At 52.6% G+C, this 58,700-nt stretch overlaps 17 protein-coding genes across 17 annotated transcripts; 8 read left to right on the top strand and 9 right to left on the bottom strand.

Moving 5' to 3' along the window:
* Positions 1-8,450: 8,450 nt before the first annotated feature.
* TRIREDRAFT_61946 (uncharacterized protein) lies at positions 8,451-11,014 on the bottom strand (the record flags this gene model as incomplete). Its single annotated transcript, XM_006965358.1, has 10 exons — positions 8,451-8,670; positions 8,821-9,023; positions 9,136-9,299; positions 9,382-9,442; positions 9,477-9,574; positions 9,641-9,678; positions 9,771-9,952; positions 10,084-10,263; positions 10,367-10,636; positions 10,826-11,014. 10 exons carry the CDS (start codon positions 11,012-11,014, stop codon positions 8,451-8,453), a joined length of 1,605 nt encoding a protein of 534 aa, XP_006965420.1.
* Positions 11,015-15,678: 4,664 nt separating this feature from the next.
* TRIREDRAFT_22365 (uncharacterized protein) lies at positions 15,679-17,040 on the bottom strand (the record flags this gene model as incomplete). The annotated part of the gene is made up of 1 exon (XM_006965174.1): positions 15,679-17,040. The coding sequence occupies exon 1, from the start codon at positions 16,816-16,818 to the stop codon at positions 15,679-15,681; it is 1,140 nt and encodes a 379-aa protein (XP_006965236.1). The 5' UTR covers positions 16,819-17,040.
* A 986-nt stretch (positions 17,041-18,026) lies between these two features.
* On the top strand, positions 18,027-18,930 carry TRIREDRAFT_121950 (uncharacterized protein). Its single transcript, XM_006965487.1, has 5 exons — positions 18,027-18,196; positions 18,261-18,470; positions 18,539-18,617; positions 18,673-18,743; positions 18,817-18,930. The coding sequence occupies exons 2-5, from the start codon at positions 18,372-18,374 to the stop codon at positions 18,913-18,915; spliced, it is 348 nt and encodes a 115-aa protein (XP_006965549.1). The 5' UTR covers positions 18,027-18,196; positions 18,261-18,371; the 3' UTR covers positions 18,916-18,930.
* An 81-nt stretch (positions 18,931-19,011) lies between these two features.
* TRIREDRAFT_121948 (signal peptidase complex, spc12 subunit) lies at positions 19,012-19,639 on the bottom strand. The gene is made up of 3 exons (XM_006965357.1): positions 19,446-19,639; positions 19,321-19,380; positions 19,012-19,252 (listed from the first exon to the last, which is right to left on the bottom strand). Exons 1-3 carry the CDS (start codon positions 19,494-19,496, stop codon positions 19,079-19,081), a joined length of 285 nt encoding a protein of 94 aa, XP_006965419.1. The 5' UTR covers positions 19,497-19,639; the 3' UTR covers positions 19,012-19,078.
* Positions 19,640-22,646: 3,007 nt separating this feature from the next.
* Positions 22,647-24,530, top strand: TRIREDRAFT_61874 (uncharacterized protein; the record flags this gene model as incomplete). Its single annotated transcript, XM_006965486.1, has 2 exons — positions 22,647-23,878; positions 23,951-24,530. The coding sequence occupies 2 exons, from the start codon at positions 22,647-22,649 to the stop codon at positions 24,528-24,530; spliced, it is 1,812 nt and encodes a 603-aa protein (XP_006965548.1).
* A 719-nt stretch (positions 24,531-25,249) lies between these two features.
* Positions 25,250-25,650, top strand: TRIREDRAFT_107601 (Zn-finger protein; the record flags this gene model as incomplete). Its single annotated transcript, XM_006965485.1, has 2 exons — positions 25,250-25,367; positions 25,487-25,650. The coding sequence occupies 2 exons, from the start codon at positions 25,250-25,252 to the stop codon at positions 25,648-25,650; spliced, it is 282 nt and encodes a 93-aa protein (XP_006965547.1).
* A 532-nt stretch (positions 25,651-26,182) lies between these two features.
* On the bottom strand, positions 26,183-26,772 carry TRIREDRAFT_61595 (uncharacterized protein; the record flags this gene model as incomplete). The annotated part of the gene is made up of 3 exons (XM_006965356.1): positions 26,183-26,270; positions 26,357-26,649; positions 26,728-26,772. Coding segments are annotated over 3 exons (426 nt in total), but the record flags the coding sequence as incomplete, so codon positions are not given.
* A 939-nt stretch (positions 26,773-27,711) lies between these two features.
* Positions 27,712-28,575, top strand: TRIREDRAFT_61503 (uncharacterized protein; the record flags this gene model as incomplete). Its single annotated transcript, XM_006965484.1, has 1 exon — positions 27,712-28,575. The coding sequence occupies one exon, from the start codon at positions 27,712-27,714 to the stop codon at positions 28,573-28,575; it is 864 nt and encodes a 287-aa protein (XP_006965546.1).
* Positions 28,576-29,236: 661 nt separating this feature from the next.
* Positions 29,237-30,348, bottom strand: TRIREDRAFT_61893 (enolase-phosphatase; the record flags this gene model as incomplete). Its single annotated transcript, XM_006965355.1, has 2 exons — positions 29,237-29,899; positions 30,286-30,348. Coding segments are annotated over 2 exons (726 nt in total), but the record flags the coding sequence as incomplete, so codon positions are not given.
* Positions 30,349-33,409: 3,061 nt separating this feature from the next.
* TRIREDRAFT_107596 (uncharacterized protein) lies at positions 33,410-34,751 on the bottom strand (the record flags this gene model as incomplete). The annotated part of the gene is made up of 6 exons (XM_006965354.1): positions 33,410-33,463; positions 33,573-33,680; positions 33,740-33,781; positions 33,843-33,850; positions 34,409-34,554; positions 34,621-34,751. The coding sequence occupies 6 exons, from the start codon at positions 34,749-34,751 to the stop codon at positions 33,410-33,412; spliced, it is 489 nt and encodes a 162-aa protein (XP_006965416.1).
* Positions 34,752-35,506: 755 nt separating this feature from the next.
* TRIREDRAFT_107595 (uncharacterized protein) lies at positions 35,507-37,049 on the top strand (the record flags this gene model as incomplete). The annotated part of the gene is made up of 4 exons (XM_006965483.1): positions 35,507-35,626; positions 35,903-36,166; positions 36,675-36,791; positions 36,849-37,049. 4 exons carry the CDS (start codon positions 35,507-35,509, stop codon positions 37,047-37,049), a joined length of 702 nt encoding a protein of 233 aa, XP_006965545.1.
* A 1,787-nt stretch (positions 37,050-38,836) lies between these two features.
* TRIREDRAFT_121944 (uncharacterized protein) lies at positions 38,837-40,928 on the top strand (the record flags this gene model as incomplete). The annotated part of the gene is made up of 2 exons (XM_006965482.1): positions 38,837-40,617; positions 40,708-40,928. The coding sequence occupies exons 1-2, from the start codon at positions 38,952-38,954 to the stop codon at positions 40,926-40,928; spliced, it is 1,887 nt and encodes a 628-aa protein (XP_006965544.1). The 5' UTR covers positions 38,837-38,951.
* An 814-nt stretch (positions 40,929-41,742) lies between these two features.
* Positions 41,743-44,835, bottom strand: TRIREDRAFT_121942 (transmembrane amino acid transporter-like protein). The gene is made up of 6 exons (XM_006965353.1): positions 44,316-44,835; positions 43,966-44,199; positions 43,127-43,902; positions 42,882-43,042; positions 42,728-42,793; positions 41,743-42,611 (listed from the first exon to the last, which is right to left on the bottom strand). The coding sequence occupies exons 1-6, from the start codon at positions 44,492-44,494 to the stop codon at positions 42,039-42,041; spliced, it is 1,989 nt and encodes a 662-aa protein (XP_006965415.1). The 5' UTR covers positions 44,495-44,835; the 3' UTR covers positions 41,743-42,038.
* A 1,083-nt stretch (positions 44,836-45,918) lies between these two features.
* On the top strand, positions 45,919-46,816 carry TRIREDRAFT_107591 (uncharacterized protein; the record flags this gene model as incomplete). Its single annotated transcript, XM_006965481.1, has 2 exons — positions 45,919-46,256; positions 46,327-46,816. 2 exons carry the CDS (start codon positions 45,919-45,921, stop codon positions 46,814-46,816), a joined length of 828 nt encoding a protein of 275 aa, XP_006965543.1.
* A 357-nt stretch (positions 46,817-47,173) lies between these two features.
* On the bottom strand, positions 47,174-50,147 carry TRIREDRAFT_121940 (uncharacterized protein). The gene is made up of 4 exons (XM_006965352.1): positions 49,595-50,147; positions 49,253-49,334; positions 48,248-49,172; positions 47,174-48,123 (listed from the first exon to the last, which is right to left on the bottom strand). Exons 1-4 carry the CDS (start codon positions 49,722-49,724, stop codon positions 47,431-47,433), a joined length of 1,830 nt encoding a protein of 609 aa, XP_006965414.1. The 5' UTR covers positions 49,725-50,147; the 3' UTR covers positions 47,174-47,430.
* A 5,735-nt stretch (positions 50,148-55,882) lies between these two features.
* TRIREDRAFT_78130 (uncharacterized protein) lies at positions 55,883-57,037 on the top strand (the record flags this gene model as incomplete). The annotated part of the gene is made up of 2 exons (XM_006965480.1): positions 55,883-56,136; positions 56,254-57,037. 2 exons carry the CDS (start codon positions 55,883-55,885, stop codon positions 57,035-57,037), a joined length of 1,038 nt encoding a protein of 345 aa, XP_006965542.1.
* Positions 57,038-58,044: 1,007 nt separating this feature from the next.
* On the bottom strand, positions 58,045-58,431 carry TRIREDRAFT_62017 (uncharacterized protein; the record flags this gene model as incomplete). The annotated part of the gene is made up of 1 exon (XM_006965351.1): positions 58,045-58,431. One exon carries the CDS (start codon positions 58,429-58,431, stop codon positions 58,045-58,047), a length of 387 nt encoding a protein of 128 aa, XP_006965413.1.
* Between the last annotated feature and the right edge of the window lie 269 nt (positions 58,432-58,700).

Genomic DNA, 58,700 nt, shown 5'->3' with positions numbered 1-58,700 from the left:
ATTACTAAATTACTAAAAGCACTGCCTTAAGTATAGTATTTAGCGTATCTTTTTTAGCTAAAGGATTTTACTTCTATATTTACTATATATAAGGTTATTAGTATTAACTTTAGCTAGGCTAGTTATTAAATTATAAAAGCACTATCTTAAGTATATATATAGCCTAATATACTATTATTTATCCTACCTTAATAATTTTATACTTATACTTACTTTATATAAGGTTATTAATATTAATATTAGCTAGGCTGGTTATTAACTTTTATTAAAAGTACTGCCTTAAGTATAGCATCTAGCTTAATAATTACCTTATTAAAAAGTATAAGGCTTAAGACCTTAATTAAGGTTTTAGCACTTTCTTTTTTAAGACTAGTATATTATATTTTATTATATTTTTTATTAACTACTATATAAAAAAGGCATTACCTTTAACTATTTATATAATAAATAAGCTAAGGTAAGTATATCTTTTATACTATTTACTATAACTTAAAGCTTAATATTATTAATAAGGTCTAGACTAGTCCTTACTATAATCTATTTTACTTAAAAATAATAATTACTAGTAAAAAGAATGCCTTTAATAACTATGCCTATAGCTATTATACTATTAGTAAAAAGAATGCCTTTAATAACTATCTATGCCTATAGCTATTATACTATTAGTAAAAAGCTAATTAAAGGCATGCTTAATAAGATCTGCTATATTATTAATAACTATATTAATCTTTAAGGGCTTTTTTATTTTTTACTTTTTTAATAATAATACCCTTTTTAATAAAGCGTATATTTATTAACTATAGTAAGAAGAATAAGCTTAAGTTTAAAGTATATTTTATACTATTACTTTTAAAAGTAAAGAATATATTATACTTTATTACTAGTATATAGTAAATATTATTCTCTTTTCTAGTACTTATTAATATATTTAATCTATTTTTATTAAATTATATACTATTATTATATATATAGCTATTTATAAAAGTTAGATATATATATAAGTTACTTTTTTACTATTTATATAATATAATTAATAATTTAATATATATTTTAAATATATTAAAATAATTTTTTTATATATTAATTTTTCTTAATATTAAAGAATTTAATATTATATTTTATATCTAGCCTTAAGTAAGTAAAATCTTTTAATCCTTTTCTTTATATTATTTATAAGTATATTATTTAAAAAATATATAAGTAAAATATTATTTATTATAGTAGTTCTTTTTATATTAATTTTATTTATAAATTTTAGAATTTTTATTAGTTTATTTTTTAATATTAAGAATTACTAATAATAACTTAATTTTAAGCTTTATAAAATATATTAAAATACTTATAGTATATCTCCTTTTTTTAATATATTTACCTCTGCTTACTAAAAAAACTTTAATATCTAGCTAATTTAATAATATTATTATATAAAAGATAATTAAATTTTATTAATATAATATTAATGCCTTTATAATATAACTATTAGTAAATGCTATAAGTAAGATTAAATTAAGTATATTATAAAAGGTTATTATAATACTGCTTAAAGATAGTTTATATATAGTATAAAAGTAGTAGTTATTAATAATAGTAATATAAAGTAAAAATTATATATTTTATTACTAATATAATAATTTTAAATAAGTATATTAATATATAGTAAAAGTGTTATAAATAGTATTATAATAGTAAAGTATTTATTATAGCTAGTAGTAATAAATATATAATTATTATTATTATAAAAAGTTATATAATATTTAAGTAAACTTTATTTTTATATAAAAAAAATTTCCTATAATAATAAAATTACTTAAATAATATTATATTAATACTTAATATAATTTTTATATATAGTATAATTATTTTTTATATAGTATAATAATTTCTAGCTTTAATAATTATTACTAATATAAAAGTACTTTCTATCTTAATATTATTTTTATATTAAATACTATATCTGCTTATTAATATAATAATATATAAGCAAGATAGCTATATTTAAAATACTTATATATTAATAATAATTTTACTTAAAATATATTATTTTTATAAAATAGAATTTTACTTATAATAGTATATTATAATACTTTTATACTATAACTAGCAGTATATAATATAACTAGTAATATACTTTTACTATATAAAATAGTTATATAATAGCTAGAAATTTAATGCTATAAATTTTAAAAATTTATATATAATTTTAGCTTAGAATTCTGCTTTTAAATTACCCTTATACTGCTACTATTTTTACACCTAAAATCCTTAGAACAGGCCTGTTATAAAACGCCCCTGGCGCCTGTAGGTAGGTAGGTAGGTAGGTAGGTAGGTAGGTAGGTAGGTAGGTAGGTAGGTAGGTAAGGGAGGGAGGCAGACGTCTTGACAAGACGGCTGGCGCGGTGGGATGGAGATTGAGTTTTAGGGGTCTCTGGGAGTATCCGACAGTCGTGGCAACAAGGCTTTTGGGCAATGACATTGACAGCCGTTGTCAGGCCAGGGCAATTTTGTCTTGAGGCTCTATCTGAAACGTGAAGCGTCTACATGCTATACGACTCACAAGTGCAAGTGCAGGGCAGCTTCAAGATGTTACCTACCTAGTACCTGCAATGATTCAATTCGTCTCTCGGCCAGCCAGACGCGGTAGGTAGTACTTAGGTAGTATGTAGTAATACCATATAGGTACCGTATCACCTTTAGTGAGAGTCGGCAGGATCAGTCCGTCTCACGTGACGTCGAGCTCCTGCACGGATCGGCAGAGGAACAGGCGGGACAGGCATACCTCCCACGAATTCGGCAGGCAAGAGCCACCCCTCAGTTGCTCTCTGACGTCTTGTCTTGTCTGTCTGCTCTTGCCGTCGTCTGCCTCTGTTCAGCTGGCTATTGCCTACAACTAACTGCATTCCCGCTGTTCGCGCCTGCAGTCTGTCTGCATTGCATGCCTACCTGAGGCGTATTCGTATCACCCACCGCTTACCCATTCAGGCAGCAAATCATCATCTTCGGCAATTAGTCAAGTTCCATGTTGAAGCTGCTCACTTCCAGTCAACTCCCCATCTTCCAGTCTCCCATCTTCCATCTTCCATCTCCCTCCAACACGCAACTCGCTCGATATCCACCGCAGCGATGGCCGGCGTCGCCCACCAAATTCGCCTCGCTTCCACCATCCACCATCCACCACATCATCCATCGTCCATCCACCCACCCACCCATCCATCCATCCATTCCACACACACCACCGCACGACTACCATGTACTTCTACTACTGCTAGAGCTCACCTCACGTCCTTTGCGCCATCCTGCTGCCTGCTCTGCCATTCGACCAGGACATCGCCAAGAGTTCCCTAGTACCTACACTAGCTCCAAGCCCCCAGACGCCCCAAGGCCCACACGTTTGCCGCGCCTCCTCTCCCAGCAGTGAGCATAGGGCTGGGATCGCTAACCGCGTACGAACAGGAGTGCGAAGCCGCAACTGATGGATCAGCCACTAGCTTTCTCTGCTCGCTTTGCTGAGAGAGCTCGGGCTCGGGCGCTCTCACAGACTGCGATGGCCAGAGCCTGTGCATCTGCTTAGCTGCGCACGGAATACGAGTAGTCTTCAATTTCCGGGTTCCATGTACTGCTTCAGGTTTTCATTTCCTTTGTATCTCCTTCTCTGACAACCGTATGCTAACATAGACAAGCATTTCCAATCGTCTTGACTTGTTCCCGACTTGAATTCAGAGTTGCGGCAGCATCCGGAATGTGCGTCCTTCTGGCTGACATGGCGTCGCGGTTTCTCCCTTTGGGAAAAGAGGTTTCCCTGATAGCCATGCGGGTGCACAAAGCTGGTGCGGTTCCATGGGGAAAATCAGCAAAGAAGCTTTGCCTTCCGTATGCCAAAGTCCGGGGCCGCCAAAATGCTGCTGCAGAAGTTCAGTGCCACGCACCGCAGCCTGAGCAGCCTCGACTGCTTGCTTCGACTGGTACCTGCATTTGCTGTCGCATATCATCTCACATATCATCTCGCAGGCGACTCTGGAAATCTCACATATCATCTCAAGCTATCAATCTCACATGTCATGTCATGTCACATCGTCGTCACATGCTGGCCTCTGCGCAGGCGGGCTCGCTTTTGATATGCTCACCCCCCCCCCAGGCCCGCCAAGGGTGGAGGCAGGTACCGAAGATACCCGGTACGTACTCGGTCCCTTGGACGCATTTGACTTTGGTGCCTTGAGATTGAGCTTGCCATCAGGTGCGACCCTCGGATTGCCCAGAGATGCCGCGATATCGCCCAACTTCAGACGCGACGCAGTCATCAGTCCTTTGTTTATCCAGTCCCTGTCCTTCCTACCACTTGACAACATCGGACCCTTGGACAGCTCCCGCATGACGATTACCCGTTGGTTCCACCCTTCGTGACCAACTGTTCGGACCTAGCCTCACAGTTGGGCCCAAAAACCCTGTTCCACCCTAAAAACCGTTCCAAATTTTACTAAGAAAAGGAACAGATTCTCTATATAAAGTTAAAATAAAAACATAGGCCTAAAGAAAAAATAAAATAACTATAGTAACTAGAAAGCTCTCTAGAATAATCTTTATTAAGGCACTTTTTCCTTATTAAGGCTGTGGCTGCTGTAAAGGCTGCTGGAATTTGGCTGTGTTTGGTTGCGGTTGCTGATTTTTCGCGATCGTAAGGAGCCGTGTTTTTTGCTGCAGCGGGTGTAGAAAATCGAGAAAAAAATGCATATAGGGCATGCAATCAATCGTTCGACATCGATTCGGCTACTTCAGGTCGATTTCTAAGCGTTGCGGGCGGTATTTGCGGCTCTAGAGTCGTGGATCGGTTGTTGTTGATGTGTTGTTGTTTTTTCTAGGTTTGGATTGTATGGGAAACGCACCAAAAAGCTGCCTGGAACGGGTTTTGGGGTGGAACAGGGTTTTTGGGCCCAACTGTGAGGCTAGGTCCGAACAGTTGGTCACGAAGGGTGGAACCAACGGGTAAGGTTTCAGCACAGACTGCCATGTTACACGGATTTCGTCGGGAGGAGCTCAGATCGATAGCGCTAACGCGAGATGGAAAGATATCTCGGCCGTCATTGGATGAGACGTCAGGGGCGCCACAAAAAAATGAAGCCGTCTAGGGCCAATCGGAAACCAGCTCCGGGGCAGGCCGCGCTCAACCACCAAGACCGCCAAAGAGACAGCGATCGTCGTGGCGTTACGGCGCCTCAGTGCTTTCTATTTCTGCGCCGCAGCAAGAGACCATCTCTCATCCATGAAGAGTCACAAGCTTGGTGCTGCGCTTCCGATGCTTCTTATGACTCACGGCTAGCTGATTGCGACGCTCTTCTCCAGCTCATTCGGTCAAACTCTCGTCATTCTGAGCTAGAACTGGGGCTCATGCTTGCTCTCAATTCTCAAGTCCATGTCCTTTGCAATTCTTAGCATTGCCAAGCCCAAATCTGCGTCTTGCGTGATGTTGAGCCATCCCAGCCGATGATTGCGAGTCCTGCAAGGCAGTTGATATGTAGAGGCGGAGGCTTTTCGGCATGAATATCGAGACGGAGACTGAGAGGAGTCCTGCGGCGATATTACTCGGAGGAGATCCCTCTCAAAGCCGCATTCGTTGATGTTGCCTGATCGAACATTTACCAGCACCTCTATACACACTGATTTCACGTCTCACCGGGTCTAGGGTCGAGACCGGAGCAACGAGAGGAAAATCACCGCAGCATGGCTTCCGGACGAGAAACTGAAGTGGTTCCGAACAATGCGCACGACAACTTGTCCCCGCCCAACGACAAAGACACAAGAAAGCAGCAAGGATTAGCATCCGCTGACAAGCGGCAAACGGAGGGCACGAAAATGCTCTGAGGAAAAGTTGTGCCGCCCATAGCTCCCTGTTACATGTATCTCTCAGTCTACCTGGGCACACGCACCCACGACAACCCCCTCCCAGGAACCCACTCTCTTCTGCTCCTGGCTGACGTTATAGAATGTACCCTTGACAAGATGGCGGCATGGCATCGATCTGGCCAGTGCTCGCCAGTACATATCGTGGTTTCCATCAGGGCGCCATTTGCCCTCCCGTTCCCCCCCTCTTTCCGTCCCCCTCACACGAAAGAAGAGACGAGCGTTGTTGACTTGATGCGAGCTGATGCTTGCTACCAGTCATTTTCCCAACTATCAAAGCCGTCTGTTTCAGGTCCAGTTGACATGTTGATTGCAATAGCACACGAAGCACGAATATATTGCCATGCATACCTACTGAACACGTTAGTATGCCTTAGCATACCTAGTACATGAGGCCCTTGATAGGCTCGCACGATAGCTGTCTGTAGACGATGAAGCTAAGCTACTACCTACCTGGTCACTACCTCATATACACTAGCCGCGAATCATGGTGCATTATATATTTACTACCCGATTTCATCAACCTCTACAAGCGAGCCCAGGCGATGTTAGCATATGTGATGTGTCCGATGTGCCGCTACCTACCGGGGCTGTGCTGGATCTAAGAATCTACAGGAGCTAGTGGTTGTTGGCCGTGGCTTCGAGGTGAGGTTGACGAAAGTACCTAGCACTTGAAGTGGGCAGATGAGGTGGTGATTGCCATGGTACCTATGATACAGGCACCCCAGGAACAAGGAAGAAGAGCATGTAGGGCTGGATGGCCCATGAAGATGAGCACCAATCCACAATGAAGATCAGATGATCACAGGGCGGGGGTTGGAGGTCTACCGTACCGTTATCGAGTGCTTCAAGGCGAGAAGGGGATGTTGCATATCGGCAACTTTCGCTGCTAAGCAAAACAACCAAACTCATGACTCAAGTTTCCGTTCATGTGGGCTCAAACGGCCAATTTAAGTGGGAATCGACGGGAATCGTCAGCTTGCAAGGTCCTTGGTCAGTCTGGAGGCATGTAAAATCCCTCGGAAGCAACTCCGATCGAACTGACTTCGAACGGAGAAAGTCGACAATGTATGTACTGTAGCTACTCGTACGGTGTGTCCGGGCTTCCGGACCTGAATCGGCAATTCTTCGTGTATGTTGTTTCGATGCCCCTTTGCTTTCCTTTCCCCCTCCGTTTATGGGGGGAACAATAGTGGCCTGATGGGGGAGGAGGATTTTCTTTCGACACAGTGCACGGAGGCGGTACATGAGGGGGGGAAGGGGGGATCTCGTGTGCGTGTTTGGGGTTTTTTTTTTTTTTTTTTTTTTTTTTTTTTTTTTTCGAGTAGAAGTACTCCGTGCCTACCTGGTAGATAGATAACCTTGATCGAGGGAAAAAGGCAAACAACGCAGAATCCGTGAGAATCAAAGTTCCTATGGCAGGCAGGACAGACACTGTGTCGGGTACTCTGGTCCGGAGCGTTCTGTATGAGTCAAGAAATGGAGTCAACAAGTGGAATCCAAAATGTGGCATAATTAGGTACCCTTGCTGCTGTAGTATCGTAGGACTTTGAAAGTTGATTGACCCTCGCTTTTTTCGACTCCTTGAGGGTTGCACCCGCGGCTCGCCAGGCGAAGGAGCAGCGGAGAGGAAAAGATAAGAACGAAGAAGCTTGTGCTATGCTGTGGGGGAGGGCGCAAAGGGGAAAGAAAATCCTGGAGAGGAAACGAAACAAATGTGCGAGTTAATACTCGACCAACAGCCTGTGAACACACACCACACACAGGGGAAGGACACACTCACCGGTCATCATCACCACCACTCATGATCCCGTTGCGCGCTCTCGCTCACAGACAGTAATACTCCATCACTCACTCACCCACTCACTCGCTCGCGCTCACTCGCAATCTCTCGGACCACTGCGCAGGGAGGGGACCACAGGCCGTTCCATTGCTCCGTTCAAAGACATCGTCGCCCGCCTGGGCCCGGAATATCCCCTCAGTTGAATCCAAATCCCCTCATCTCCATTCCGCGTCCGAAACCTCCAGACGAAGCCGTTGAGCCTTGCGCCTTACGCCTTGCCCTGCCGCGGTGGAGCGCCTCCATATTTCCAGACTATCCTTGCCCCTCTTTCTCTTCCCCCAGCCCGAGGTCTTGACCCATCATCCCTGCCCGCCCGATCCCTGTCCATCGTATCATTCTCCAGATCAACTGCGCCCTGGTCACATCGGATTCCAGCCTATCAGCGCATCGCCTCCACCAGCGTTCCTCTGCCCTGCCCCACCCCCTGCAGGCCGCACGTTATCTGCAAGCAAGCATGTCCCGCGCTTATGACCACGGGGTGCCAGGGATCTGACATTCTGTCAAAAGTCATCTTTTTGTTTCCTCGCTCGCTGGTGGTTCGTCCGCCATGTGCGCAGGTTCGTAAGCCATCACCTCGGGTAGCACTGCGTGTTACCCCTGGTTTAGTCCAGCAGAATAAAGACGAGGGGGGGGAGGGGAAAGGACAGGGATGGCGACACGAACGCATGACCACTCAAAATTCGACATGTCCTCGTAGCTTCAACCATCGCGCAATTCAAGCTCCGGTATAGAACCAGGGTCGGTCACTTGATGCGTACGCAGGCCCGGGAACTTGCATTGGAACAGGAACCGTCCCCGCAAACATGGCCATGTCGCCGCCAGCACGGGCCATGTCGACTGCCTTTGACTCAGGCACAGGCAGGATCACTCCGCACTCCCAGTTCCGACAGTTCATCTTGATGGCCTTGGTAGACCTGTCTCTCGATAGCCGGCCCCTAACAAACGCCCAGCGGCCGTCACGGCCGGCGGCGGGCACAGTCAGCCTCTAATCACACTTGGTCCGGCGCATCAGCAGGCAACGAAAATGAGGGAAAACACGGATGTGGTGGTAGAAAGAAAGAGAGAATCCCCGTAAGACTACTCACCAGGCGCTCTCGGAAAGATTGGCGCTTCCTACATAGGCCCAGCCTGGCCGTTGCTGCGTCGTCTGGTCGTGTCCGACCCGTCGCACGAATATCATCTTGCTGTGGACAAGGAGCCGGTCGCGAGCGATGACATCCCGCACCAGCTCTGTTGGAAAGGTAGGTGATCGCCACCACTTGGCTTGCACGCAAATCGTGCCCCCGGCCTGTCACTAAAGGTCAATCACCGTGTTACAAGTATGGGATGTGAACAGAAAAAAAAAATTAACACAAGACACTGTTGATGCAGCACAAGGCCCTCGGTCCATGATAACTTACATTGCGTCCGCCTCTGCTCCCGGCCACCGTCCGTTCCGTGGGGAAGTAGATGCGGAATCGTTCTTGGAGCTCTTTGGACGCCGCCTCGTCCGGCTTCTTAGCGGCCTTCGACCTTGAGCTAGCGGCCCCGGACTTGTTCTTGAAGTCCTCGATACCGTCCCGTCCTAAAGAGAAACATTGGATGTGTCAAAACGAGCGCTACTCGTCAGCAGCTTAGGGAGGGGGATCCGTCATCTTTGCCCATACCTCGACAAGCATTGTAAATTGCCTCAATGAACTCGTGATTGAGCGCTCCAAGAGAGGCACACTACCCTTGACAGTTAGCACAACCGTCCCGAGACACAGTGGAGATCACCGCAACGTGCCAAGAGGTCGACCTCGACGGGCTCTGCGCTGGCTAGGCCGAGGGCTGCTACGCTGGCTCCAAGGCCGCAATACCCTTCGAAGGCGACTGTCAGCGATGATTGTCCCAAGTCCCACTCGTGGTCTCGGGCCTGTCACCAACCTGTGCGTTCTGCTGCCTTTCCCGTGTGGCTTCCGGGTCTAAAAGATGAGGTTGGAAATCAGGTCAGTATAGTTCGTTCGGCAGAAAGGAGGGGCAATTCTCCTCTTTGTCCCCTGCTCTGGATACGCACATGGTATGGACGAAAGCGATATCTGACGTCTTTGAGAAGTCGTAATTCGAAAGGCTCGCAACCATTTTGTCGCCTACGCCCGTTGCTTGGAGGAAGTATACTAACTCCGTGTAGAACGCAGTCGGGCTCTGCGGAGTGGTGGCGGGATTTTCCAATCTCGGGAGATCTATCAGAAAGACCATCTGCATGTAGGCAAATGACGGAGATGCCCCTGGTTAGCCCGGAGGAAAAGAGGCAGAGAGAGAAGAGGTTAAAAGCCAAATTGAACCAGGGTGCAAGGCAAGGTGATATCAGAGCAAGGGGGTTTACCGACGTTTTCCATGACCCCGGTCTCACCCCAGTCGTACGGCACGAGGTTGCCCGTTGGGATGACGACACGGAGACGGTTCGGATACTTGAGCAGCTGCAACTTGGAGTGCATGGCTCCCACGCCGTGCATTGGGGGGAAGCAGAATTTGATGTTGGCCGGGACGATTCCACGCATTTGATTCTTCTGATACGAGTTTTGCCGGTCAGCGCTGCGCTCAGAATTGGCGGCTGACGAGACAGGGGAAGATGGGGAGAGAGGGGGAAGGCAGAGAGATGGGAGAACATACCTGGGCTTCGTCTTTTGCGAATGCGAGAAGCAGCAGCTTGGTCCTGCTGATGTCGAGCTTGGAAAGCATCCACTCCTCGTCCCACTGAAAGGACGACAGGAGGGCGAGCTCCAGATGGTCCTTCTGAAAGACCTCCTCAATGGTGATGTCGTCGCCCGTTCGTGCGCAGCCGCGGGCCCAAGTACGCTTGACGGTGCCGTTAGGGTACGGTAGGGAGCTCTGTGGAGCTGCTGGTGAAGCTGATGCTGGCGCTGGGACGGATGCTGTCGGCTTGGATTCTGTGCCCTTGGCGGCTGATGTTGATGCGGCGGCCTGTCTCTTGGGCGGCGGAATCTCGACCACGTCGTCGTCTGAGTTTTCGTCATCTTTGTTGGCGCTTGAAGGACGCTGCCGCTTCGCCACGCGATCTTGACGTTGCTGCTCCAATTCGCTGGTGCTTTTGCCCATGCCTGCTGATACTGACGTTGTGGTTTGTCTCTTGGGCGGTGATATTTCGACTACGTCCTCGCTTGCGTCTTTCGCCTTGGCTTCGTCGTCTTTCTGGGCAGCTGATGGGCCCTTGCGCTTTGCCAGACGCTCCAGCCGTTCCCGCTCCATGGCCCTGCGGTCGAGACCACCAAACTGGAACGGAGCTTGAGGCGGGGGCATTGCCTGAGAGGATTGTTGCGCAGTTGCCTGCGGTTGAGATTGAGCTTGAGATTGAGCTTGAGAGTGTGCTTGGGGCTGAGGCTGAGACTGGGACGGTGCATGTGTTCGTGCCCGTGCCTGTGACTGTGAGAGCAGCTGCCGCTGGGAAGATACCCAAGAGTCCACCATCGTCGACGGCATCGTCGACAGAACCCGTTCCTGCGTCGGTGGCGGCATCCCTGACAAGACCCGTGCTGAAGCCCGTCCTGGAATCTGCAACGAGCGTCGAGCTGGCGCCCGCGGTCGCGCGTGCCCCAGCATCGGCGTGGGAGTCTCTAGCGTTGCAAATCCACTTGACGATTCCGAAGACGCAGTCGTCTCGTCTTCATCGCCATCGTCGTCTTCATCTTCCTCGAGTTCATCATCATCCTCTTCATCTTCGTGCTGCGCCACAAGCTCGCGCGCGGCCAGCATGATCGCAGCCCGAATCAGTCTATCCTCCTCCTCGCGCTCCCGGATGTCGTCCCGGATGATGCTGTCGATGATGCCGAGAGGGTCGTGGCCGGACGCCATCCTGTTGATAAAGTCCTGGACATGATCGTTGGACATGGCTGTCGTTGCTATGAGTGGTTTTCTTGCCTTTGAGAGATGAAGCCTCTCATGAGCCGAACAGAGCCCAGAATATGCTGTTTGGCCGGTTGTTTGTGCGTCTTGTCGTGTCGTGATTCTCGTCTGTCGTTGTTGCGTGAATTGAACTGGCGCGCTGTCACGTGGTTTGTCTGGAGGGAAGGAGCAACATGCGGTGAGATGTAAGCCTTGGGGGAAGTATCGATAGGTAGTAGGAGACAACTGGTGATTTATCTGCAATCTGCGTCTTGTCAAATACATGAAGTGTCGATATATCGGGTGAAATGTGTTGTTTAACTATGAATGTGTGGCATTGAATTGTGTTGTGATAATTCTGGGAGGGTTGCATCACCACACCGAGAAACGTCGGTGATGGACCTGGACCAACAACAACACCCGCTATCGATAACGAGACATGTCAACGTCAAGCATCATCAAAGACATGTGAATGAAGGCACAACTCTTGCAACAGCCATCACACTGACGAATGAATGAACAATTGTCCTTCACAACTGTTCCTAAATATTTTGACCGTCCAATGGGGGACAAACACAGTCTTCTCTCTTGGCCCCCTCCCTCGAGAACAGAGTTTCCGATCATGGCGGCGGCTAAGACGACACGCGCATCGGACAATGACGTCCACGAGGCTGCTGTCTCAGTTTATATAAGGCCTCCCTTGTCCCAGCCCGGACTATCATTCTGATCCGATATTCTATACTCACCTCTTATTTGTTTCATTTTATTCATTCTCATACAGTCAAGATGGCCTCCAATCAGCAATCCAAAACACCGCGCCACATTGTCATTGTTGGGGCTGGCGCTGCAGGCATGGTACAAAGCAATCTATATATCTTGCCGCCAAATAGGAGCCTTTCTCATAAGATTAGATGCTAATGCTGGTCATATTCACAGTCCTGCGCCGCAACTCTGGCCAATCACCCAGACGACTTCAAAGTCACACTCCTGGAAAAAAACAGCATCGTAGGGGGACAAGCCATGTCCATCCCCCTCGATCAAGAAAAGTACGGGGCCTCATGGATGAACAATGGAGTCCAAGGAGGCTCTCAGGTGAGTCAACCTTTCAGACTCTCTTCCACATTTACCTTCCATCACCTCGTTGAACCTCTCCTCTCTTCTTCGTGAACCCTCTTTCTATTTCTCATCCCACCTCATCTTCTCCTGTCCACATGTCCATCAAGCCTGGCTCACACCCCTTCCAGATCTTCAAACACACCTTCAACTACTTCAACCAATACGGCTTCCCCGCTCAGCCGCTCGCACTCCAAGTCTCCTTCGGCAAGGGCCCGTCCGGCTTCTGGACAAACTGCTTCCCCAGCAAGCTCGTTGCCCAGCACGCCGCCGACATCCGCCGCTTCGGCCTCTTCCTCAAGGTCGTCAAGTGGACCATGCCCGTCCTCGGCATCCTGCCCATCTCCCTCATGCTGCGCCTCTTCTTCTTCAGCAGGGACTTTGGCGACAAGATGGTCTACCCGCTCATCGCCCTCTTCCTCGGCACCGGCAACCAGACGGCCAACGTCCCCGCCGCCATCGTCGAGCGGCTCTTCAACGACCCCAACATGAAGCTCTGGGACTACGATCCCGACACCCTGCTGCCCAATCAGCCCACCATGTACTCGTTTGACTGCCTGGACAGCTTCTACGGCAAATGGAAGGACGATTTGGTCGCAAAGGGCGTCACCATCAGAACCAACACCGAGGTCCAAGAGGTGGTGTCGCGATCCAAGAAGGGCGTCGACCTCGTCATCAAGAACAACAACGACAACAACGACAGCGGCGACACGACAACCGAGCACTTTGACCACCTCGTCCTCTGCGTCCTCGCCGACGACGCCCTGCGCATCCTCGGCAAATCCGCCACTCGGCGCGAGAAGCTGGTCCTCGGCGGCGCCTCCTTCTACGACGACCTGACCATCACCCACTCCGACTCCGACTACTTCAACAAGCACTACGAAACCCGCTTCAAACCCGAGCTCTGCGGAGAGCCAAAGTCCGAGGCCCAGTGCCACCAAATCGCCTCTGCCAAGGGCGAGCCCGCTTCTCCTACTCATTCGTCTTCCTCTTACTCCTCGCCCTCGTCAGAGCAGCAGCCGGAGCAACAGCAGCAGCAGCAGCCGTTCAACCCCATGTATTACACGTACACATATCAGGAGGACCCACGCCTCATCGAAATGAGCTTCAACTGCAGCAACTACCAGCACCAGTTCAAACGCAGCAAGGACAACACGACAACATCATCATCATCGCCATCATCCTCGTCGCCAGCCCCAGTCTATCAAACCATCTTCCTCGACAAGCGAAAGCGCGACCTCTGGACCGAGGGCGCCATCGACGAGAGCAAAATCATCAAGCGCAACTGGTGGCACCAGCTCGGCCACCGCTGGCAGCACTACGTCCGCGTCGTGCCGGGCGTCATGTTCCTCCAGGGCCGCAACAATACTTTCTTCGCCGGATCATGGACGTTGGTGGTACGCTTTTCCTAGTCGTTCCATATTAACCCTTTATTGTCGCCCCTTCAACCCTCTCCTTGAGATTTTGTTAGACCCGTACAGCTAATCATACGTAGAACATGCACGAGGTGGCTTGCATCAGTGGCATAGCCGCCGCCTACCGCCTCGGCGCAGAGTACCGCAAGTTTGACGACTTTGCCCAGGACTTTTTCGTCAAGTATCTTCTAGTCTCTCATGGCAAAATCTTTTCAAGGGAAGAAAAGAAGAGGAACAAGGCCAAAAAGACTGCTTAGGGAGCTGTTGGATGACATTTTTTGTGGATAAAGTCCAGAGAAGAGAAGAGGAGCAGGTGCAAGATCTAATACCCCGAATTATTAAAACCATAATTATATATATTGGCAAGAAGAATGCGACAGAATGCAACGCCAAAATGTGAAAACTATCTACCTTGCGCTATAGACGCTGGATACGCTCTTCATACAGTGGCTGTCGACACAATAACAAGGCAAAAGAATCAGAATGTCCACGCAAAACGAATGTCGGGCCTAGTCATGCACCGGGCATATTGCACACAGACATCAGCTCAGAAGAGGTATGTAATGAGAGACGAAACCATGTTAACGAAAGTAGAAGAAGATAAAAAGAAAGAAGAAGAGAGAAGAACAAAGAGAGAAAATGTAGTTGATACGTCCAAGTAGACGACAGATATTTGCCCTTCACATCTCCGCCCAGCTCCATGAACCGACCACTCGTCGAAACCTCCCAATGCCGTGAGAACAAAGGCGACAAGACGAAGAGGCGGGCCAGATGAGACAAGCCCAAGCCGATGACCGCGAAGCCGCCTAAAGAAACGTATAAACAATGATGAAGAAAAGACAGCCGGAAAGAGACAGCGACTGCAAATCAGGACGAGAGAAGAAACCAAAGCTGCAAGTCAGGACGACAAAAGAAACCGGACCAGCAGACCGGGAACGATGAAAGAAACCCCAGACTAACCGCCGTGCCATGCCGAAATATACCAGAGGTGCTCAGCCGGCATAAAGCAGAGCCAAAGGCCTCAATCGCAGCAATCGCCAGGGACTCCTCGGGTATCATGAAAACCACAACGCAGTCAAGCCGCAAAGCAGAAATCGTCGTCCTGATGCAGGTTACATGATCTGTAACATCCAGAGTCAATTCCCGCAAACGCAAAGTACCGTGAAACCCCTAGTTGATATGCAAATCCATCCTCGCTTGCGCCCAACGCGTCTTCGATGCACGTTTCTCCTTGACCATTGAAGAAAAGAATGAACAGAGCAGAAAAACCGGCAAATCAGAAGAGGACCAGTGAGGGTGAAACAAGGCGGCACATGGCCGTGTGCTGCCGAGACCAGTTGCAAAGGCAACGCATGGTGTAAGCCCCTCTCTAAGGTGATGCGAAAGACATGGCGAAGAAAAGGACACAAGAACAAGATATGCTTGGTACTGTTTCCCAATGATCCACAGTGACAAGATGCCAGCCGAGATGAAGAAGAAGAAAAGAAGAAAGAAAAAAAAAGAAGCGATATTTGATGAAAATGCACAATTAAAAAGGATAGATTCGGACCACGGCTAGCGAGTAAAAAGCCTCCTCTCAGTGGGCGGCCCCTCGCCTCCGACATCCAGCTTCAGGATCCGTCGAAGATCGTTTTCCATGGCCTGTATGCTGCTTGCGCCGCCGTTCGCTTGGCTGTTGGAGAACTGTTCAGCACTGCGAGGTTGAGGAGGGAATGCAGGAGGGTTGGCAGCGGCTGGAGCCGTTGGTGCAGACGACTGAGGAGCGAAAAGAAACCTCTTGAGAGCCTCGGTTGGATCCTCCATCGGCGCACTGGCGTTTGCAGGGGGCATGGGGCTTCCCTGAGAAGCATGGGCGTTGGTTGCCATACTTCGCGCAGCCTTGATTCGATCCTGATACGGGGTCGAGAAAGCTGGACCCAACGGCTGGCCTCCGGTCCCGTCCAGCTCAAAGATCTCCATGTCACCAGAGGACTCCCGGTTGTACGCACGGCGGTTCTGGGCCAGGCCAGAGGCAGACGGGGAGAAGGGCGTATTGGTGTGGTGAGGCGGAGACATGATGCCGGCCAGCGCCGACGCCGGACCAGCAGTCTGGTCAACCTGCTCTCGGGCCGCCTTCTCCAACCGATGAGCTCGGAACATGAAGTCGAGCGGCGACTCGCGGTGCTGGGAGGCAGACACGGGTCGCTGCGGCGTGGGCGCCTCCGAATCGGTGGCAGGGGGGGACGGCTGGGGGACGACGCCCCTCGGCTTCCGCACCATGGGAGACTCGCTGTTGGACTTGATGAAGCTCGGGATGGGCAGGTCTGAGGGGGCGGGCGAGGCATGGAAGGTGGCCCCGGCAAATGGCGTGCTGGAGATTGCCTTTGACGCTGGCGACGTCCGCGGAGGCGACTGGTTGTTGCTGAGCTGGTAGTTGGGCGAGGTCGGGTCATGTTTCGATCTCGACTTGTTGTTTCGGTTGCGTGGCTTGGAGCCGGGCTGGGCGCTGGGGCCCTCCGCAGGCACAGGAGAGACCGACAGAATCTTCTTGGGAGTCTGGGGATTCTTGCGGTGGCCGTGGTGGCCGAGGTGTGACGATGAGGCGTAGTTGGCAGCATCGTTCTCGGAGGCATAGGCCTTGAGAGGGGCGGGCTTGCCTCGACCCTGTCGACGACGACCAGGCGTGCCCTTGTCTGGTGATGCTCGGGCTTCCATGGAATGAGTATTTTGGATTCTTGATTTCAGTTGTTGGTTTGAGTCTCCGTCAGGATCGTTTCATCGATAAGACTGAAGCTGGATCGTGGGTTGCGTGCGAACAAAGGACCGACTTGTTGCTGGTGTGGTGGGAAGAGAGGAGAAAACGCTGCTGGCAGGGGCTCTTGTCTGGCGAGTGATGAACACGCGGGAGTCACTCGGTAAAAGGGCAAGGAGATAGTCTCGTCTGTTGGCAGAGTAGCGTGGAGAGTAGAATGGCGATGGTGTCGGAGAGACGAGAGGAGGGGGAGAGAGTCGAGACGGTGGTAGCTGGACAAACAAGCAAGGCTTTGTTTGGGCAGTGCTCTCACGATGTGTGTTTGCTACTGGAGGATTAGCAGAGATGCCGTTCAGCCCCGGCTGCTCCGTATCGGCAGTTAAGGCGGCGTCCAGTGCGGTGTATATTTGCAAGCGACTCAGGCCAGAGAGGTACTTTAGGGCCTAACGGGGCAACCCAAGGCCCCGCATGCATGCGCCATCAGCTGCGAGAGGGTAGCGCCATGTACCGGCAGGTCGAAAGATGGCTGCGTTTCTACGGCGATGTACCAAAACACACTGCCCAAACAGTGTCAAGCCTCGTGGCTCTCTCCGCTTTCAGGTTGTTTTCCAGGTTCTGGGTAGGCAAGGCTGACAGAGAGTTCGCGCTTGCAGAAGCAGTGCTCAAGTGGTCATACGGGTGAATGATGGAAGAGACACGCGATAGCAGGCAATCTTTATACTGTACATGATTACTCACTAACATGCTCTAGGAATCATTGAGGATACAGATTATTGATTGCTCGTAGTGAGATACCGACGAGTGACTCCTGCAATATGTTCCATAGTATGTACTGTAGCCCTTGTGGCCGCATTCCTCAGCATCCGTCGCTGTCGTCATTTCGCCGGCTTGGGCAACTGCGATGACCCAAAGTACCCAGCAAGTCCCCGTACACCCACCACTGGCGCTCGCTATACGTTGCCGCGACATGTAGGCCCAGGCCTGCTAGGCACCGCAGTAGCGGCCCGTCCACAGCGCCTACCTCTGGTACAACGTCCGCTATCAGAGCCTGCCCCTCGCTCTGATTACGAACCTTGAGGGTGACCTGAAGGTATTACCGCCTGCAACCAGGTCGAGCTTACTGGGCGACTTCTATCTGTCTATCGGCTCGCAGCATCTGGACAAGCTCCGGAGATTCTCCTCGCCGCCGTGACTTTGCTGCCTTCTGCACTCTCCCATTTTGGATCTCGTTTGTCAGCCTGTATCTTCCGTCCCTCCCAGCACTACTTGATTCTGTGACGGGCTTTTTTTTCACCTGTTCTTTTACATCGTCAGCTGCTTCGGCGATCGTGCGAGAGCAGAGTAAGTGCTGGACAAGATAGGATTGGGCCTCCCACCGGGACCTTGATAGCTAACGGAGGTGCAGAGGCCATCGGATCGATCCCCAGGTGCTTCGGCTGCTTCCCTTCTCTCGTACACCCGCTCGTCCGCCGCCGATACTAGAGCTTTCCCGGACCGGTGTCCAGCTACCCCAAACATGGCTGACGTCGAAATGAGTGACGCTCCGGTGGCCGCAAAGAAGGCTGACGGCGTCAGCGGCAAGGGAGGCGAGAAGAAGAAGTTTGAGGTCAAGAAGGTACGTTGTGTTGCTGTGGCCGTGCCTAACAAATCGTGGATCCAGCAGATACTGACGGGCATGGGCAGTGGAACGCCGTTGCGCTTTGGGCTTGGGATATTGTCGTCGACAACTGCGCCATCTGCCGAAACCACATCATGGACCTCTGTAAGCCGCTGTTCATCGCCGTGCGCCGTCTGGATGTCTTTCTAATGCTCGCCAGGTATTGAGTGCCAGGCGAATCAAGCCTCTGCTACGAGCGAGGAGTGCACCGTCGCTTGGGGCATCTGCAACGTAAGCCACGCATTCACCCAACTCACGGCCCTACGACGATCCGTACCAACGAGGCTAATACTTGTGTTGCTAGCATGCTTTCCACTTTCACTGCATTTCACGATGGTTGAAGGCCCGATCAGTGTGCCCCCTCGACAACAGAGACTGGGAATTCCAGAAGTACGGTCGATAAGCAACGATTGCACGGGGCGAGAAGCAAATGGGGAAGGACAAACAAAAAAACAGGGAGACATGATGAGATTGCAGGGAGACTCGCGGCATAACATTTCGAAAATGAATTTTGAGTTACATGCTATTCTAGACAGCATCCCGCATCGCCGGGCCTTGATCAGCCGTCATGTCCCGCCCGTGTTGAATGCAGACCCGGCAGGCAGCCACTTGACCGGGTTCCTTTTGTAGAAGGGCCATGGTGGAATGACGACGAGGAACGTCAGCACCGTCCCGCCCAGTCCGACGTATACGCACTTGACGATGTCTTGCAGGATGTATCCGACGTTAAATGCGATGAGCTTGATTCGAACGTGAGCAAATGGGATCGAGTACTCGAGGCTTGGGGGGGAGGAAAGGTCTTTCATACTCCTGTCAAGGCAAGGAGCAGGGTCGCAAAGCCCTCTGCTCGCCGTTGGCCTTCAAAGTCCTGTTTCGAGATATGCAAGTCAGCTCGATATCCGTCGTTGTGAGGCGGAGTTATGGTGTCCTGACTATTTGGCCCTCGACCACGTCTCGCAGCTTGTCCAGCAGCTCCTCCGCCATGTTGCGCGACGATGCCTGCCCTTTGTATTGATGATTCCTAGTATAGAATGATCTCGTAATCGATGCTATTGTTGGTGGTAATGCGGGGAGACGTGCAGGCGAATTGGAAGAATATGATGTTTCGTTCTTGTCGTTAGATGGCCATGCTCATGGCTCGTCGCTGCGACGGAGAGTTACTGTAGACACGTCTTTGGGAGGATGATGCTTGTGGCGCAGGCATGTCTCAACAAGGTAGGACTGGTGAGGCTTGGGAATGTTGGTGTGGCGGTGCAGACACTGATGAGTGCACTGCCAGCTTAACCTGGACATTCTTGAACTTGGCTTCTAAAGATGGACTGCCGGCTCATTACAGGGATGATAATCAGTTAATGTACATAACGTAATCGGATGTATCGATAGGTTGGTTCCCGTCGCTTTGCGTGCAATGCTAACTTCTAGAGTCGATTCCGATATACGTACTACTTCGAGCATTGCCCATATAAGCATGCTCTAGAGTCAGATAGAAGCAGGTCAGTCAAGAGCACCTACAGCACTGATACTGGCAGCAACGATGGGAAACACCACGATGTCAATTTGGCGATACACCAAGCGTGATATTAAGGAGATATTTCCATCAGCTCACCAGATCGTATCATCGACTGCCCAAGCAAACAGGGATTCGGCTCGGCAGAGCGAAAGCGGAGATGATGCTGACCCTGGCAGCGCACGGCGTCTTGCGGTGGCAATCTCGAACGCCTTGACGCGGGGGATATGGTTTGTTCATGCGAGTGACTAGATGATCTTTCTGTGTGAGATCATTTGTCTCTCCCTTGGCCTTTTGAGCGTTGCTGTTTGCATGTAAGCCTGAGTGACTCACTGGTTGAATGAGGCTTGCTGAGCGCTGTCTCATTTGTATTTAAATACCTGGTACATGTAGGGACCTGCTATCAAGCCTCCATGGTCTTCCTATCAAGCCTCCATAGTGTGGCTAGGGTTTGTGGCTAGAAGTCCGATTACAGCGCTGCCACACGATTTTCGCTATGAGTTAAGTAGTCACACTTCTTCTTAAAGAACTGCTGCACGCCTGATGAATTATCAGTAGGTATAACCTTTGCATTTCGGTGCCCGGCTCATACATATCGCAGGTTGTTAGCCGCCGTTAAAGTCATCACGACCGGTGCTGTTAACCGCGGCGCTGAGCGACTGATGCATTGATGGACAAGAACTGATGAAGACAGTGTGCACCAAGTTTAGTACCTATGCAAAGCGCTGGTAAACGCCGGCATCAAGTCGTCCTTAACAGTTAGTGCGATACCCAGCCACACCATGGAGGCCTGATAGGAAGACCATGGAGGCTTGATAGCAGGTCCCTACATGTAGTAGGTACTCGCTGTATTACCAGAGACTGGACTTTCACATGCTTGTCGAATATACTGGTACCTAGGTAAGTAGGTATGTACTTGTGCCTTGCTTCCACTGAAGATTGTGTGTGTCACCAGCCAAATCCAGATCCAGTCCTTGTACGTACGAGTACGTACAAACACTTGACCTTGCTCCGTCCGCTGCCGAGCTGTTTCAACCAAATTCCCTATTTGATTCACCGACTCACTCTCCTCGCAAGTCACTGGGTACTCTTCATCCCCTTGACCTGAGAACTTGAGGCCCGACGCCTGCCGTCGTCTTCAGGTTGGGCCTGTGTGCCCACCGGCTGAATGTACCTCAAAGTTAAGGTGCGGTACCGGTCACCTATCAGAAGAGGCTGATTGGCGAAGCGCTACTCCAGATCAGATAGAATCATCAAGAGACAGTATAGCGTATGTCTTAACTGAGCTAAAGTAACATGAGATGCCCCAGCGGCTCAACCCCGTACCCCATACCTCGTGCCCTCTGATTATCTACATGTACAGACAAACAATTGAAGACGCCCCCAAAAGGCCCCCCCAAAAAAATCCCCCAAAAATTTCCCCAGCGCTCTTCTTCGGCCTGGCCAAACCGGTTTAGCGACCAGCAGCTGATTTTCGTGGCGGCGGGTACCTCGTACCTCATAGTACCTAGGTAAGGTACCTACTGGCTGGTGCCTCTCTGTGCTGCTACAAGGGAAAAATTTCGTTCTCCTCGCCCCTAAAAAAAGTCAGCTAATGGGGGAAAGTTCCTTGCTTTTCGGCCCTGAACCGTTTTTTTTTTCCTTTTCCTCTCCTCAACCCAATCGAAAACCTTTTGTGTTTTCTTCTCTCCTCCTCTCCATTCTGTTTGAATATACCCAGTCGAAAGCACATCTGCCGCTTTCTTCTCTCCCTCCCCTAATTTCAGCAGCCCTTGACGCGTCTTCTCGGGCTCTCCAGCACGTTTATTTTTCGCTAAGCTGATAGCGTTATAAACCCCGTCGTTTCTCCTTGCGGCGCACACATCAGCCCTTTGACTGCGCCGCAAACGAAAAGAGACGCTTCGCAGCATCTCCTTTTTTTTCTTCTTCACTCGCCGTCAACTTTCTCTCGACAAGCACCGATTTAATTCGTCCTCATTCTTCCCCTTCCATCCGCCATTCGATCGATCACCCCGACAAGCTTCTGTTAGGCCAACGCTCTATCGTTTGCCTGCCTCGTTCAGGGAATCCCTTATTCCCTCCCGAAAAGCCTCGCTTCTGCGCATCGCAGACTTGTCCCCGGAAAGCCTTCAAGTTGGCTCAACTCGCCTCCCCGGTCGTTGTCTTCCCCTCGCTCCTCGGGCCCGGCTGCTGGGTCTATAGCGGAGTCAACAAAGAACCCCCATAAGTTGGCTTGCTGATACTCAATCGGTCGCCAATTCGCATCTGCTCCCTACATCCTTTCCCGTAGCTCCCGCCGGCTACAAAAAGACGGGGGAAATCACAAGACAACCTTTCGATTTCGAGGACCCAGGGTCTTCGTTTTGTTTCGAACCAACTACTCGGCGCGCCTCTGCCGCGCCGAGAGGGCACTTGACGGCCTGTCCCAGGCTTAAAGCGTCAGAGAAAGCATCGCCAAAGCATGTTCCAGAACCCTTAGTTTTTTATTTGCCAGCAGGCTTCGTCCGAGTTGCGCGGTGATTTAGTTTCGATACGATACCCAAACCGCTCTTATTCTTGTCTCAGCTGAGAAGGCATCCATCAACGGAAAAACCCAGGATACCCCCATCATGTCCGAGCCGGAGGAGATGTTCCCCGACGTGGGAGGGTACGACACCCCTGTTCCCGAGCTCGACGACCATCGACAGCATTCGTCCGCCCAAAGAGTTGAGCGCCCGCGCCGAGGCACCTTTGATAGCCTGTACGGCGCGCGCCATCTCGATGCCGAATCTGAGAACCCGGCCATCCGCGTTCGCGACTTCGAAGAGGCCATCATCGACGAAGAGGGAGATAATGTTCAGCCCATGCCGCGGCTTGGGCGCCGCCCAACCGTGGAGTCGTCGCAGGATGGTAGATCCATCTCGCCCCCCAACTCGGTCAAGGCCTTCGCAGAGGCTCGACGTAGGGAGCGCGAGATGTCCTTCTCCGAGGCCAAGAACGATGCTGAGGAGCCCCTCGGTCGGACAATGTCCATTTCGAGTCGCCGGAGCCTCCGAAGCCGCACTCACGCCGACGACGCTGACAACAGGAGCTTCTTGACCAACAAGACAGCCGAGGAGGACGTCTGCTACCCTCTCCAGGAGAAGCACTCCAAGCAAAACGAGCTCCGGATCGACTTTGACTATCTTGAGGACTTTATCGCCGATGAGAGGGCTGAGCGGGCCGCCCGGGCGGAGACTCCCGCAGAGGGCTTCAAGGACTTGCGACGCACCTCTACTCTGCCAAAATCGCAAATGGCCACGGTGGACGGCGACATCCTCGAGATACCCTCCGACGACTCCACGGCCAATGAAAAGGTCTCGGCCCAGGCGAGCGAGGTCCCAAAGATGCCGTCGCATCCCGTGGACAACACGCGCTTCAGCTTCTTCTCCTCGGCGTGGGAGTCGACGATTCACGCCGCAGAGATGGGCGATCTCGTGCTCCCGGGCGAGGATATCCGAGGGCTCTTTCAGCTGCCGGCGGACGAAAGCGGAGTCTGGTGGCTCAACGTGAACCATGCCACCAAGGAGGAGGTGTACGGCCTCGGCAAGGCGTTTGGCGTTCACCCCTTGACGATTGAAGACATTGTCACGCAGGAGGCCCGAGAGAAGATTGAGCTCTTCCCGTCGTACTACTTTGCGAGCTTCCGGTCCTTCAACGTCGTGGACGAACCCGATGGGAAAGAATACGAGCCTTTCAACATCTATGTCATTGTGTTCCGAGAGGGGACGCTGAGCTTCAGCTTTGCGCCCAACTCCCATGCGTCCGAGGTTCGTAAGAGGATCACGGCCCTTAAGGACTATGTCTCTCTCAGCAGCGACTGGATCTGCTACGCCTTGATGTGAGTATTGACTTGAAACAACGGAACGGTCATTCCTTTGGTGGTTGTGGTGCTAACACAAAGGCGGCCCAGTGACAACATCGTGGATAGCTTCGCGCCTGTCATCAACCAGATTGAGCATGAAGCCGATGCCATCGAGGACGAGGTGTTCGTCATGCGGTTCGACGATTCCAACACGTTTCTGCGGTCTATTGGACGGGTGCGGAAGAATTGCATGGCCCTGCTGCGACTCCTGGGCGGCAAGGCCGACGTCCTCCGCGGCTTCACCAAGCGCTGCAACGAGAACTACCAGGTGACGCCGCACATGGACATTGGCATGTACCTGGGCGACATCCAGGACCACGTCGTGACCATGGCCACGAACCTGGGCCACTTTGAAAAGATTCTGTCCCGCGCCCACAGCAACTATCTGGCGACGCTGTCCATCAACAGCATCTCCCAGGGGACCGACATGAACCGGGTGCTCAGCAAGATTACCATGCTGGGCTCGATCCTGGTTCCTCTGAACCTGGTCAGCGGCGTGTTTGGAATGAACGTGCATGTGCCATTTGAGACGGTTGGCAACCTCGGGCCCTTTTTTGGCATCATCGGCTTCATGGCCGTCCTCTGCATCTTGTTGATTACCGTGGCGAGATGGAAGCGATGGATCTAATGAGGGCAGTGTGTTGTCGTCGTCGTCGTCGTCGTCGTCGTCGTCGTTGTCGTTGTTGTATGTAGCAAGTGTGGTATATAAAAGGGGGCCCCTGTTTTCGTTTCTCTTCGATTTGGTCCTCTTATCATGTCAGGATTCCTTGTTGGCTTATTTTTTGGTCCAGGGGGGCTAGGAGTAGAACGGGCACGATAGACTCGGGAAGCATTCTGAGGCGTGTGGTCATGTTGATATAGCCTTTTCTTGTAATGTGGTAACTGAACTGTACTATGTGGCTTCATTTTGTTGCTGTTTCTCGGTCAAGAAGCTGTGACGGACAAGATGAATTCCAAGGCATGCTGATCATCTTTGTCTTTCAGATCATTCCAAGGCTGAATCTATGAACCCTATATGAATTGAGCATCTTCTACATCTTTGTGTAAGTGTCATGCTTTATCATCAGCTTCTCTAGAGGAGAAGTTCGTCCAAGCCATCGCCAAGTGTGGAGACGCCTTTCTCCCCTCTCATTCGCCCGCGCAATTAAACACCCGACCCTTCGCCGGCGGAAAAAAAAAACATCATCACTCATCAATTCTTCAAGATTGACGCAGCTAAAACACTAATATCCTACAGGCTTTCCTCTCAAGAATACCACAGCTTGCTGCGACTCTCAACCTGTATCAATTGTCCAAAATAAAAAGAAAAGAAAAGAAAGAAGGAGAAATTTTCTTTAAGACGACACAATGAACGCCGCGCAGACGGGAATCGAGAACCTCGACCTCGAGAAGCTCAACGACAAGGACAAGACGGAGCTGCGCCAGTTCCTCGCGAATGAACAGCAGCGATCCCAGATTCAAGCCCGTACGTTGCTCATTATGCTATTAGGCAATTCTCTTGCATTACACCCCCCTTTGGGATAGATGAGAGGAAGGTGATATATGGATTATGCTGACGATCTGGATGATTGGGGGGAGGAGCAGAGACACACAACCTGACGCAGATTTGCTGGAAAAAGTGCGTCACGGGAAGCATCAAGGGGGCGAAGCTGGACAAGGGCGAGGAAGGGTGCTTGGCCAACTGCGTGGATCGGTTTCTGGATATCAACTTCTTGACGATGAAGCATTTGAATAACATGCGGTCATAAGACGGGCGATGCGGAGAAGGAGGGTGTACGATCATGTTGTGTGGTATAGATCTGATGAATCTTTATGTGGATCAACTCTTGTTTCTACTCATGATAAACGAAAAGGGAAAAAACAGTATAGAAGACAGGATGAAGGCGTGAGTTTGGAGGGCGCCGTAGTAAATGCCACAGGCATGGCATGATTCACGAAAACAACAAACATGTACGACTTTTACGCAGTGCGGATTCAATACGTCGCAGATATTCGGACAGCAAAGATGTCATCACTCTCCGTCTTCATTTATTCTTTCCCTCTCCTCTCCCGCGGATCGGTACGTGGACGTCTTTGCATATGTATATCATGATATCGATCCGTATAAAATTGACAAAGCTTCTCAACTCCCGTAGTTTCCGATGCCCAATGCTTTTTATCCCCTCTTGCGGCCTGTTGTGCCATTCAAGACCCAGACCACTTCCGTTGCCGAAAGAAAGATAAGAAAAATAAAAGACGAGAATAGATGACCTCTGCGCTACAACAAAGATTTATCCTTGCTTAGACCAGGGACAGCTTGTTGGCGGCAATGTCGAGGGCGTCGACATCGGGGGTCAGGCGGGCGTAGGCCTTCTTGGAGCCGTCGGGGCTAGCAAATCACACAAATATCAGCATGAGATCATCCTTGTGGCGCCTGTGAGTTAGATAGAAAAAAAAGAAAGCCAAACAACATACCGGATCAGGGTGTTGATCTTGACGGTGTCAATGTCGTAGAGCTTCTTGAGGGCCAGCTTGATCTGGGCCTTGTTGGCCTTGACGTCGACGATGAAGACCAGGGTGTTGTTCTCCTCCATCTTCTTCATGGCGCTCTCGGTGTTGAGAGGGTGGATGATGACCTTGTGCTCATCCAGGCGGGGGACGTGGTTGATGGCCTTGCGAGGGTAGCGGGGAGCGCGCGACAGGACCAGGGTCTTGGGGCGGTGGAAAGAGGTGCTCAGTCGGACCTTGCGGTTCTTGGTGGAGTGAGTCTGTTTGGACAAGTCTTAGCAAAAGCTGTTCCCGCATCATGATGCGTCTCGGCTATGGGAAAAAAAGAAATCACTTACACCCTTGAGGGCAGCCTTGGCAGCGGCATTGGCCTGCTTGGAGCCCTTGGCGGCAGCTACATGAACAACTACGCATCAGCAATCGCTCTTATTCAGAACTCGCAAAATCTGCTGCTGCATGATGCTTGCGCGGGAGATTTGTGGGTGAGAGCCATGTCGTGTCTTTTGTGTGTGTCGTCGATGCGCTTCGCTTCGCTTCGTTTTCGCAAGGGGAGAGTGTGAAAAGAAATAACGAATGTGTTGCTTCGGCTCTTTCGACGACGACGACGACGATGACACGACGACTCCCTTTTGTTCAAGTCGTACCTTTCTTGTTAGCGGGGGCCATTGTATCGGCTTTGGTGTCGAGATATTGCACTGGGCGGGATTGGTGCGTTGAGGAGTTTGTCGACTTAACGGAATAGCGAAAAAGAAGAAGGGGAAAAAAAAAGTTCACCAGATCAGCGAGAGGTGGTTTAATCGATGGTGTGGGCGAAATTTGGGAAAACGATTAGGGCTCCAGCAAGCGTGCGCTGTAATTGGCCGATTTTGAGCAAAAGTCAGGTGACCTCTTCCACGAGCATCATCGCAAGGTTTTGGCGAGTGCACTAACCGCTTTCGGGGCGAGTATTTATAAGTAAAAGTGTGTTCGATATCTATGGTATGGCCATACTCGTCTATTTTGGACAGACGTTCCTCTTCTCTACACGCCGAGGAGGCGAAATCCTCGCATCAACATCTCACTCGAATCACGCAGCGACGTGACCGGCCCCCGATCGGGTTACACGATGCATATTCAACGCTGAACGGCTAGCATTGCGACGGCCAGGATCGCGGACATCTTTTCATTCCTTTACTTTCCACCAGCCGTCCCACGATTCTCGATTCTGTGGCAAGATCCAGACCCAAATTGCGTCTCCTCGCCAGCAGCCTTGGTACACAGCGGGACCATACCCTCGTCCACTTTGCAGATACGCCGGGAGCACAGCATCGAAGAGAGGAACCATGGCCGCCAAGAAGAAGGCGTTGACTCGTCTCTCCCAAGGACGCCCGCCGCTTGCTACACCGTCACGGTCCATGACGCGCAAGGCAAGCAGGACACTGATCAACAAGCACCACCAGCTTGAAAAGGCTCGAGCAAGGGCGGTCCAGAGCGGCGACAAGGCAACAGAAGCCAAGATTGCAGCCGAGCTCGAGAAGCTGGGAGGCTTGGGTCACTACCAAAAGGCCAGTCTACAGGGACAAAGCATCGACAGAGGCGGCGACACGTCAAAGGTCCTCATGGAATGGCTGCCGCTGGCAGAACTCAAGGGGCGGCCTCAGCCTCTGCAGATGCTCGAGGTTGGGGCGCTCAGCACGCGCAACGCTTGTTCGACAAGCAAAGTCTTCAACGTGGAGCACATTGACTTGAACAGCCAGGAGCCGGGGATCCAGCAGCAGGACTTTATGGAGAGGCCATTGCCTGAAAACGGCAAGGGACTGTTCGACATCATCTCGCTGAGCCTGGTTCTCAACTTCGTCCCCGATGCAGTCGGCCGCGGCGCCATGCTTTTACGGACACTGTCATTTCTGAGGGCCGACGTCGATACCGCCATCACCACCGAACCTCTCTTCCCCTGTCTCTTCGTCGTCCTGCCGAGGAGCTGTGTTGACAACTCGCGATACTTTACGGACGACAAGTTTGACGAGCTGATGGCCGCTCTCGGTTACACGCGAGTGAGAGGCAAGAAGACGCAAAAGTTGGCATACAGTCTGTGGAGAAGAGTCACCGGAGTGGTGAGGCCAGACCTTGCGTTCCCAAAGCAGGAAGTCAACCCGGGAAAGACGAGGAACAACTTTGTCATCACTCTCAAAGGACAGCAGACATGACTGGTGGAGCAAGAAAGCGAAACGACAAATGCGATCTTTCGAATCACACAGCAAAGCATCCAACTCAGGACGGAGTACGCACACCCCCGAGCCACATCAGAGCCCCTCCAAACTCAGTACGGAGTATGCGCCGACTAGACGAACAACTTCATGCACTAAGGCCCAACAACCTCGGGTGCGGAGCATCAGGACATATTCGATAGACCTTGATGTCCCTTGGGTTGCGTTTTTTTGGAGGAGAAGCGTCCCTTGGGTTGCGTTTTTTTGGAGAAGAAGCCAGCCACACTGACCGCCTAGGAGCACTCCCTACCTCGCCCTCCACACGCGCGAGTCGACATACAAGTGCTACAACCTCGCGTCGAGAGATGGCGGTCAACCGCTTGCCCCCCCGCATGGCTGATCCCACAAGCGACCCATTCACGTACATTGCGCTTCATTCCTGGTCCGATTGTCGACACATCAGAATTCCCGGTGCGAAGCTGCAACCATCTAGCGATGCGAAATTTGAACACCTGACTCCCGGACCCTTCCCCCGCTACAAGTTGATTCGTGAGGGTGGGCAGCGAGGATTTTGGGAGATGAAAGTCGAGCCATCTTTTTCACCAATTGTGTTACACTCGTCAATGCACTCCCCGACGGCTTCCGATCTATTCATTCTATCCTATGTCGACACTTTGGTTGCAATGGCGGCTGCGGCCTGGGCAACGGAGGCCGGAGTGAACTCGGAGAGGGCAAACTCAGTCAGCGGGTGATGGGCTGGCAGCGGCGCGTTCCCCGGTCTGACGGCCGGGACACTGTGCATGCCCGACTGGCGAGCAGCGTCCACCTCGTTGAGGTTGTCGCTCAGGAAGATCCAGCGTGCGGGGCTGACGTCGGGATAGTGAGACAGGATAGTGGTGTAGCTAGCCACGTCGGTCTTGGGCCCCGCATTGACGGTGTCGAACCAGTCAGAGATGAAGACGCTCATGTCGGCGGGTTGGGCGGTCGTGTGAGCAAAGAAGAGCTTCTGGGCCGGGACCGATCCGGACGAGTATATCATGATCTTCTGGCCGGCCGCATGAGCATTGGTGATGAAGGGTGGCACGTCAGGGAAGAGTGGAGCCTTGAGGACGCCGGACTCGTATCCCTTCCTCCAGAGGTAGCCCTGGAGCGCCTTTAGGTACGGCGCCTTGACGTCTCGGGCCACCAGGTCCCGAACGTGAGCCTCGAAGGCGCCGCGGTCGTTGCGGTACTCCTCAGGGAAAGCGTTGCGGTACTCGGCAAAGCTCGACTCGTCCCACTGCTCGGCCAGGAACGCGGGCAGGACTTGGAGGGCATAGGGGAACTGGGAGTTGGACGGAACAGGTCCATCCGAGGTCAGCCACAGCGGTTGGGACGGCGACAAAAAGAAACAAAAAGACGACAAATGTGCGCGGGTAACAGAAAGCAAACACAAGTGCCAGTACGAGCACTACTTGGTGCAAAGTACGTACTATTAGGTCGTACTTGTGGTGTGCGCGAATAGTGTGGTTGAGCAAGGAGCTAGGCCGTCGTTGTTGGGGTAAAGCAGGGGTGGGCTGGGTAGTCTGGGATATGGGCAGACTCGATTGGCTGCCGGACAAGGATGGCCGAACCGCGATTAAACGGGGACAGCGAATGCAGAGCGACGCCGCCGAGGGTTGAGGGGGGTCGGATTGGTGACGAATGAGGACGGGTCAAGGGACAACTCACCAAGACATCCTTGACGAAGGAGATGGGACAGACGGTGCCCTCTGCATGAGTGAGCAAAAGGTTGCGCGATAAGCATCAGCTGGAGGACAGGACGAGAGCTTTCGATCAAAGAGGGAGGGAGGGAGGAGGGGGGGAGCCAAAGCAAGACAGAAAGCAACCCGTGATTCGATTTCGCGCGAGCTCGTTTGCTCGCCACGTTGATCAGCCCGGGGTAAGTGGGGGAGGGGGCGCCGTACCAATGTCTAGCAGGATAACCTGGAACTGCCCAAAGTCTGTCTCGCCAGCCATCTTTTTTCTTTGCTTTCCCGCTGAAGCCGCCTCTTTTCGCTTTGTTTGCTCTGGAGAATCTGGTGTGTCTCTGGCAGGGATTGAGTATAAGTCTGCAGGGAGCTGAAAGACGCAGGCGGTGAGGATGGCTGTGGAATATTCTAGGGGCGTGACAATGTGTGGACTGTAGCATTCAGGAGACTTGTTATTCACCTACCAAATCCGATGGTAATAAACGGCAACGAGTGAAAATGGCCAGAAATTTGCCCAAGGCTAGGGTTGCAATTTGTTGATCAAGGCGCAAGTTTAGAGGTGAGATGTCAATTATGAAACCTCGTATGGAGCTGTAGCTGAAGAAAAAGAGCCCAGGGTCCAACAGAGAAAAAGGAAAAGAAAAGAAAACTTTTTTTCAGTCTGTTCCCCTCAATTCAGCAAGTGGTTCTCTGACTTTCCTGTTTGGTACTCTTTTCCCTCGTGCAAAAAACTTGGCTTTTTTTTTCTTCTGCGCTACCCTGGAGCTGCACTGTAACCCGGGGGGAGGTCAAGGAGCTCGCCAAGACCCTTTTGATGTGCGACGAGTAGTACTTATTAGCAGCAGCCAGTTGCTGAACTTGATTGATTTGGGGAGCGCCGTTGGATGTGTTCTTTTCACTTACTCCTTCTGCCCAGCGTGAGACCAAGAGGCAAAGGGTACATGCTTGCCTTCTTGCTGCACTGTACTGCACTGTGCTGTATCCATTGTTAGGGGGGGCAGGTTTGGCATGCATTAGAGGCGCATGGAGGTGCGTCAGCGTGCAGACGTTTCCTACGATATCTACAGTACAGTACAGTGTTGCACAGTCTAGGTAGGGCGGTCAGAGAGGAGGATTTTAGGGATGATGAACATTTGTATGAGAGGTTGGTGTTTTGATTTGTTTGACCTTCTTATGTGTTTGTCGCCTTCTTGTATGAGTATTGATTTTCGCAATCAAAGATGATCTATTACTTGTTTTTCATCCTCTTTTTGCGTTCTTTTCTCGTTAGGTTAGCAGAGCTTGGATAAGCGAGGATGGGGATCGACCTCTTTTGCAAAGAGTTGTCCGCAGAAATTAATTGCCTCTCGGATCTTCAGTCATCGTATGTATGTATGCACAGATTGCAAAGTGCTATCTTGTAGAGCTTCGGCATGTGTGTAGGTACTTGATACTGCAGACAATGACACCACTCTGCGTCTTTGAAGCTCGTCATTTACATCAAGAGCAGGTTGCTGGAGTCAACTAGCGGGCACCTACTGTACTAAGCTAATGGCTACAAGTCACAATCTCCCATCGACTCACCTACCTAGTATTCGCAGACAGCGGCATCTTCCAAGGACCGTGTGAGTAATACTGCCGATTTGGTCCCTTATTGCGACCACCGGAGCCGAGATCAAAGATGGGGAAAACGGGGGACCCTACCTCATGTATCTGCTCCGTATCGCGGGCCTCCGTATCTATAGACTGCATGGTCGATAACGCACGGCATCCACCTATCGGATTGTGTGGTGGCATATCTACAGCAGGTCTAACGGGGCGTATGGATAAGGACGAGATGGAGACCGGGAGGAGATAGATACTAGTACATACATACATACAGCAGATAGATTGGCAGATTGGAATTGCCACTCTGACGGACTGTGGAAACAGAGGGAATCACGATGGAAAGAGACGAGGCCCTTTGATTGATTCATTTCGTATGGCTTCAGGACACGTTGCGGTTCGGCATTGCGCACAAGTACGAGTACACGTATATATATATACGTATTTTGCGGTGGGTAATCTGAAGTAATTGGAGGGTAACCACTGCAGGCTTGGGGGGGGTGCGCGATCAGGTTGAGTTTTTTTGGATCATGTTATTCATTTGGGAATGGGAGGCGATGGATCGAAATTTAAAACCCGGCGTACCTGGATTGGATGGATCCTCGCAATAATACTGTACATGATGATACTGGACGAAACGCTTTCGGCATTGAAGCAACTGTCAATTGCAGAGACGCCGTGATCCACCTGCTCATCGCGGCTCCATAGCCAGCCAACCCATCCCACTCGTTCCATCAATACCGAATCCGTCTCCGAAGGGACCTGGAGATGTTTCTATTCTTGTAACTTGCAGAGTTCCACCGAGTCTTTTGTACTCCGAGCAACTCTTGTAGAGACTGTACTGCACCTCTGTCCTGTGCTGTATTATCCAGTCCAGCGCTACGAGACACGATCTGCGTACAAGTACAGTGTGTATTAAGCCGTAGCAAATAAGGGGAGCTGGGGAGGAAGCATTCCTGACGCGCCCAAGGCAACCCCCCAAAAAGTCGAAACGGCCGTCCTTGTTTACTTTAGCCGGCTGGCTGGTTGACGCCCAGTCAAAGGGAAGCGGATGATTGGCGCGAGGGGATCGACGGATTCGGATTGGATGGTGGATGGATGGTCTGGTGTGTGAAGGGGGGGGGGATGATGCATCGGATGGGCAGCACACCAAAGACTTCGTTTCTCCAGAAACGAGGTGCTGCGAGAATGCATTCCAATCAAGTTTTTGGTCGTCTGTTGTTCTGCTTCATGTGGCAGTCGTGGGAATTTCGCAGTTGCAAGATGATGCAATTCTGTAGAAGGGGCCCCAGAGAGCTTGTCCCCCCCGGAAGGCAAAAACATAACATTCACGAACCAACAACATAACGAGTACAACAGCGCTGTCTGAGTCTCCTTCCCCCCTTCATCCGGGCCTCCCTGATCTACCTAATTGACGCTGAAACAAGCATCTTGAACCACACAGAGGTAATACATCCATGCACTCGTACGAGTACACACAAAACGTCAATGTTTCGAGTCAACCCCCCCCTTTTTGCACATCAAACAAGCGCACCAGATCCGTCGCTGCGGTTGGACGCATGCGAAGAGAAGTCCTGAGACAAAACGAGAGCTTTGAAAAGCAATGGCAACGCGTTCCTGTGCGGCATACTGTGTACGGCAGGAACGGCTCGTCGTTTAGGTACTCATCGATGTACTCCGTACCTTTACTGTACCAAACGATGCTTCTGTGTAGGAGTCGTCCTGATAGCAATAAGATGCCGTCTCGGGATTGATCCAATCAGGACCGGCATTGCACCAGTCGCCAGGACACTTGAAACGCCAGAGTGACAGCCTGAGGCTCGAACAATCCGCTGGTACAAGTAAAGTACCTTGTGTGCCTCGACCTGATGACCTAAGGCATCATCCTTATGCTATAATAAGGTACCTAAGATACTTGTAATTATGGACTGTGCCCAAGGTGTAGGTACGTACCTTATAAGCTGCAAATTGCCCAATCTCGTCAATCAATCACGAAGCCCGCCTTAGCTACAAAGTCTAATGACACGCGGCGACCGACGTGGCTTTTCTCTGCGGTACGAGCACCTGTGCGCGGAGCTGTATGGCGACCTGAAGTAGGTACTCCTTGGAGAATGGACGGGAAATCAGGTACTACCTACATCAACTCCAACTCTTTTTGGGGGGTGTCGATGGTTAAATTGGGGCTATTATGCCGTGCCAGTATGTGTGCAGTTGATGCCATCTCACGCCTTTTCTTGTCGGCCAGCAAATACAATGTCCAGAGACAAGTATCGGAACGGGAAGTGAATGCGTATGATTACTGTACCTACCTGCCATATGATAGCAACAACAGCTGGAGCCAGTCATTCATTCATACAACTGGTCGTGTGCCCTCGACGCTTGAATTCCCAAAGATAAGCTGCAGCAAAGGAGAAACGCGGGGGAGGACCAAGGAAGCATGTCAATTGGTGCCACGCAGCACTGCTGTCATGGTTTTTTTTTTTTTTTTTCTTCACCAAATCTGTCGCTTCGCTTCTTACTCTGCTGCTGCTGCTGCTGCTGCTTCTTCATGCTCGCCTGTCTGCGACGTGGACGGATGGCGATCCGCGGCCGAGATGCAGCAGCATCCACGGATGAGTTAACCGCCTGTAATACCTCACTCATCGACTCGTGTGTAAGAACTGTGCTGTACGGAGTATTACTTGTCTGTCTGTCTTGCTGCGTGTCTCTACAGTCCAGCACATGTACATACGTGGACATGCCGTGAGACTTGGGCGAATGATGGGCAGCCAGAGGCATTCGGGAGTTCTCTTGGTGCTGATGGTGTGCTTCCGGCCTGCGGACAGTTGAGAGCATAGGTACGCGTAAGGTGCCAAGGTACATAGTGTTCTCTAAAATAGTAGGTATCTCTATGTTTTAGAGCCATGTCCAACGAGTGTGTTCAGGTACTCATACACCTTCCGCTCAAGCTTCATCTTTATCAAGGTGACTGAACTGTTCGGGTTCATCCCCCCCCCAAAAAAAGGGAGGGCTTGATGAGAGTGTACAGTGTGACCATCACAAGAAATGACACTGTCCAGTCACGCTGACCCTCGTCATCTCGTCGTCTGTGGGGACCGCCACCTGGCGTGACTGCCCAGACGGGCCACGTTGGGAAACACTGCTCCAGCCTCTGGGGGTGCTGCTACTAAGCAATAGCGGCGCTTTGTCAGCGCCATCGGACGCATCTGATTGGCAGATCCACCTCTTCCCCGTACATACTGTAGGTACTGAACCCACTGTGCAGAGTTGCTCGTACCTGCGCTGGCTGGCTTGGGCATTGACACTGATGTTAGCGTCCCGTGTTGTCATGGAGGCCAAAGCGCTAACAATTGCGACTTGCCTTTTGGGGCACTTAGTACTCGGACCCTTCAATAGAGGTACTAAGGTACCTTAGCATTGACCGGAGTTGCGAGTTCCTCAGTCCCCATCAAAAACTCGTCTTCATTCCAAGGCATTGGACCGCTCGTTAGACTCCTTTTTTCCTTTTCGTCATCGCGGTTATGACTAACAGCACGTCACCCGCCAGCAATGCCGACTCATGAGTTCTCCGTATTCGGCACTTTGCGTGCTTGAGTTGCTGAGTTTGTTGAACGATCATGGCTCCAGCTCATTCTCCATGTTGCAACAAGTCCCAGCCATTGCGTGGTCCCTCTCAAGCGCTCACCGATGATACTTTGCTCGGGTGGCCGCCACGAGTTCCTCCTTTATCAGGCACAGTACGTGGCCGAAAACATGCTGGCAATGTCCTTGGCAAGTACCGCGCTACACCTCCCCCGAGGTACACGTACGAATAGCAACCGGCATGCAGCCCGTGAATGATGCGCCGGGCGTGGCCTGACCAGAGACACAAACACGCATGCCCTCCCCAACCGACATGCAAGCTGCAGTGCAGGCTGCAGCCACGGAATCCTGCACGAGGAGGTATTTCCGGTCGGGCCTATGTACATACATCTCATTCTCGCCCAGCAATGGATTCACTTCAATACTTGCAGTGTGTTGTTGCTGCCAGAGAGAATCTGGAAGTCTTTGATAATGGTACCTTGGGAGGTATTCGTAGTAGTAGTAATCGGTACGGAGCTGTACTCGTGCCACAAGTCCACCGCAACGTGGCCGGGGACCTGCGCAATGCCTCGTGCGAACAAAGCCCGCACGGTGCTCCGCAACGGGCCACGCGTGACAACTTTGCACACTCCCTCTCAGCAGACGTGAAGCCCGAAAAGGGTCCAGAACTGGCTTGGCTGGGCTGCACGCACTATGTACGAAGGGGGGAGGGGGGGGGGGCCTTCGTGGGCTCGTGGGCTCGGAGGACTCCGTAGGGCGAACGTCGTCGAGGCACGGGAGGATTGCGGAATCGAATCGCACGGTGCCCAACAAGCAAAAAAACAACGTCTTGAAGAGGTGCAAAGTGCTTGAAGATGAGTGCTTTCACGGAGTACTCGTATGAGAGTAGGCACTTCTTGCATGGGCCCCAAACACCGTGTTTGAAGCCTGGAGCTCGTACTGATACCCAACCTCGCTGCACTGCCTGTGTGAGTGCCTGTATACTAGTTCTTGTACCTTGAATGTACAGCAATACTGTGCATCGCATCGTCCCATACCTATGCAGCTCTGCTTGGGCCATTCAACATACGGTTCTTTGTGTGCTGCATGCCTTGATAAGGATGCCTACCTTATTACCTACCTACTTTACATACCTATGTAGGTAGTCTGTCCGAGTCTCTTGTTTGTTGATTTGCGCAGCTAGGTAGCCTGATATGTGGCCAGATCGAGTCCCTGTCGATTCGAGTATCTGTCCTCGGTCGTACTCGTTTTCAGGTCGAGTGTACTGTGATGAACCAGAACTCGAATCCAGGCGGCACGCACCTTGAGGGCCGTGCCTATGTATGTGTACCTTAGGTACCTCGGCACATGTACATGCCTACAAGCACTGTACAGTAGGTACACTCTAGCGCAGTGGCCCAGCACACCTGGGCAGGTACTAACTGCACGGCGTGCTGTAGCGCCCTCTGGCAGCATCGCAGCGCCTTCAATGGGACGCAGGCTAGCGGGCTAGTGCGCTGCCCCACCACCCCCGGCGCCGCTGCTGGCAGGCAAGCAGGCTCTCGTGGCTCGTCCGCTCCTGCTTCCAGGCACTACTAGAGTACCTACCTACCTAAACAACGCGGCAGCCTGCAATAAGGTGTACATACATACAGGTAAGGTAGGTACCTCAGGTTAGGTACCGCTAGTACCTTACCTCAACGCCGTATGGGGTACTGGGTACGTACCTGCCGCCCGCCGCCGTGCACACCCCCGTGCTTCCACCCTCTTCCACGGCCTCTTTACTCATCCCCCCCAGTCCAGTCCAGTCCAGTCCAGTCATTCCCTTTTCCCTCTCTCTCGTCTTCACCCTTCCTGTTCCCATCCATTATTACTTGTACCTCTTCATTCCCGTCCCTCTCCCCCATATCCTCCTTCCCCCCTGGCACCGCACTGCTGTCCTCGACATCTTCCCTCTCAAAGGCCTTCTTTCTCCTCGAAGCTTGCGTCCGTCGTCAATCTCAGTCTTCGTCGACTTCTCTTCCGCCATCTGAGCCTTGCCTCGGCATCGCACTGCAAGTGATCTCGTCGCATCGCATTCGCAATCGCAAGTTCCTCCCCCAAGCCAAGCCTCGACCCGAATTCGCCACCTCGACGAACCCTCGCAAGCCTCGTCCAGCCAATCCGACTTGACCGGCCCGCCGCAACCGACAAACTCCTGCAAAAGTCGTCGAGAGAAAGAAGGGTCCCTTTGCCCTGCTACTATCCCCCACCCTCTCCCTCCACCACAGCGGTCTATCTTAGCAGCCAGCGCCTCGCCATCTTCCAGTCCTCATTGACCTTTGCCGTCGACACCGCAAGCGCAGCTCTGTCAGCGTCCATCGTCGTCCCCTGAGCGCCGTCTGTCTAGCTCACTGCCTTCGCCGCGCCAGCTGCCTCGGCCCTCCGCCCGTCGTTTGGTCATACCGGCCCCGGTCTCGGCCCGCACTCGACAAGCCTTCAGTCAATCCCCTCGTCGAGTCACACACCGCGGATAGGCACAGCTTCTCTTCTCCCCAACAGCGGCCTTTTACCAGAAGCTTCCCTCACCGGCTCAACCGCGCTCGCGAACTCTGTTGCATCTCCTTCGCCTTGGTTGAGTCACCCCCTTTCAGCGAGAGCTACGCTCCGCTTACGGCCACCGCCTCGGTTGGTCCGCCTCGTTGCTTCACTCTCGACTGTCACATCTCCCTCTCCGTCCTCGACTTTCCCCCTCGTCTTCAGACTCTCTCGCCCACCTCTGCCTCTCTTGACGGACCCGACCCTCGCCGTCATTCTATTGTCGACAGCCACCATTGCAACCAGGCAATAATCACCGCCTTTTATCAGTCGTTCATTGACGCACAACCCTCTCCTAACGCGACCTCGATGTCATCATAACGAATTCTCATCTCTTCCAAACTTTCTTCTCTATACGCAAGCCGCCCTTTCGGCATCTTGGCCACGGTTTCATCTCTTCGCGTCTCCTTTGTCTCTTTATCATCTATCAATTTTATTTATCAAATGCGAACCTGATACAACAATCATCACTCCATCGATCCACCAACTTCAGCAAAACCAACCAACAATCATCACGCGTGGCTACACCTGTCGTCTACCTCTTTCTTTTGTTCTCACGGCTTGTACATTTTCGTCGTTTTGTCTCGATTCGTTCTTCTCTCAACTGCTCTTGAGCAGTCTTCCTTCTCGTCTCTTTCCGGACCCTGCCCCGTCGCGACCTTGCTTGTATAGAAACGTCGAACGCTTCTTTCATCACAAGGCTGCGTCTTATTCACGATAAAACAGAAGGTCATTCATCGTTTCTTTCTTCTTTTTTTTTTTTTTTACGTATCTTGTTACCACACAAACTCCTGTATAAATAAGCTTGCTCCTGTTTCTGCGTCTGATTCATTCTTCTCCCTCTTGGTTCTTCATTCCTGACGTTTTTTTCCCGCCCTTCCATTACGATATTTTATTATTTCATCATCTTCAACCTTCGTCAGCATGGAATGCTTGAGGAACAAGTTTACTGGTGGCCTCCTCCTTGATGGAGGTCGCTACCAGACCATCTCACCACTCAACCACGGCTCTTTCGGCATGGTTTTCATGGCCCAGGATCTCGTCTCTAACCAAACTGTCGCCATCAAGTGTTTGACTAAGAAGTCTGCCGCTTGCGACACCGGTGTCGAGCTTGCTGTTGATGAGCGATCCGAGGAGTATGCCCTCCACAGCAGCCTTGGATCGCACCCAAACATTGTCAACCTGCTTGATACGTTTGAGACGGATGCTCACGTCTTCTTGGTCATGGAGTTCTGCTCCCAGGGCGACCTGTACGAGGCGATCCGCAACGGCCACGGACCCCTGGAGACCGAGCATGTTCGTCAGTTCATGCTCGAGCTGGTGGACGCTGTCGCGTACATCCACTCCAAGGGCGTCTACCACCGCGACATCAAGCCCGAGAACATCTTCCTCACCCAGGATGGCGCCATGAAGCTCGGTGACTTTGGCCTGGCCACCACCGACAAGTGGTCTTACGAGACCACTGTCGGCAGCGATAGGTACATGGCCCCCGAGCAGTTTGACTCTGCTGGTGCCGGATACTCGCCCGCCGAGGCCGACATCTGGGCCATTGGCATCTGCCTCCTCAACATCCTCTTCTCTCGCAACCCCTTCACCACCCCCACCGAGGCTGATCCCCTGTTCCTCGACTTCTCCCGCGACAAGCAGAGCCTCTTTGATGTCTTCCCCAGCATGTCTCAGGACACGTACGAGGTCATTGTGCAGTGCATGAACTTGGATCCCAGGAAGCGTTCCCTTGAGGGTGCCCGGGATGCCCTCCTTCGCGTCGTGAGCTTTACGACGGAGGACGAGAGCCTCGATGACTTTTGCGGTGCAGAGAACCCTACCCTTGCATCCGCTCATCGTGAGCCTCTTCGGACCCCGTCGATTCAAACTCCGCACGTGGATGGAGGCGCGTTCCCGTGGACCAAGGCGCTCAATGAGACCCCTGCTCGCCGCCAGCTCAGTGCCATCCCCGACGACGAGAGCTATAGCGAAGATCTCTTCTCCAAGTCTGGGGAGACCACGGACTGGTGCTCTGCCTACGTCCAGACTCCCTCGTCGTCCATCATGGACACGCGCGCTCTCGAGGCTCGCATGCGTAACTTTCAAATCTCTCGCCCGCCCCAGCCCAAGGTCTCCCCCACTGCTGGCTCGCTGCCCATTGCCATGGGCAAACCGTTCCCTTCCATGGCCTCCGTCTTCGGTATCCAGAAGGACACCGTCTCCAAGAGCTGGAGCGACATGTGGGACGAGGACGAAGAGGAGGAGCAGGAGCAGCAGCGGGTCAACGCGCTTAAGGAGCTCAACTCGCGCACCTGGAGCCACGAGAGCACCCACGAGCAGCCGACGCACAAGACGGAGCCCGTTGCCGCGGCGCACCTCATCAAGGGAGATGTGGACGACGACTTGGTCGCCGATGGCTTCTTCTTCCACGAGGCCTCGCCGTCGACCGGGCACCACGCCTTCACCATCACGCCGCGCTACTCTCCTCCCTCCAAGCGCGGCAACGGCGGCAACAACATCGACAAGTGGGCGGCGCTTGGTGAGCGTCGCAGGGGCCAGAACACGATTGGCGTCGAGCCGGAGAAGAGCCCGGGCTGGAAGCAGCGTCGCCATCTCGGGCTTGGATACAGCTACAACAGCAATGCCGGTCACCACCATCATCAATTCAACAACAATCACAACAAATCTTATGAAGCGGGCGTTTGGGATCATTTTTCTTCTTCACACCATAGCAATTCTTTGAACAACACTTTTAACTACAACAACAATGGCAACAATGGCAACAACAACAATCACGGCAAGGGCTGGAACAAGGATCGCCTCAAGGAGAATTCTTGGACAAAGGCCAAAGATTGGAACTGGCGCAAGGATAGGCGCACCGATCTAGGGGACGTTGAGTGGGTTGGCGGTTGGTAATGGGGGGCTTTTCCCTCCGTTTTCCCTTTAGTGAGGGGGGGCCTCTTCAACCGTCAATCGTGGTTAACGCCGTCTTCGTTTATCGCTGGCATGGGAGGATAGAAGGGAAGAAAAAAGTTTAACAAGGAGGAGCAGTTTGCTTGAAAAGCACTTGAGACCAGGATCATGGAAGAGCCAAGCGATTGTTTGCCTGTCGTCTCTGCATCGAGCCCACTTGTTTGAACCTTCTTGGGTTTGGGTTTGGGTTCTGCATTGCAGACGGCGGGTCGATCATCGCCATTTGGATTCTCATGATTTTCTTCAATGCTCTTGAGAACAAAAATCTTGTTGTTTTTGATTTTTGGGTTAAGAGCACTTTGAGGGCACTGCTGCTTTTTGCTTTTTCTTGTGTGGATGTGTGTTGTGTATGCCGGAGACGAAGGTGGCCTTGACTCGCTTTCTGCGTATCAATTATTGAACATGATAATAAATACCAGAGGTTACCCACTCACATCATGGTTTTCGTCGCATGTGATGTCCATTTGTGTTCCTCGACTATCACTGTGAAAGAAATGTATCCCATTCCATTCCCTTGAACTTACTAGCCTGTTGATTGTGAGTCTCGAGTCATTTGATCATGGAGCCTCGTAGGAATGAATTTGTTTAGTGTCGTCTCTACATGGACACCCCTTTTCATTATTGTCTCTTCTTACTTGAAATCTTTACTAGAATTGTTGTTCACCATGTGCAGATTGTTCAAGAGTTGAACCAAATGATTCGAGTGCACAAGTGTCTCTCTCTCAACCGTCAAATGCTTCCATTAGGCAAGTCAAGTAACATGCTATTGCACCATATATGAGGGATCCTAGACCTTCCTTTCCATTCAAAGGTAATAAAACGCCGTAAAATGCCAGTTCAAAGTCGCCCATCAAGCTACCGGATTTCTTAGGAAAAAAAGAAGACATTCATAATCACCCACATGATGAGAAATGCCCCGGATTAAAAGTCCAGTCAAGCTAAAGCACAAACAAGATTTCAGATCGAGATGGGGGTGGGAAAGAAAGTCATAAAAGGAAATCGCAGAAAGAAACCCGCCCCCCTTCGCAAGTGTAAAGAAGAACGACATCTTCATCAAACGCCAATCAAGTCCTTTGGCAAAAACGTCCACACCGTGCCGACGAGCCCGAGCACCGAAAACACCACCAGCAGGCACCACAGCACGAAGCGCTCCCGCGGCGCCACGTCCTTGGCGTAGAGCTTGAGGTAAAAGGCAATGGGCAGCACGATGGCAATGAGCGAGCAGAGGGCGGCGCCGAGGAATGCGCAGACGGAGTCAAAGGCCGGGAAGACGATGGAGATGAAGAGCAGGACGACGACGACGGCGACGCGGACGAGCAGGCGCTGACACGAGCGGAAAAAGGCGGCCGACGATGGTGACGACTGCTCTTGCTCTTGGTCAACACTATGATGTTGGTGGTGATGGGCGGGATGATGCAGGCCGCAGAGGACGTCGGCGGTGGTGATGAGCGGCCGGGCGTTGAGCGGGATCTTGGTCAGCGGGATGATGGTGACGCAGATGCACATGAAGATGGTCAGGCCCTCGGGGAAGCCGGAGCTCTTGATGATGTTGGAGGTGATGGCGTCGCTGATGCCGTCGCCAAACATGAGGATGCCGACAATGGCGAGGCACGTGTCGAGGACGTACTGCGAATCATTAGTTTGCTGATGCCCTGGAGTCTCGTCTCATTTTCGTCTCTTTCCCCTTCTCTCCCTCATCTGACGGTCCGCGTGGGAATAGGGGAATCGCAAGGTCAACATACAGAAAAGGAAAAAGTGATGCCGACAGCTCGTCCCCATTTATGAGGATGGCGCATATCTCGATAGATCTTGAAAGATATTACATGTTAGCAGCAGATCTAGATACACACAGATAGAACTGCGTCTATAGGGTCAAGGGAACATGGGCCTTCGTACCGAAGGAAAGACGGAGTGAGCACCCCATGGACTCAGCATCAGGCCGTATGCCAGGGGCACCGCCAGCCAATTCTTGGGCAAAAGGTGCGTAGCAGCAGGCTCCCACAAGGAGCCAGGGGTATCCGTCTTGAGGAGGCCATCGGCAATGACGACGCACACAACTAAGGCGGCCTTTGTCAGTTCTGCTCCATCAAGCCCGAAACAAGGGGGATATTCCAAACGGAAAAAAAAAAAAAAACACTCACTGCAAAACGTGGAAAAGATGCCAATGACGCTGGTGTAGCTCAGCCAGCGCAGCGGCATGGAGTTGAGAACGAGGACAATGGCGGCGCAGATGCACTTCCAGGCCTCGACGCTCGCCATGCCGGGCAGCAGCAGCGCAAGCGAGTCGGAAAACAGGATGAAGAGAGCCACGCAGGCGGCGACGAGCTCGAGGGTGAAGAGGGCCGACACGATGATGCGGGCGCGGGCGCCAAACGAGATGTAGGCCAGGTCCGAGTACGTGATGAGGCTAGCATCGTACTGCATGCACTTGGCCAGCAGGTTGGCGGTATGCGAGGTGACGGCGGCCGTCAGGGTGAGGATGCTGAGGCCGAGGATCCAGCCGCTCATCTTGAATGCCAGCGGCAGGCTCAGCAGGCCAATGCCGATGAGGGCGTTGATGGAGTTGAAGATGGACTGCGGCAGGGTGCTCTGGCCGTCGACGGTGAGGACGACCTTGTTGCCCTGCTTGACCTCCTTGACCAGGATGGGCTGCTCCTCGCCGAAGGCGGCGTCCTCTTCCTCCTGGGCCGCCTCCTCCTCGGCCTGGCCCGCCGTCCGGACGATGGAAGGCCGGCGGCGAATCATGGACGGCCCGCCTATGGTGCCGTAGCCGCTGCTGCGATACGAGCCGTAGCTGCCGATGATGGACGGCGTCGATAGATACGGAGACGTGCCAAAGATGCTGGACTGGGCGGACGCGCCTTGGAGAGGGCCGGTCCCGCCCATCTCTTCGTCGAGAGGCTTCCCCTCGCCATCTCTGTCGTGAGAATCGGCAACGTGGTTGCTCGACCCGGCAAGCGGGCTGCCCATGCGCGGCGACTCGCCCGCGCCGAGGCCGTCGTAGCTCGTCGAGAAGTCGGCGTCGTCGCCGGCCATGTGCTGCTGGTGCTGCTGGTGCTGGTCGGGGGCAAAGACGAGGCTCGGGCGGCGAGGGAGGACCTCGGGAAAGGCCGCGGCGCGCTGCCAGCTGCGGGCAAAGTTTTTGAAGCTGTTTACGCCGCCCACGTCTGCCATGGCGGCGAGACGGTCGGTGACGGAGGACCTGACGGCAGGGCTCGATTAATCCATTTAGCCATCGTCGTCGTCTGATTCGAGCAGCGAAAAAAAAAAAAAGAGAGAGAGAGAGAGAGAGAGAGGAGCAATTAAAAAAAAAAAATAGGGTCAGCTTACCGTCTGCCGCCGCCAATGTCTCGACCGTCGGGATGCGCGCCACCATGGTCAGCGTCATCAGCGTCATCGAGCAGCGGCCGGTCTTCTGCGAAGGGGCTCGACGAGACGCTGCCGGTGGGCGATGGCATGCCGTCGTAGTGGCCCCATGTCGTCGGGTTGTTTCTCGAGGGCGGCGCCATTTGGCTGCCGGGACCAGCGCTGCTCGTTGTCTGGCTGGCTGGCTGGCTGTAAGCCCGAGTGATGGTGGTGGTGGTGATAGTGGTGATAGTGGTGGTGGTGGTGGTGGTGGTGGTGAGCGCGGGATTCGGGGTCAGCCTCTCTCTTGTTATTTGAGGGTTTCGCAGCCAGCTACTAGGTAGGTAGCTCTCTGGATCGTTGCCGGCGATGAAGATGGATATATCAGTGATGCTGTCCTGGCTGCGGGAAAATCAGCGCGAATGGCCGTTCACTTTCTTTCTTTTTTTTTATGACACGAAGACGCTGGCATGGGAATTGCGATCGACGCGACAAGACGGTCTTGCGGTGAATCAGCGGGCAAGGGGAGAGAAGCAATGACGAAGAGAAGAGAAGGGAAGGGAAGAGAAACGGCGAGAGGTTCCCAACCCTTGCCGTGATGCATGCAAGATCCGATCCAGCGAGTGAGGGGTGCGTGCCACCAACCAAAAAAAACCTGAGCCTCCTCCTCCCCCCCCTCTATATAGGTACTACCTACCTATCTCTGCCCATATCTCTCTCTATCTCTGTGTCTCCAGCTCGTCTGTCGCATTGACCGCCAAACAGCCATGTCGCCTCTCCATAACGTGCGCTAACCAGGAGATGTTGCTGGAAAAATAATACCGCAACATCATCATCATCATCATCATCATCATCATCATCATCATCATCATCATCATCATCATCATCATACATGTACATGGCTCGTGCGACTCCATTAACTACCTAGTAAAGTAGCTGTGGTAGTAGTAATAGCAAACAAGCACGTCGAAAAGGCAAGGCATCGTTGCTCAAAGAGAAACCACACCGAGGCTGCAGCCAAGCTAAGCTGCAGTCGGCCTCTTGGGCTCATGCATCGTGCCGGGAAAAGAGGAGCGAGCTTATCTTGCCTTAATTTAAATTGATCCTTTCTTTACACTACCTTACTAGGACGTACAGTACAACTACTTGTACCTCGTGATGCATCGGATTACCTCGTACACATTTGGTGATGCAGCGCCAGCCTGCTTCGATAGATTCTCAATGCTTCTCGAGACTGACTTTCTACCGACAACAGATGATTGCAGCAGTCTTGTAGTATCCATCACAAACACAACAGTACCTTAGCAGTAATCCTGAGATTACATCACGCCCTCGTCCGTTCACCTAGTGGTAGTACCTAAATCATCCCATCTTCCTCACACCTATACCTACTAGTACCTACCTACTTAGTAACTAAGCAAGCTACAGGTACTTACCTAAATACCCATATGTACGCTAACGCCATCCCACTTGGTACAACCCCAGCTCCCTTATCTCCTCTTATCTAAAAAACATTCAAACTCCATCATCAACCATCTTCACCTCTCCTCCACATGCTATACCTAATTCCATACCCATCCACGACACCATGACTTCCCTACTACCACCACAACCCCCATCTACCACCTCCCCAGCATCCTCCCTCTCCCCGCTCCTCCCCATCCTCCACGCCTTCAACCACCGCCACCACAACCAGCACCGTCTCGCCCACTGGTGGCCCGTCTTCCGCATCCTGCGCCGCACCCTCCGCGCCCTCGTCGACGACCTCACCTCATCCTCTACTTCTACCTCTTCTTCTTCAACATCGTCCTCCTCTAAATTATCATCACGCCCTCGCCGCGACGCTGCAGCATTGTCTTCACAACCTCCTCCTCCTCCTCCCCGCGCAATCTGGCTCAGCAAGCACTTTATCCCCAGAGCATACATGTACGTTTCCCCTCCCTTCCTCCAAGGTAACATCTTACACCAAACTGACCAAACTTCCCCGTGAACACAGTGCATTCTCCCAACTCGCAGCCGACAACCAACACGCCCCCCTAGGCCTCCTCCTCCTGGCCGTCCTCTCCCGCGTCCACGCCGTCGTCACTCAGCTCCTCCTCGACCACACAGCCACCTCCTCCTCCACATCCACCACTCCCTTAACATCAAAGCTACCACCTTCCATTCAAGACAAGCGCTCAATCGACGTTTCGAGCCAAGACAAAGGCATTACCATATCCCGCGACACACACACACCACCGACACACAACACAGAGCGTCTACGAACCCTACAAACAACCAAAACAACACCAACACCAACAAGCAGCGCACGGCATTCCTCAGATGACCCGCGCAGCGGCAACGTCGCCAACTCAGAGGCAGTAACAGCTACAAAGCCTTCCAGGCCCAAATCAATGGAAGCGTCATCGAAAGACGACAAGAAAAAGAAGAAGAAGAAAAAGGGAAAAGGAGACGAACTGTCGAGTCTCTTTGGGTCGTTGGCATAAAAAGTCAGCTCTCCCAAGCCACTCGTTCACGCGGAGCAGGAAAAGAAGACGCCGTCATTCGAGCAGCAATTGCGTACCACCATGTCATCTAGTATTCAGCATTATACCCCACATTTTCGTCCATACCAAAGCATCAATGAGCCTTACTCGGATCTTCAACATCGAGCCTCTCATATTGCCCTTCAACATGTCCAGAAAAGGAAAACCTAACTTGGAAAGGTCCAAAAAAAAAAAGAAAAGGCATCTTCATTACCCGAATACAAACTAGGCGGATTTTCAATAAAGACCAAAGAGAAACGATACCAACGAATTAGTAAACCCTGCTTGGCCTCTCCTCATGCCCGTTCCATGTTCAACAAAAAAAAACAAGGGGCTGTGCTTTCCCGCCTGTGCGCCAGCCTCCGTACGTTAAAATAATAACCACCACCCCGCGTAATATTGCCTCGTAACACGTATTCCAAAGTATAAAGAGCACTTTCGGCGACAGTTCGTCCTATTCCTAAGCCTCTCCAAGCCCCTTCCGTCTTTCCCCCAAATCTCTGAATATCGACTCGTTGCTACTCCTTGGCCACCCCACCCACTGCCCTGTGTGCCCCTCACCGTCTTCCCGTTGCCTAATAAGGGCGGTAAGACCAGATGCGAGCCTTCATGTCTCCGGAACCAGTCGCAAAGTAGCCGCCCTGGGGACTGGGAGCCACTGAAATGACGGAGTTCTTATGTCCCTGAAGCATGAGCTGTGTAGTTCCCGTGCGCGGGTCCCAGAACTGAACACCGCGATCCTTGGAGCCGGACAAGACCCAGTTGGCGTCAGGGGTCAGCGCAACGGACAGGACAAAGTCCCGGTGGCCCTCAAACGTCTTGACGCACTTGCCGCCCTTGGTACCGGAGCTGGGAGGGCCGCGAGGCGAGCTGAGCTCCCACATCTTGATCGTGCGATCCAGACTGCCGCTGACGAGGTCCTTGCCGTTGGGCGAGAACGCCACCGAGTAGACGCTGTCCTTGTGCCCATCGGGGCCCTCGAGACGCTCGACCAAGAAGCCCGTCATGATGTCCCAGACACGAACGCTCTTATCCAACGAGCCGGCGGCAACAAACTGCGTGTCGGGAGAAATGGCAACGGTGGTGACGCCATCCTCAATCGTCAGCGTCAGGGTGTTGGTGCCCTGCTCAATGTCCCACAGACGGACAGTCCTGTCACCACTGCCCGAAGCGATGGTGCGGCCGTCGCGCGCAAAGTCGAGCGAGTAAATGTCTTGCTCGTGGCCCGAGAAGTGGTTGCGGATAGTTCGAGTGGCAATATCCCACACCTAGGAAGGAAAATAAAGAAGTTAGCAAATATTCGTCTGGAATCTGCAAGGGGGTGAAACGTGAGCAAGGCACGGCCTCTGCCCTGCCCACTTTCCCCCTCTTGGCACTCTATGTTTTGCTTACCCGGATCAACTTGTCCTCGGCACCGGTAGCCAGGTATCGGCCGTCGGGGCTGAAGCAGACGCTGCGGATGTAGAGGTCGGCAGCCATGTCGGTGGCATTATGGTCCTCCAAGACGCACACCTTTTCGCCCGTCTGGACGTCAAAGATCTGGGCCGACTTGTTACAGCCCGTGGCGACATACTTGCCGTCGTGGCTAAAGCGGACACAGCAGACGACGCTCTCGTGGGTCAGGGAATGGACCAGGTCGACGTCCAGGACGCGCTGGACCTGCGGGTTGAAGATGGCGTACCAGTCATTGCCCGTCTTCTTGTTGTGAGGCGCGACGGCGTCGACCTCGAGATCGCCGAGGGCGTTGCTGATGGGAGGCGGGGGCGCTCGGGGGCCCCCCATGCGAGCGTGGTCGGGAGTCGGGTGGCTCACTTGCGGCGACTGGGCATTGCCGGGATACGGCACGGGGGTGTTGATCTGGGGCGTCGCAGGCCCGACAGCATTCGGCGGACGGCCAATGCCTCGTCGGCCCGGGCCAGGCGAGGCCGTGCTTGGCGGCGCCTGAGGGCCCATGCCGTTGGGGCCCTGATAGGCCTGCTGCTGGTACGGAGGCTGCTGCTGCGGCGGCGGCTGTTGTTGCTGCTGCGGCGCGTTGGGGTGCGGGGGAGGGACGGGCAGTCCGGGAGGCCCCTGGGCCATCTGGTGGTGGTGAGGGCCCATCTGCTGCTCCTGGGGAGGAGCCTGGGGCTGAGGCGGCGCAAGGCCACCCTGGTTGCCGCCGGCCATGATGCCGCTGAAGAGGCCACCTCCAGGCGCAATCGAGGGAGGCTGCTGGGAGGGTCCGGCGTGCTGAGGAGGGCCCTGGAGGCCTGCCTGCGGAGCTCCCTTGCGAGCGACCTCGAGCTGATGCCGCAACATGTTGATCTCCTCCTCGTATCTACTCGCACGCGAAGAAAAGAGAGATGCTGTTAGCGCGGCCCGCGACGACGTGGTGGCCATGTATGCAGACGTGCTTACTTTTGCTTGAGCGTCATATGGGTTTGCTCCATGGCGTAAACCTTTTCTCGCACCAGCTGCATTTCGCTGACCTGCGCTGAGACTATATAGTTGAGCAGTTAGCCAGCGATTCTAGCCCGCGATGTATTTGCTGCTTGTCATTTGATTTCTTGTCATTTGATTTTCCATCTCCATCCGTGTTCCTCCTCCTTCTCCTCCTTCGCTTCTGTCCTATTGTCTTGACGTCCGCCTCTTGACACGCGTATGCGTGCGTTTGCTTCAACATTTCGGATAGCCATGGCACAAACCATTGACCTTGCTCAGACGGCATTTGCCGGGGGGGGGGGGGGGGGGAAGGCGTACTCTGATGCTCAAAGTTCTCAGTCTGGCGCTGCTGGCTGTCGAACTCGGCCCTGATCTGCTCCAGCAGCTCGTTGAGGCGAGCATTGCCGGGGGGCACAGCGCCCATGCCGCGATGGGAATACATGGACATGGCTTGGGCGGGTTGGCTCGATGGATCGAGACGCAAGCTCGTGCGAAGAGGACTCGGTGCTGCGAAAAACTTGCGCGAAGACTGCTTGAACGTATCCGCTGTCGCCTGGATCCGGAGACCAGCAGGCGTTTTAGCCGGGGGATCGAGATTCCGACGTGGCTCTATCGAGGCCGTAAATCAAAACACCCTCCTAGAAAGAGAAGAAGAAAAAATTGGCCCCCCCAAAAAAGGGAAGTGACGAAATTCCAGCTCGACCGGCCGAGGCTGACGATGGAGGCGGTAAATGGTATCCGGGCGGCGGATGGGAGAGCGACTCGCAGCTTGGGAGCGGAATCGCGTATCTGCGGGCAACGGCGGACGTGATTTCGATGCGATGCGTGGAGGTTTTGTGTCAAAGGAGGAGGCAGAGAAGAAGAGAGAGAGAGAGAAAAAGGTGAGAAAAGGAACCTTGGAGGTACAGCGTCGCGGCTGGGGGAATAAGGTAACTTCGGTGGAGCGCTAGAAGCGAGCAGGCGTCTCGTCTCGGGGCTCGTAGCCTGACCACACAAGCAGCGCAGAGCAGAGCAGAGCAGCTGGGGGGGAGAAAGGCGCTGGCTCAAGGGGGGGGCGCCTCGTTGTACATGCAGCCCAAGTCCAGACAACAGCCGCATATACCTGGCGGTACTTTGGTGACGGCGCTCCACCGCACGCGCCACAGCGGACTGGAGGCTCCTCTTGTGGTGCTGCGGCACCACCCACATGTACCGCGCAGTACAGGCGACAGGGGCGTCAGGTTCTCCCGGCTAGCCTGGCCCCAGCGTCAAGTGCGCGAGTGTGTTCTGGCACAGCCGGACAGGGGCGTGGGCAGGTGGAGTTGCACAGAAGCTCGGGCCCTTTTTCTTCTCTCTGAGCGGGTGTCTGTCTTTAGCTCTCAAGTCCTTTTCCTTGTCCGTCTAGGGGGCGTTTCTGAATTCTTCTGAGGGGGGGGGGGGGGGTGCGCGGTAGCGCGGGCCGACAGCAAATCGATACTCCAGCCATGGCCTCTTGGTGCTCGGGGCGCGGAGTAGGTACTGTCGTCTGCTCGCCGCAGAGTACCCAAGATACCTGCGGTTGCTACGACACGTCCGGGCAGACAGCGAGGTAGCACGGGTTGGCCGCGCTGCAGACGGGACACCGGGGTGGCACGCCTCTTCACCTGGGGTTACACACGGACAGAAGAGAAGTTGTGACACCGTCTTCTGTACGTACGTGCGGGTGCTCGTACAGTAGGTAAGGTAGGTAGGTAGCACAGGCAAAGAGGGCATGTAAAGGGATGTAGTAGAGGCAGACGCACATGTATGCAGACGCACGCGCACGAGACTCTTGTCAACTACCTATACCTAACACCTCTAGTACTCTACATAAGGTAGGTAGGTATTACGAGTAAGACGAGTAACGCCCTACTGAAGTAAGCCACGATGCAATGATTAATGGCATGCCTAGGTGCTTGTAGTTGCCCTCTTTCTGTCCACTTACGTACGTGGAAAGAGTTATTACTCGCCTTGATTCCTTCCTCCAGAAACCGAGTCCGATTCAACAGCCGTCTGTCGCGTCATCGTCGTTCTATGCATTTGCATGTCAAGTAGGTATCTCCCTGTAATCCGTCCTTCCGTACCTAATCAATGCTCCGCAACCTGCATGTACCTGTAAGCGCCTCTCAGCCCCCCCTTCAAGCGCGACCCCCCTTCTCGTCTTCCTTCCTCGCCGTCCACCCTGGCTCCAAACCCGCCCGTTCCCCAGTAGCAGGGGAGGTGCAGAGGCCCAGCCCGGCACGGTGGGGCATCTAGACGTTGAAGTTTCTCTAATCATTTTACAAGTCCCTCAAGATGGCAGCCTCCACCATAAAACTACTACATGCACTAAGATGCAGTACCCAAATCCAGCTAATAAGCTACCATCTCCCAAGCCCTTGCTGTCCCGGTCTGGGAGCGGCTCACGCTGGAAGCAGGGATGCAGAGTGGATATCAGAGTGGGCTGCAGTAAGTGGGGCACCCAAGCCCACCCAAGTGGACTCCACTCTGGCCCCAGCGCTGGCAGGGGGTTATTGCGTGTGGGGCGGCCGAGCCTAACACCAGCCACAGCCCAGCCGGTTCCCCATGCTGTCGCGCTGCATCGAAGCTGCGACCTTTAGCAAACCTGTACTTTGCACTTGTACCTGAGGACGGGGGCTCCGCTCTGCACGCTATCCGATTTGCGGCCTAGGTGGATCCTCTCGCACGCTCTGCTTCTCTGCTTCTGTCGTTTTGAGCGAAACTGCCAATTTGGTACCTTTGTACGCGCACAGAGGCGAGAATCCCGCACACACGCACACACACACACACACACACACACACACACCTCCAAGCATCGACGCCTCGACCCGATATCCGAGCCAGGAGACGGGTGGCCATGTGCACTCCCCGAGCTGGACTTGTCAAGCCAATTGCTCGCATGCGAGTGAATAATGACAAGCAGTACTGCTGATAAGCAAAAGATGCTTGTTCATTTTCTCGACCGCGGCAATGAAAGCATGTGTTGACGTCAAGACAAATGACGTTCTGACTGGTGTCAAGATGATGATGATGCCGACCATAGAAGGTAAGGAGACAATCCGGTGTGTTTGCCTGTGCTGTTGACTGTAGACTTGAGACGCCATGAGTGTCCCGTCTTCTTGTCTTTGTTGCACATACCTAAGGTACTACTAGGCATTACTACAACACCCTCCATCGATTTATTTCATTCCGCCATGGCCGTTTGTAGGCACAATGCCGCCGTTCTCATCATACTATTTGTCAACGCGGAGGCACCAGCTCTCTCTTCTGTCTCACACACAAGATTCGCCCCGGCAAGCCACATGAGGCTGAGGGGGCCAATTGGAGAAATGTCTTGGCAGCCTCGTTTGCTCGTTCGTCCGTTCCGGGGGCTTACTAGGGAGTGTCCAGCCAGGTGGTGCAATATGGATGGTTGACCTGCTTCGTCCTCTGTTGGTTCGTGTGTGTGCACATGTGTCACACGCTCCTTTTCTTCCACCCAGTAACACTCCTACCTAGTACCTACTACCTCTAGTAGGTACCTAGGTAGTTGCTTGACTTGGACATTTACGAGTACACACACAAGTATTGTAGGTACCACACGTCTTGTTTTTTTTTTTCTGCATCCCCCCCCCCGTTTGCCATGATACCTGGGGTGCTAAGCGTGCTAATCCCCGTCTCGTCTTTCGGTAGGATTGGCCATCTGCGGCTTACGGTAGCCGCGTACACAGAAGGGAGGGTGTGGTGACGCCAAGCGATCCTCCAATGCAACGAGGTGTCAGGTGGATGCACGATACATCCGCCTGTTTGTTTGCACTCTCAGATGTCTGGGAAGCTCATCCACGACATGCGTCCATCAACCTCGGGTGTGGGTGTCTGGCTTGCGCTCTGGAAACGCTGTCTAGGGTATAATTAGGGGACGGGATGGTCTTTTTATGTTCCAGCGTGAGGGTGTCTCTTGGGAGGCGTGGGCTAAGGTAGTGGCAGCGTCCATCCAACCGGCATCGCACACGCGTTCCTTGCGATGCTACTTACATACCAGCATGTGGCCATCCTTGGAATCTTGCCCTTTCGCTGGTTCGGCAATATGTAGTAGCAAGCACGTAGAAACCCAGACAGCATCAAGAATCAAGAATCATCAGATTGCTGGATGCTCGAGTCGGGATCTGACGGTGGCTTGCATACATGTGGCTTGCAGTATCCGAACTTGTGGTGTGTACTCGTACTACTAGATGCCAGCCTCTTTAGTTACCAACCACTAAGGTAGGCAGGGAGGAGTCCATCATCCACGCCCCCTCGCTTGTACTACTTAACACACATGAACACTTGGTCGCCATGGTTGCACATGTAATGTCTTACAAGCACCACGGCCGTGACGTGGGTATCGGAACAATCATCTTTGCAGACGATATGAGTGAGAGTCGCCGACTGGTGGTGAGATGCGCCAGAGCAGATGCGCATTTCGAAACTGTGGTATTTACTTGAACCTGTACGTGCATGTGTTCCTCTCCACGGAACATATCCTTGTAGGTATTATTTCAACTTTTGATGGCGAGATAGGTACCTAGGTAGAGAATGGACCTTGGGTATCGAGTGCGTGGTTTGGTACTATGTAGGGTAGGCTCGGCCGATTATACCTGCAGAACAACAGCATTTGGTATCACCACTTTTCTAACACTGCCCATTGTTTGCCAGTTCGTGCTCAGAGGCAAGACATGTAGCTCGATCCATTCCGTTGACTGGCACTCGTGGTATTACCAGGTCAAGAGAATCGCAGATAAAGCACCCCCTAGCACAGACGCTATCACTTCTTAAGTTGACCCGGCAAACTTTCCAGAGTTCCTTTTCCAAGGCTAGGGCCGGGAATCTACCCGCAATTGATTAAAGTCCCCAGGGTGGTGGTGCATCCTGGGCTGCCGATTGAAAAGGGTTAAAAAAAAAAAAAAAAAAAAAAGGAAACGGAAGCTCATGGGACGGATCGCTAAGCCGGGATTGACTTCGGCATCGTGCCGACCGGAATTTCACCGTGATGCGAAGGGGGGATTTGCTGCCGCGATTTGGGCGCTCGGCAGTCACGGGGCGGAAAACTGGACGTGTCCGAACTTGATCAAGGGGGGCTGCCTGAATAATATAGTATGTGCAAGTCGTTGCAATCGTGAGGCTAGAACTCGTCTTTCTTCTCGACGGGTTGCCGCTTCAACGCGAGACGGTGGGACGATTGTCAAGATGATGGTTATTGAGGACGTGATGATGATGCTCAGGCAATTGTCTCATCACGACTTACTACAGGACCATAAAGAGTGGCCGTAACAGCAGTTGGGCCTCGAGTGTGTGTTGTCTCCGGGGAATGTGGGAGAGAGAGAGAGAGAGAGCGGCCAGAACGCAGGGACGCACGCAGTGTGAGTGGGAATCGCAGGTTTGATGGATGACGAGCAAAACCGAAGCTGGCCTCGCGCTGCCGACGAAGCGAAACGAATGCACCCCGATGATGGGGCTCAGATTTGCCAGCTCTTTCACGTACAGCAGAGAACAGGTTTTCCTCAACTGCGGACAAGGCAATAATATTACCTTAGGTACTTACTCGCCGCAGAAGGATGACACGCATTGGATGGAGAGGCGAAACAAGAAGAGGGGGAAGAGCAACAAGAACAAGATGAAGAGTACGAGATGCCGGCACCTCGCGCGTATTCGTGTTCTTATCGATACGAATGCGACTTGCCCACCCCGCCCCCATCAAAAGGCGCGGCTTAGCTAAGGCAAAGCCCGCCAATCCCGCGCCGCGCCTCGGCCATTCAGGCACCATGCCGCCTGAGCATCAGCACATTTCCAGCTCCCTCTCTGGCCACTTCGGCTCCGCTCGGGGGTGGTTCCCGCATTTCGACGCGCTCGATTCGGAGAGCCGTAGATGTCCGGACATTTCGTCGAATCAGCAAACATCACACCACCAGCTGGCGCCGGATCGTTGCTGCTCCGTGAAAGGGGTGGAGGCGAGGAAGCAGGACTGCCGTCGAGTCGATCCTGTTGATCGGGATGTTGATACAGTGATACCTACGGCTTCTACCTACCTATATAAAAGCATGCTCATGGTACAGTTATATCACAGGAGAAACAGCCAAGAAGGTCTTGCTTTTTGCTACATAGGTACCCAGCTGCCTACTACCTACTACTGTATCTGGTAGCTTCAGTTTGTTGCTACCGTGGTTGATAGACAAACCATCAGCAATTCACCTCCTTCGGTCCCTCTTCTCTCTCTGTGCTCTGCCTGCCATCACCAGCATCGTCCGTCCTGTCACACGCTTATCTGATCGATCTCCTCCCTGCCATTCGAACCACACTTGGCTCTTCTGTTGCGCCGAACCTCAATCGGGATCCGCGTTGCACCCCTGAACTCGCGCCCCAGTTTTTATTTTTTTCTCGCTCTCTATCAACGTCGAATCGCTCCCCCCCCCGGACCATCGACTAGGCTCAGTATTTAAATTGGCCCTCGCTCGCTGCCCGCGACTCGATCGCAAAACCCCGTCGCCTCCGAAACCTGCGAACAAGCAGCCGCCTCTTGTTCCAGCTGTCCAGGTCCCTTCTTTTGTCCCATTCTGACCTTGTATTGTTTTCGTCTTCCTTGGTCTGCCCATCATGGATGTCGTGCTGGAGCTCACCGACACCTTCATCGCCGACCACGTCTACGCCTGGCTGTTCCCTCTGCAGCCCGCGCCGTACGACTACCCCAAGGCGACGGCGTCCAATTCCTCGGCCCAGGCCTTTTCATCATGGACCTACAAGCCCGCGACCAAGTACTTCCAGGTCGAGCCCTTCCAGGCCGCGTACATGAGCTCCCTGCCCCGGGATAACGTCTGGCGCCAGGCGGCCACGCTCTTCTTCATCACATGGTATGTGCCCTTTGGCATCTGGGGGAGGATCAAGATATCCCGATGCGCGAACAGCCTCCATTCGCCCCCCTCCTCCCTGCACCCCGTCACGAGTCTGGTGCTAATTCTTGAATTCAGGATCTTTGGCCTCATCGTCTACTTCATCTTCGCCACCCTCTCCTACGTCTTCATCTTCGACAAGCGCACCATGAAGCACCCCAAGTACATCAAGAACCAGATCTGGCTCGAAGTCATCCAGACCAACAAGTCGATGCCCTTCATGTCCCTCCTGACGGCGCCCCTCTTCCTGCTCGAGGTCCGCGGCTACGGCAAGCTCTACGACACCACCTCCGAGGGCCCCGGCTTGTGGTACAACATCCTCCAGTTCCCGCTCTTCCTCGTCTTCACGGATTTCTGGATCTACTGGATTCACCGGTACCTGCACCACCCCCTGGTCTACAAGCACCTGCACAAGCCTCACCACAAGTGGATCATGCCCACGCCCTACGCCAGCCACGCCTTCCACCCGGTCGACGGCTTCGCCCAGTCGATCCCCTACCACGTCTTCCCCTTCATCTTCCCGCTGCAGAAGATGGCGTACGTCTTCCTCTTCGTCTTTGTCAACTTCTGGACCATTATGATCCACGACGGCGAGTACCTCACCAACAACCCGGTCGTCAACGGCGCCGCCTGCCACTCGCTGCACCACTCCCGCTTCGAGGTCAACTACGGCCAGTTCTTCACTGCCTTTGATCGCCTGGGCGGCACCTACAAGATGCCCGAGGCCTGGATGTTCGAGAAGGAGGTCAAGATGTCGCAGAAGAAGTGGAAGGACGAGGCACAGGAGGTCGATGCCACTGTCAAGGAGGTCGAGGGCTCCGACGACAGGACCTACGTGCCGGAAACCAAGAAGAGCAAATAAGTGCTTGCTCTACTCATCCTTCTGCCTCCTTTCTTCTTCTTCTTCTTCTTCTTCTTTTATTCCTGTTTAATTCAACAAACAAATTACGGCCATGAAAAGAGTCTCCCTTCTTCTGGCGTAGCGTGACTTTGCGCTACGGAAAGGTGCCCGAGCTGGCACCAATCATTTCATATATCATCTGCCGCCAACATTTACCCACCTACCTAACCTTACTCCGTTTGGTCTTTGCATGCTGTGTATATACTTGATCGCAGTCTCTTGGGTGGATCACGGATTGAGCCACCTCAACGCTGTTTGAGTTTCGATACTGAATATTGGCTAGGGCGGTAGAGGCGTTATGAGGACACGGCATCACGAAAAAAAAAAGTAAACAAGTCTGCTTGAATGATGTGTAATACTATGGTATATTTTATTTGACGACTGATATCAAGCGCACCGGCGTCTATGATCCGGCAATGTAATAATAATACGATATAAAAGAGAACTTTCCAACTCCAGCTTGGACCAAAGAGAACAAATGAAAGTGAAATGGACAACAAAGAAGACGGTATCAGCTGGACAATGTGTCGAAGCAAGTAGCCGCAGATTTGCACACATCCTCTGGCGAGGTTGTATCTCTCGCACCACAGCCTTCGGGATACTGCTTGCTTGCTTAAGAATAGACAGATGGACAAAAAGGGAGAAATAAGAGAACCAGAATCAGTGAGCGACGAGAGAATGGAAATGCATGCGACCAAGCGCGCGCAGACTCGGAACAAAACAGGCCGAAAGACAATGAATAGTCTTGTAAAAAGAAGAGAACGATGGCGAGGTGAGAGATGTAGAGATGAAATGACAATGTAAACAGGCTCCCGCAGATGCTCCATATGACGGCTAGGAAAAGGTGATCAAAAGTCGAGACGAGCAACAGCAACAACAACAGCAGCAGTAGCAGCAGCGCTACAGCATAAACTCTCACAAGTCCAGGAAGAAAAAAGAACAGTAAGGTAAATCGCCTCCTCCGTTCCTCATGAGAAGCTCACAAACTTGGGATCCCTCGGCCGGCCGTCGGGCCCGATGCCGTTGGCCTTGAAGCGGTTCTCCATGTACACCTTGCGGGCCTGGTCAAAGGGCAGGCGCCTCTTCTTCATGATGCGGAGGACCTCGGCCTTTGCGGCGTCGTCGAGCCCCGCGCGGGCGTCGCCGCCGTCGACGTTGCCCGTCAGGTCAAAGGTGCTGCTCGACAGGCCGGCCTCGATGTCGCCGGCAAAGGACGAGGGCAGGCGGGCGTAGAGGTAGTCGGAGCCCGGGAGGCGGAGCTCGTGCAGGCGGCGGAGCCAGCAGGAGCGCGTGAGGAAGAGGGCTGTTGCGACGACGACGAGGGAGACGCAGACGGAGTAGAGGAGGTACGACATTGTTTGTTGCGTTTGTTGTTGTTGTTGTTGTTGTTGTTGTTGTTGTTGTTGTTGATGATGATGATGATGGCGGAAAGTTGTGCTCTTTGCGGGTGGCTCGGAGATGGAGAATGTGGTTGCGGGTTTTAATTCGGTATTGGTTCGTGTTTTGGAGTTGCGCAGCGGCGGAATGAAAATGAAGAATGAGGCTCAAGGAAAGCGAAAGAAAGGGAGGATTAAGAAAGGAATAGCGAGGGCAAGGAAAAGAAGAAAAAAGGTGGTTGTATGAA

The sequence above is a fragment of the Trichoderma reesei genome (assembly GCF_000167675.1).
Source record: "Trichoderma reesei QM6a unplaced genomic scaffold TRIREscaffold_9, whole genome shotgun sequence".
Classification (NCBI taxonomy): domain Eukaryota; kingdom Fungi; phylum Ascomycota; class Sordariomycetes; order Hypocreales; family Hypocreaceae; genus Trichoderma; species Trichoderma reesei.
This window is presented reverse-complemented; position numbering and strand designations above follow the sequence as displayed.

Coding starts and splice junctions, on each gene's coding strand:
- TRIREDRAFT_121950 (XM_006965487.1), top strand. CDS start 18,372: ATGGCTGACGTCGAAATGAGTGACGCTCCGGTGGCCGCAAAGAAGGCT. Junction 18,618..18,672: donor AAACCACATCATGGACCTCT/GTAAGCCGCTGT, acceptor AATGCTCGCCAG/GTATTGAGTGCCAGGCGAAT. Junction 18,744..18,816: donor TCGCTTGGGGCATCTGCAAC/GTAAGCCACGCA, acceptor TTGTGTTGCTAG/CATGCTTTCCACTTTCACTG.
- TRIREDRAFT_121948 (XM_006965357.1), bottom strand. CDS start 19,496: ATGGCGGAGGAGCTGCTGGACAAGCTGCGAGACGTGGTCGAGGGCCAA. Junction 19,381..19,445: donor ACGTGGTCGAGGGCCAAATA/GTCAGGACACCA, acceptor ATCTCGAAACAG/GACTTTGAAGGCCAACGGCG. Junction 19,253..19,320: donor TGCTCCTTGCCTTGACAGGA/GTATGAAAGACC, acceptor GTTCGAATCAAG/CTCATCGCATTTAACGTCGG.
- TRIREDRAFT_121942 (XM_006965353.1), bottom strand. CDS start 44,494: ATGGCGCCGCCCTCGAGAAACAACCCGACGACATGGGGCCACTACGAC. Junction 43,903..43,965: donor GACGGCCTCGGCGCGGGCGA/GTCGCCGCGCAT, acceptor TTCTCACGACAG/AGATGGCGAGGGGAAGCCTC. Junction 42,794..42,881: donor CTCACTCCGTCTTTCCTTCG/GTACGAAGGCCC, acceptor ATATCTTTCAAG/ATCTATCGAGATATGCGCCA.
- TRIREDRAFT_121940 (XM_006965352.1), bottom strand. CDS start 49,724: ATGTCCATGTATTCCCATCGCGGCATGGGCGCTGTGCCCCCCGGCAAT. Junction 49,173..49,252: donor CATATGACGCTCAAGCAAAA/GTAAGCACGTCT, acceptor GCGTGCGAGTAG/ATACGAGGAGGAGATCAACA. Junction 48,124..48,247: donor CCGAGGACAAGTTGATCCGG/GTAAGCAAAACA, acceptor TTTCCTTCCTAG/GTGTGGGATATTGCCACTCG.